The following is a 72,089-nucleotide window of genomic DNA, read 5'->3' on the forward strand; positions in this document are numbered from 1 at the left end:
AAATCTGCATACAAAATGAACCAAAAAGAGAACAATTATATTGCAATGGTTCAAAGGATGAGTGGAATTTGTTCAATAAGTCTCATCCAAAAAGAGGTAAAATTGAGACTTAACAACTCCCCCAAACTTAGAACCTTGCTTGTCCTCAAGCAAAAGGTAATTAATCTAGCAGATAACAAGCAATGCAAGTGAGTCAATTTCTACATCCTAGTTCACTTGTATCTTTTTTTCGCAAGCATGAACCTCAGATGAATTTCCAATCACAATTATTGTAATAGAACATGACAAGGTGCAAACAAAGGTTTCAAAAGAGATCAAAGAGCTGAGAAGAGTAATGACTATCTGTGCATGCATCCTCACTAGGAAAATGTTTCTCTCTATGCACACTAGTGTATCAGGGTGAGTGTTTCTCTCTAGTCTACTACTCACGCCACATAATTCAACTTTGCTCTTCGTTTCCAAATGAAACCAGTGGTAAAACAAATGCAGACACTTATCACAAGGTCTTTATTAGGGCAATCTGGGTCAAGTAGGGTCAAGCGGTAGCAGTTTTATGGTTTTTCAAAGATTGAAGGTGCTATAGCTTAAGAGAGCAAATAAGATTTTACAATGATGTCCCTCTCCATACCGCATTACAACAATTAAGCACATGCCCCTAACCGGATCCAAGCCATTAGCCTTATTGTTTTTGTTTTGCTTTTTGTTTTTTTTTTTGTTTTTTTTTTTTTTTGTTTGTTTGTTTTTTTTTTTTTGTTTTGTTTTTTTGTTTTTTTGTTTTTTTGTTTTGTTTTGTTTTTTTTTTTTTTTTTTTTGTAATGGCTGACCACATACTTTCTTCTTCCCAAATTTCCTCATTCTTCAACTCTCCCAAACTTATTTGATGTCATCATTTTGCTCTCTTAACCAAGGCAAAGGTTATGGTTAATTTTCCATGGTTTGGGACTGTAATACCCATTTTATTATTATGGCATTTTCGTAAATTTTCAAAGGTATAGGGGTATTTTTGTAATCTTATTATTGGATGGCATTTTAGTAATTATCGGTGGCATTTTCGTAATTTTATTAAAAATTTTTTGGGTATTTTCGGATTTTGGAACGGTCTGTTCCAAAAGCGGAACGGGCCGTTCCAAAAGATAAAAATACGTGTTCTGGATTTGTGCAGAACAGGACCGGAACGGGCCGTTCTCCAAAGGAGAACGGGCCGTTCTGCTTGGAGAACGGGGCGTTCCCCTTGCAGAACGGGCCGTTCTGCTTGGAGAACTGGGCGTTCTCCTTGCAGAACGGGCCGTTCCGAAAGGAGAACGGGCCGTTCTGCTGGGTTTCGAAACGGGCCGTTCCGGGGCCGTTCCAGTCGAAAATTTTACGTTGTTCTGAAGGGTTCAGAACGGGCGTTCCGTTTTCGGAACGGGCCGTTCTGGTTAGGTGGCGAAAATTTGCTATAAATAGGGGCCTTGGGGTGTTGGAAATGTATGCCTTGAGAGAGAAGAATTCCTAGAGAGAGAAAGAGAGAAGAGGGGAAAGAAAAGAGGAAAGAGAGGAAGAGGAATCCAGTAGAGGAGATTCTGCCCGAGTTTCGGTTCCTGTTTAAGGAGAGAGGTGGAGGTTCTGCCCGAGTTTCAGTTCAGGTTTATACAAGTAAGGGTGGCATTTATAAAATTAATCTAGTATGCTAAGTAAGGGTAGTGCTTATAAAATTAATCTAGTGCGTATGACCATGATAGGAATAGTATAATTTTAATATGCTATTTTATGTGGAGATTTTCATTTCATATAGTATAATTTGGATCAATTGATGGTTGTTTTGGATATTTATATTATTATTATATTGACAAATTGGCATGGTTATGGTTATGTTTGATTATGGAATATGTTGTGTATGTGGTTTGGAAAAGTAAATAGGACTTAAAGGAGTAAGGTTATGGTATGGATTAGATCTCTTGGTGAGATCAGGATATAATCTTTGGAAAAATATGAAATTGGGAATCCCATGGTGAGGATTCCAATGTGGAACTTTTCCAAAGGTTATATGATAAACCACTTCAGATGTTAGGTGGATTCTGAAGTACTCCTTTAAGTATTCTATTTGCTACCGGTATGGGGGCCAGGCCGAGTCATACCGATGGATGAAGTGGCCATGATCACCAGGGTTACGTGACGACGTAATCCAACTGTATATTTTCCATGAGAGGTCAGGTGTGATTCCTGGGTTGCTGATATGTTTCAGCGTGCGTGTCAACACTTGGTGGATGGTGTTGAGGCCAACATTGTGAGGATATGTTGGTGTGAGATCATGGAATAATTATACAGTGGTGTGACTTTGTTTCTGGATGTGGAATATGTATACAAATGGTGTGGATTGTATGCATTGGATTTTAGATTTGATTTATATTTGGCATGGAAATAACTATTTATAAGGTTTATTTCCTTGGTGCGGATATATATATATATTGGATAAATATCTGTTTAATGATATTTTATCATGTACTATGGTTGGTTTTATATGTGCTAACCCTTGCATGTTTCCATGTGGTTTGGACTGTGATGATCTCACTTTGTGGGGGAGCAGATCAGGTGTGAGGCTTTGGGTTAGCAAGGAGTCTTTTGGATAGCTACTTTGAGAAGTGGCTAGGTTTAGAGCTTGACCAGCACCTAGGGTGTCTTATTTTAATGTTTTCATGACATTGTAATTATATTATCTTTTGGATTACTGTATAACTTTACTAAGGATGATGACTCTGCCATAGCAGATTATATTATATATTTTGGAAACAATTTATATGTTATTGTATAATTACACTCTAGCGTAGCTGGCTTTTGCTCTATTTTCTTTATTTTATATATTTTATTTTGGTTGGTTATTGATGTGACGGCCTAGAGTGGGTCGTTACAATTTTGGTATCAGAGCTGGTCGAGTCTCTTTAGGATTTGTGGGGAATGGTCTTGTTATGTTTCCGTTGTATGGAAACGAATTTTGAAAGGAACTTCATGAGTAACTCATGAGTTTCTTAATCTTGATTAGGAATTTCTTATGAGTTTCGTGTAAACTCATAAAGTTCTTTGACCTTTTTAGGATGGTTGGTAGGGGAAACAATTCTAATCCTTCTTCAGGCGTGGATGCGCAACAGATTGCTCAAGCTATGGAGCAAATTGCTGCTGCTATTGGACAACAGAATACCTTGTTGGCTCAGATGGAGACTAACCGGGCTGCAGCTGAAGCAGCTAGGACTGAGGTACCTGATGAGTATAGGGGCTTGTCAGAATTCAGAAAAGGGAATCCTCCTCAATTTACAGGTGTTGATGGACCTGAAGTTGCTGACCAGTGGATTGAGGAGATGGAGAAAATCTTCATGGTGATGCAGTGTCCAGAGGAGAGGAAGCTAAATTATGCTGTTTATATGTTGGTGGGTGAGGCTAGTTTCTGGTGGAAAGGTGCTCAAGCTATGATGGAAGCTAGAGGGGAGGTGATAAATTGGAAAAATTTCAAAAAGGTATTTCTAGAGAAATATTTTCCAGATAGCGCCAGATATGCTAAGGAAGCTGAATTTTTGAGATTGCAACAAGGAAATATGTCAGTACAAGAGTATGTGGTCAAGTTTGAACATTTGGCTAGGTATTATTCTCAAGCTATCACTGAAGCCTGGAGATGCAGGAAGTTTAGTGAGGGTTTAAGATTTGAGCTGAAAAAGACTATTGTCCCTATGGGAATTATGGAGTTTCCAATTTTAGTTGAAAAGGCAAAAACAGTTGAGAGATTTGAAGGAGGAAATAAAATGGCAAAGGGTTCAGAGGGATCATCTGGATTTGGTAGGGGAAAACATCCTCAAAAGAGACCATCTCAGTTTCAAATTGGAAATGCTAATAAGAAACCGATGGGGACTACTACCACAAGAGATGTTCAGAGTATTAGATGTTATAGATGTGGAGGTCCACATATGATAAGGGATTGTCCTACAAAGAATTATGCTTGTTTTAAATGTGGCAAGGTGGGTCACATGGCTAAAGATTGCAATGTCAAAAATATTCCAGCTAGAGAGAACCAGAAAGTGGATCGGCCTACTGCAGCAGGTCGTGTCTTTGCTTTAACAGGTGCTGAAGCTGAGACGACATCTGAGCTGGTAAAAGGAAAGGGCAAAGCTGATGGTAATGATATTTCTATTTTATTTGATTCTGGTGCTTCACATTCTTTTATTTCTTATGAATGCGTGGCAAGGTTAAATTTAGTTGTGAGTTCCTTGTGTGTGGATCTAGTTGTTTCTACCCCAGCTTCAGGGTCTATTTTGACTTCTGAGGTTTGTTTGAGATGTCCAGTGGAGGTGGAAGGGCGTTGTTATAAAGTGAATTTGTTTTGTTTACCTCTATCCGATTTGGATGTGATTTTAGGGATGGATTGGCTTTCTGCCAATAGGATTTTGATAGATTGTTCAGAGAAGAAATTAATCTTTCCTACTGATGAACAGGAGAGATTTATTTCTAATAGACAGGTGGATGGGTTGTTGAAGAATGGAGCTCTTGGGTTTATGATCTTATCTTTTATTAGTATAGAGAATGAAAAGTTGTTGAATAGTATTGATGTTGTTAGAGAATTTCCAGAGGTTTTTCCGGATGATGTTCCGGGATTACCACCAAAGCGAGAGTTAGAGTTTAGTATTGATCTTATACCAGGGGCGGGACCAGTGTCCATTTCTCCTTATAGAATGGCACCAGCGGAGTTGTTTGAATTGAAAAAGCAGGTTGAGGAGCTTTTGGAGAAGCAGATGATCAGACCAAGTGTCTCTCCGTGGGGAGCACCAGTGTTATTGGTAAAGAAGAAGGATGGTGGTGTGAGGTTATGTGTGGATTACAGGCAGTTAAATAAATTGACAATCAAGAATAAGTATCCTTTGCCAAGGATAGATGATTTGATGGACCAATTGAGGGGAGCTTCTGTTTTCTCCAAGATTGATTTGAGGTCTGGGTATCACCAGATACGGGTTAAGGAGGAGGACATACCGAAGACTGCTTTTAGGACTCGGTATGGTCATTATGAGTATGTTGTCATGCCTTTTGGAGTGACGAATGCTCCAGCTATTTTCATGGATTATATGAACAGGATTTTCAGACCCTTTCTGGATAAGTTTGTGGTGGTGTTCATTGATGATATTCTGGTTTATTCTAAATCTATGGAAGAACATAGAGAACATCTGAGGATAGTTTTGCAGGTATTGAAGGAGAAACAATTATTTGCAAAGTTGTCAAAATGTGAGTTTTGGTTATCTGAAGTTAAGTTCTTGGGTCATGTGATTTCTGCACAAGGAATTGCAGTTGATCCTACTAAGGTGGAAGCGATTTTGAGGTGGGAGCGTCCAAAATCAGTTACTGAAATTAGAGGTTTTGTGGGATTGGCTGGCTATTATAGAAGATTTATAGAAGGATTTTCTAAAATAGTTATGCCTTTGACACAGCTGACTAGGAAAGATCATCCTTTTGTATGGACGGAGGAGTGTGAGAAAAGTTTTCAAGAGTTAAAGGAAAAGTTGACTTCGTCTCCAGTGTTGATTCTGCCAGATCCTAATAAATCTTTTGAGGTTTATTGTGATGCATCTCATCAAGGTTTAGGATGTGTTCTTATGCAAGATAGACAGGTTGTGGCCTATGCATCTAGGCAGTTAAAGACTCATGAACGAAATTATCCTACGCATGATCTAGAGTTGGCTGCGGTGGTTTTTGCTTTGAAGATTTGGAGACATTATCTCTATGGAGCAAAGTTTGATGTGTTCAGTGATCATAAGAGTTTGAAATATTTGTTTGATCAGAAAGAGTTAAATATGAGGCAAAGGAGGTGGATTGAGTTTTTGAAAGATTATGATTTTCAGTTAATGTACCATCCAGGTAAAGCAAATGTGGTGGCAGATGCTTTGAGTAGAAAATCTCTTCATATGTCTTACATGATGGTTAAAGAGATGGAGTTAGTAGAGAAATTCAGGGATATGAATCTTAATGTTGTGATTGCCTCAGATTTTATTAGTTGTGGTATGACTACCATTACTAGTGATTTCTTAGAGATGGTGAAACAAAAACAAGTTCAGGATGCGAGTTTGAACAAGGTTAAGGAGTTGATGAGTTCTGGGAAAGCTGAAGGATTTAAACAAGATATGGATGGAATCTTGAGGTATAAGGGTAGAATTTGTATTCCACAAGATGAGGAGTTGAAGAAGTTGATACTTGAGGAAGGTCATAAAAGTAAGTTGAGTGTACATCCAGGTATGACAAAAATGTATCAAGATTTGAAGAAAATATTCTGGTGGAATGGTATGAAGAGGGAGATAGCTGAGTATGTTGCATCTTGCATGGTGTGTCAAAAAGCTAAAGTAGAACATCAAAAACCAGGAGGTTTGTTGCAAATGATGGAAGTGCCAGAATGGAAATGGGATAGTATAACCATGGATTTTGTTGTTGGATTACCAAGGTCTGCTAAGAATTGTGATTCTATTTGGGTGATCGTGGATAGATTAACTAAGTGTGCTCATTTTCTTCCGGTGAATATAAAGTGGTCCTTAGAAAGGTTAACTCAATTGTATATTAAGGAGATTGTTAGATTACATGGTGTGCCCTCTAGTATCATCTCTGATAGGGATCCTCGTTTTACATCCCGATTTTGGCAAAGTTTGCATCAAGCGTTAGGGACTAAGTTGAGACTCAGTTCTGCTTATCACCCACAAACTGATGGGCAGTCTGAGAGGACTATCCAATCTTTGGAGGACTTGTTGAGGGCTTGTATTTTGGATCATCTAGGGAATTGGGAAGAGATGTTGCCTTTGGTCGAGTTCACTTATAATAACAGTTTTCATGCAAGTATAGGAATGGCACCGTTTGAGGCTCTGTATGGGAGGAAATGTCGAACACCTTTGTGTTGGTTTAAAGAGGGAGAATCAGTGATGGTGGGGCCAGAGATCATCTTACAAACTACTGAAAAGGTGAAACAAATTCAGGAAAGAATGAGAGCTGCTCAGAGTCGGCAAAAGTCTTATGCAGACAAAAGGAGGAAACCTTTGGAGTTTTCAGAAGGAGAACATGTGTTTTTGAAAGTAACTCCTACCACAGGTGTGGGAAGAGCTATCAAAGCTAAGAAATTGAATCCTAAGTTTATTGGACCGTATCAAATTCTCAAGAGGATTGGACCAGTGGCATATCAGATTGCATTACCTCCATTCCTTTCTAATCTGCATGATGTGTTCCATGTTTCACAGTTGAGAAAGTATATTCACGATCCGAGTCATGTCTTGGAATCAGAGGCAGTACAAGTTAAGGAAAATTTAACTTTTGAGAAACAGCCAGTTTCAGTGGCAGATAAGAAAGTTAAACAGTTGCGAGGTAAATCTATCAATTTGGTGAAAGTTATTTGGGATGAGATTACTAATGAAGCTACTTGGGAGTTGGAAGAAAGGATGAAGGATCAATACCCATATCTCTTTTAGAGTAAGTGAATTTTCGAGGACGAAAATTTTTGTTGTTGGAGAGAATTGTAATACCCATTTTATTATTATGGCATTTTCGTAAATTTTCAAAGGTATAGGGGTATTTTTGTAATCTTATTATTGGATGGCATTTTAGTAATTATCGGTGGCATTTTCGTAATTTTATTAAAATTTTTTTGGGTATTTTCGGATTTTGGAACGGGCTGTTCCAAAAGCGGAACGGGCCGTTCCAAAAGATAAAAATACGTGTTCTGGATTTGTGCAGAACAGGACCGGAACGGGCCGTTCTCCAAAGGAGAACGGGCCGTTCTGCTTGGAGAACGGGCCGTTCTGCTTGGAGAACGGGGCGTTCCCCTTGCAGAACGGGCCGTTCTGCTTGGAGAACTGGGCGTTCTCCTTGCAGAACGGGCCGTTCCGAAAGGAGAACGGGCCGTTCTGCTGGGTTTCGAAACGGGCCGTTCCGGGGCCGTTCCAGTCGAAAATTTTACGTTGTTCTGAAGGGTTCAGAACGGGCGTTCCGTTTTCGGAACGGGCCGTTCTGGTTAGGTGGCGAAAATTTGCTATAAATAGGGGCCTTGGGGTGTTGGAAATGTATGCCTTGAGAGAGAATAATTCCTAGAGAGAGAAAGAGAGAAGAGGGGAAAGAAAAGAGGAAAGAGAGGAAGAGGAATCCAGTAGAGGAGATTCTGCCCGAGTTTCGGTTCCTGTTTAAGGAGAGAGGTGGAGGTTCTGCCCGAGTTTCAGTTCAGGTTTATACAAGTAAGGGTGGCATTTATAAAATTAATCTAGTATGCTAAGTAAGGGTAGTGCTTATAAAATTAATCTAGTGCGTATGACCATGATAGGAATAGTATAATTTTAATATGCTATTTTATGTGGAGATTTTCATTTCATATAGTATAATTTGGATCAATTGATGGTTGTTTTGGATATTTATATTATTATTATATTGACAAATTGGCATGGTTATGGTTATGTTTGATTATGGAATATGCTGTGTATGTGGTTTGGAAAAGTAAATAGGACTTAAAGGAGTAAGGTTATGGTATGGATTAGATCTCTTGGTGAGATCAGGATATAATCTTTGGAAAAATATGAAATTGGGAATCCCATGGTGAGGATTCCAATGTGGAACTTTTCCAAAGGTTATATGATAAACCACTTCAGATGTTAGGTGGATTCTGAAGTACTCCTTTAAGTATTCTATTTGCTACCGGTATGGGGGCCAGGCCGAGTCATACCGATGGATGAAGTGGCCATGATCACCAGGGTTACGTGACGACGTAATCCAACTGTATATTTTCCATGAGAGGTCAGGTGTGATTCCTGGGTTGCTGATATGTTTCAGCGTGCGTGTCAACACTTGGTGGATGGTGTTGAGGCCAACATTGTGAGGATATGTTGGTGTGAGATCATGGAATAATTATACAGTGGTGTGACTTTGTTTCTGGATGTGGAATATGTATACAAATGGTGTGGATTGTATGCATTGGATTTTAGATTTGATTTATATTTGGCATGGAAATAACTATTTATAAGGTTTATTTCCTTGGTGCGGATATATATATATATTGGATAAATATCTGTTTAATGATATTTTATCATGTACTATGGTTGGTTTTATATGTGCTAACCCTTGCATGTTTCCATGTGGTTTGGACTGTGATGATCTCACTTTGTGGGGGAGCAGATCAGGTGTGAGGCTTTGGGTTAGCAAGGAGTCTTTTGGATAGCTACTTTGAGAAGTGGCTAGGTTTAGAGCTTGACCAGCACCTAGGGTGTCTTATTTTAATGTTTTCATGACATTGTAATTATATTATCTTTTGGATTACTGTATAACTTTACTAAGGATGATGACTCTGCCATAGCAGATTATATTATATATTTTGGAAACAATTTATATGTTATTGTATAATTACACTCTAGCGTAGCTGGCTTTTGCTCTATTTTCTTTATTTTATATATTTTATTTTGGTTGGTTATTGATGTGACGGCCTAGAGTGGGTCGTTACAGGGACAAGTGGAAGGTGTGGTGTTTAGGCTTAGGAAGGTATGGGTCAAGTGGAAAGTGGATATGGCTTTTTGGCTTAGATGATTAACAAAATATGGAAATGTAAATGCCTTGATCATATAAGTGCACAACATAAGCAAACCACCAGGGAAACTCAAGCAAAGTCTATCATGCAACCTAAGCGTAGTTCACTCATAGGTATTTAGACTCAAACCTCACCCGGCTATGCATCCACAAACTATCAAACTCAGCTCAGTTCTATGATCAACATTGAAACCCGTATGCAACTAGTCATGAACTAAAGATCTAATGTGACTTGAAAATGTCTAAGGTACACACACCATAAACATCAAGCAAACTATAATCCAGAATCGACCACAAGCAAAACAAGTATCAACAAGATTAAAAACCATGCTAAGGCAGACTATTCACAAAAAGAACCAACAGAGTAATCATCAAAAAGACTATATATAAAAACAGTTAAATACTGAAAATAAAAGACAGAAAAGTAAATTGCAATAACAAAGGTAAACTAAGGTAGGCTCCGTCTGCTTCCATCTATGGGGTCTGGTCATCATCATCTCCAAGAGCTGCTCCACCATCATCAACTCCATCAACCTCAGCAGCTCCACTCCCCCAAACTTAGGAGCCTGGTCCCCAGGCCAACCAGTATACGCCTGAAAGTCCTGGTAACCAGAAGTGATTGCAGAGTGTACTCATGAAAGAACATGGTGAGCACAAAAATTATACACAGTGATGACCAAGCAAATATAGCAAAAATGGAGAATATCCTTAGACCAAAATTAAGCACAACATGCATGCACACGGAAATGAACTATAACAATGCAACATAAAGCACACAAACATACAACATACAACAGAACATAAAGAAACATGATTGAAAACAGATAAATATGGGCTGTCAGGAATGTGGTGCGCCGGGCTTAACACAGATGCGCCGGGCTTAATATCAGTAAAAATCAACGAGGTTTCAAAATCTGATATCGCGCCGGGCGTGCGTTAAACGCGCCCGGCGTGGTGGTTCCAGAGACCAAAAATTGAGTATTAGGCCGGGCGCAAAAGAGTCACGCCCGGCGCATAGTCACTTTAAAAGGTCAATTTGCCCAGGTTTTAAATTAGGATCAGGCCTTATTTCCACCTAGACACAGAATTGCCTCATTCCTCACATTCCAAACAAAATGTACCCTATATTTACCCATTCAAACATGATTCTAACAACTAACACATAACACAAACAACATATACCACAAAACATATAACACAAAACACAACACATAATACAAAACAACACTTATAACACAGAACAACATGCAACAAAAATCTAAAACACAGTTCAGATCTCTGGGTTGCCTCCCAGGAAGCGCTTGTTTACTGTCCCGAGCCTGACAATGACCAACTTGAAGTGCTCTACTCTCCTTCTCCTCCTGTTGCTCTTGTTCCCCTTTGCCCTGTGTTCAACCTAATGATTGCTCAACAACGGCTCAGAAGGATTGGTCATTCTAATTTGAACAGTACCTTGCATACAAGAGAAAGCTGAAGACTAGAGTACACAAGTTAGCTTCATCAATTCATTGCTAACAAAAAATAACAAAAACAATGAAGGATTAAATCACAAATAGCTATAAATACTAAATCGCCATTCTAATCCCCGGCAGCGGCGCCAAAAACTTGTTGAGATTTCCGTTGAAGTACTTTTGTTATAATTGAAATTTAGTTTAATTCTATCAACGGTCTCAAACACGGCAAGTATACCGGCCGTTCAAGTAGTAAAAATATCGTATCCACAGGAATTAGAAGGTAAAATAAGCATTTATTGACTATTCGTGACTAAAAAATAATTCCAATTTCATAATTTGTCATGTGAATTCAAGGTTAAGACTATTGGAATGAAAGCTGTAAATAAATATTGGTTTGTGAGTGGAAAGGGTAGAAATGATTTTATGGTTTTGTGAGATTGTGGGGTCAGATTTCACCAAACGTCAAACTAATGAATCCTTAATCTCTTGTTAAATTCATTGCTTAGTCAACCCAATAGTTTACTCAAACCTAATCCCTTAGAGCAAGAGCCTAGATGTGGATATTGAATATCAATCCCTTGAGTACCCAATATCTACATCCGCATTACGGGCTAGGGTTTAAGACTACTAATGGGCTAAGCTCCATTCCTAGATACATTTCCCACTAGGCATTTGTTTCAGAGCTAGTTTCAAGGGTTATTTTCCAATACCCAATGGAACCTATATCATGCAATGAGATTAAATCCAAAGCAAGCATTAAGAATAGAAACATAAACAACAATGAATGAAACAACATGTATATATATCATAAAAACCGTAAGGATTACAATAGAATTCGTTGGTTACATCTAACCCCACAAAAATGGGTGAAACCACTCAACAAAGAGGGTAAATACAAAATAGAGATGAAGGGAGAAATGAAGAACCGAAGGAAAGACCCACACACGAACGGCTCCAAGCTCCGGGAATCCCTTTCGCAGCTCCCAAAATGCGCCCAATGTGTGAATGAGGGAGAAACCCTCGAAAATGGCTTCAAATACGAGCCTGGGAGGTCAGATTAGGGTTCTGCGCCCGGCGCATAAGTTGTCGCGCCCGGCGCATAGTCTTCTGAGCACTTTCTGCCTCGTTATAAGCCCGGCGCAATTACTTTTTACGCCCGGCGCAGTGTCTTCCAGAGACTTTCAAGCATTCTCTGCCTTAGAGCGAGCCCGGCGCAATTCTCTATTAAGCCCGGCGCAATTCGTTCCAGAGAGTATTGAGGTACTCTCTGCCTCGATCACGCCCGGCGTGGTGGAGTCTCGCGCCCGGCGCATGTACAACTTCCAAAAGTCCACTGCTCTGTTCTTCTCAAGCCCGGCGCAGCGTCATCTTACGCCCGGCGCAGACACTCTGCTCTGCTCCTTGGCTCCTTATGTTTCCAATCCAAAAGATCTTCAATCCTCAAATCTCTAGCTCAATACCTGTACAAAAAAATGAGGTGGATTAAGGTATTGTTAGATGAATTTGGGTTAGTTAAATCTGCATACAAAATGAACCAAAAAGAGAACAATTATATTGCAATGGTTCAAAGGATGAGTGGAATTTGTTCAATAAGTCTCATCCAAAAAGAGGTAAAATTGAGACTTAACAAAATACAAGCAATTTCCTGTCATTAATTCAAAAGAAAATATGTGAATTACCGAATTTGCTTTTGTTGTTTTAATATTTTCACAAGTTTCTCATGTCAATGCATGAAATATTTGCTTTGACTCAGGGCCTTTTTCAAATTGGCAGGGACGATACCATCCTACTCATGCTTACAGCTCCTATCGGGAATGTCACTCTGGTATGTTGACACATAATTGAAAAATGATTCCTTGCCTTGAACTATTGCTTGTATAAATTTTTTATTACTACACATTCAAATATTTACCTTTTTTTTGAATATTTGTTGCAGGAAACAAAAAAGTTAATGGTCTTTGGGAGACCGTAGTATGTATACTGTATAGGCAGTGAATTCCATTACACTATACTGTTTGTTCTCATCTTGTTATCATTATTCAAAACAATAATGAACTGGAAGAAAGGGAATCATCAATTCACAAAGCTTTTGATTATTAAGATCAAAGTGGAGGGAATGGTTTCATCTATAGAAACAAAAGTCAAACTTTCACAAGAGGAACTTGATCACCTTTACATTTCAGGCTTCATTTTGGCATAGACAAGAGACAAGGAGATTTGAAGGATTCATCGGGAATGTCAAAACAAATAAGAGATGAATTTATCATGTTTTACTTAGTCAGGGGTCAAGTACCAAATTTCTTGACTACCCTTACTATTTATTAGTATGGAATTAGGTATCTTTATCATTCTCTTCAATTTTGTCATGATCTTATTCATGGAAACAAACCAGAAAGTTGAGTGTAGCTCTCAGTTTCAAGTCTTATGCAAAAAAGTAAGGTTTTTTTCTTTCTCTTCTCACAGAACAACAAAAAGAGATCTTGTCCTAATAATGATGGCTCACAATGGAAACTTATCCCTAATTTCCTTCCTATCTTTCCAGTTTGCAGTTTCCACTATTTTACCTGCTAACCAACACCAATAATAACCCACTGGGAACGGAATGACATATCTAGAACTGTTACAAAATGTAGTATGACATTGTTGACAAATAATTTTTTCCCATAAGTATGTAATTAGATATTTGATTTTCGAATTCGTGTTTATGAAAACATCTTTTGGTAGAGGTTGGTCTGAAATGGATATTAAGTTTGTGCATGTGAAAGATCTACTAAACAAGTGCTAAAGAAAATTGTAGAAAAAGGGTAGGGCTGCCTATTCTACGAGTGATTAAAGATATAATAAATTACAGGCATGAGCACAACAAATTATAAAATGGTTAACTCTCATTCTCAACCATTTGATTTATCAATCAATAATCATTACTGTTCACTCAACCTCTCAACATATATTGGACACTTAAGATGATTCTAAGTCCATGAAAATTCGTCATTTGATGAATGTTGTGCGTATGCCGTTTTTCTTTAAATAGATTTTGGAGTTATAGAATCTCCAAATCTCCTCTCAGAGTTGTATTCGTAGGAAATGGAGAATCTAAGTAAGTGTGCACTTTCTCACCAATACTTAGAACCGTGAATGAAGGTTGGATAAGTTACAATTCATGTATAAACCTCTTGTAAAATAGTGAGAAAATCGAAGAAAACGGTATACCAAAGCTGAGGGAGATTTTCTTGATTTTCTCTTCAACTTTCTCGCTACGCTAGTTGGATCTATTAATGCGAAAGCTATTGGATGGAAACTTTTCTCTTGGGTGTATGAATAACTTGTACAAAAGTGAGAGATCAAAACTCCTTTACTGATCCTCCTGGTGGCTCCTCAATTCGATTGTAAAGGCACCCAACACACTTTTGGTATTAGATAAATTAATTCTGTTAGTCCCTTAGCCTCAATTAACTTAAGAGGGGGGAGGTGGGGGTGAATAAGTTTACTAAATTTCCTCTTATAAAATTTTTTTCACTTACTTCTTTATCAATTTATTTCCTTAGACAAATTTGAAGGAATGAATGATGATGCAAACTACACAATTATAATTAATAATAAGAAATTAAAAGTGTAGGGAAAGAAAAATTGCAAACTTGATTTTATACTGATTCGACCAATCCTGCCTACATCCAGTCCTCAAGTCTCCCACTTGAGATTTTTACTACTCTTGTAAACCTTACAAGAAAACGAATCCTCCAACACCTCCGAACTCCCTTTCCTTGTGTTGAGATTCAAACACCAACAAGGAGAAAAACCCTTTCTCCTTTACAGATCCAATGATCTATTAAGTATTACAGAATGACTCTCTTGAAGAGTGAATATTACACTTTCATGATCTTTGATGAACTCTTTAGAGATTTTGTAAATGATTTTGGCCAAGTGATTTGTAAAGATTATTTTCACAATAGAGTTCGTCACCTTTCTCTGAAAAATTATAGTATTTATAGACAATTGTTTCTTAGGTTATGTCTTTTCATGAAGAGTTGTAACTTTCTATAATTTTTCAGAAAATAGGCTCTGGTAATCAATTACAAGACTTGGTAATCGATTACAACGGTTAAAGTTCAAAATGATTGAAACGTTGTATAATTTAAATTCAAATTTTGAAGTTTTATCTTCTGGTAATCGATTACCAGAACACATTTTATATTCAGAATTTGAACTTTAAAATTTTCTGTTCTGGTAATGGATTACAAGGTCTGGTAATGGATTACCAGAACATATTTTTTATTGTTTAAAAAACTTTTATGTAGAAAACTTCATCTCAATAATTTCTTTCACAAATCTCTTTTAAGAAATGATTTGAACTATTCTTTAAAGCTTTTGTTAAGTCTTTTGAAAACATTTTTACTTACTTTCAAAAGATTTAAAACTTGTTTAAATTTAAAGAGATTAATTTGAGATTCTTGAAAACTTATTCTCAAGGCCAAGCATACTTGCAATTCTAAAAGATTCTTTTACATACTTAGCTAAGTTGACAAGACTTATCTATGTACCACTTGAGATCTTGTTCTTGCATCAGCTTGCTTTAGCTCAACCTTGATTCTTCTTCAATGCTTTATAATCACTTTGGCATCATCAAAACATTTGTGCATATTTTCTTCCACAAACTCCTTTGGAAATTAGGGATCAAAATCCTTTGTCTCCAACTCCTGTTCCCAAATCCTGTCCCTCCAATCACAAAACGCCATCACATCATTATTTTTAATTTTAATTTTGATCTTTAAAAAGTGTAACTGTTACAAGTTTTTCTTCTTCTTTGATTTCTAACTTTTTTGTACTAGATCAAACTCTATCCCATCGCACTGTTCTTCGTCTTATTCCCTCCTCTTTTATGGTCAATAATATTTTATGCAGCTACTAAAAAGTAATCTTGGCGCAGCGAGTTAACATGTAAAATCTAGGATTCCCCTATAGTGGTGGAAACCTTACCAACTGTGTGAAGGAGGTGAGGCGAGTAAAAAAAAATCAACAAGTGTGAAAAATCGTAATAGTTACACTTTTTAAAAATCAAAATTAAAATTAAAAATAATGATGTGATGACGTTTTGTGATTGGAGAGACAGGATTTGGGAATAGGAGTTGGAGACAGAGCATTTTGATCCTGAAATTAGTACCATATCAATCATTCACTGAGCAGAAAAAAGAATTTAATTATTAAGCTCTATCACTGTAAATTTTTTACATTATTAATCGATCAAAAATCATTGTGAATATGATTTTTAATATAATTATGATAAAAGTTAACAAATTTATTATTGATTAAATGGTGATGTAAAATATTACAGTAAGCACACACTATTTGCACTCATAATAAATAAGGTTTCAATTTTCAAAGTTCATAAAAGAAAAAATAACAACTTATAAAACACATTCATACTTCAATGATAGAGAGACCTTTTGATAATGATCAAAAGCAAAATCATGAGAGTTTAGACTCAAAACGGACAATATTTCATCATTGTGGAGTTGTGTGTGTAATAACCTTATAAAAATAACCCTCATAAAATATCCTCTCAAATAAATACCATAAAATAACCCCATCAAGAGTGTGGATGCTTTTGAGTATATCAAGATTGGTGAGAAGGTGTTTGAGGTTTTGAATAATTTTGTTGAGGAAATTGGAGAAAAAAGTGTTATTCAAGTAGTGACAGATAATGGAAGCAATTATGTTATGGCAAGTAAGAATCAATTATCATTGTTCCTCAATGAAGTTTTTAATTTTATACTCATAATATGAGTTATAACAATTCTAATTATTTTGTTATTGATCTTTTTAGGCAAAACTTTACAAACTGTGAGACCATAATTATTTTGGATTCCATGTGTTGCTCATTGCCTTAACTTGATGCTAGAAGATATTGGAAAGATCCCTAAAGTTAAAAGGGTAATACAAAGAGGTATCAAACTCGTGGGTTACATTTACAATCCTTTCTTGACCTTGAACATCATAAGGAAGTATACAAACAAGGTTGAATTGGTGAGGCATGAAGTTACAAGATTTGTTACCACTTTTCTCATTATGCAATGATTACATAAGTAAAAGGTCAATCTTAGAAGAATGTTTACTTCCGATGAATGATTGCAATCAAAGGGAGGCAAAGAAGCTAAGGGAAAGAAAATAACGAATGTTGTTCTTGTAATACCTTGTTTTCTAAAATAATATTATTATTATATACTTATATTTTGGTCAAAATGTTTTGTTATTATAAGAAGAAAAGTATTTTATATTATTTATTGATTTATTTATTTATTTTGGGAAAAGAGAATCGGGTTGAGAAGAGAAGCAAGTTGGGTTGATCCGGCCTAAGGGAATTTTAAGAAAGGGGTCAGACAGAGTTAACCTTATCTGCCTCATTTTGCATTCTGAAGGGTTAGGAGAGAAAAAGAAGAGAAAAAGAGAGTTCTAAGGAGGAGTGCTCAAGATCAAATCCTGAATGACAACGAAACTGTTTCGATTAACGTAATAAGGTACGGGGAGGAAAATGAGTGATTCATATGTGGGATTACAAGAGAGAATGGTAGTGGGAGAAATTCCTAAATTTCTAAGATTTTTCTATTTCTTTTCTGAAGCAAAAATTGACGATTTAATTAGGTTTTATATTGATCTATATATGTTGTTATTATATTGTTTGGTAAAATTGATGATCAAGATGAGAATTGAATTTATTGGGATGTGCTTTGTAAGTTAGGGTTCTTGTAGATTGATGAACACCCTTAACTATATGAATTAATGAGTAATTCAAAGATTTTACTTATGGATGTACCTTAGTATTATTGTAATATCTTTCTTTGTGATTAACCAAATCAATTTTTGTTTGTTGGGTTAGAAAGTAGACACTTAATACTATAATTTAGACCCTAGAATCGTGTAAAAGTGTTAAGAATTTATCGAGTTATGTGAGTTATAAGTTCAGTTTCCATTCTAGTGCATGAAATATTAAGTTTTAGGTTGTCAGCCACTCAAAAAAGATGTGTATAACTCTAGTTATGGTCAAAATAGTGGGTAGAAGTCAAGTTGTTAGGATTTATGATGCCTGTCACGATTATTCTATTTTAGTTTGCATTTTTGATGTTTTGGGACCCCTTTTTGGCATTTTATTGATACTTTATGATTTCTTAGTGATGTTTTATAATACTTATGATATGATTGAACAAGTTTGATGTGGGATTGTGAAATATGATATTATATTGATAGATTTTGATGATGGTTGTGAATATTTTATGATGTTGAGTAATGACTATTGTATGAATAGATATAAATGGTGTGTATTTGGATGAGTATATTTGAGTATGAATGGTTTGTATTTGGATGAGTGATGTATAAATGTGGTTGTATGTGAATTACTTAATAATTGTGCATTAGCATGAATGAAGATGAGGAATGAGTTTCGTGGCATTAGCATGAGCATATGCATTACCCTAGCCTATGTGGTGATTAATAGGGAATGCATTACCTGACCTGTGTTGTGATTAACGAGGAATGCATGATATATATATATATATATATATATATATATATATATATATATATAAATACATTGGCTTGTGAGATGATTAACAGTGTATCTATGCGTGGTGGTGGCATGACATGAGCATTGGTGGATGTGCATATGCATTACCCTAGCCTGTGTGGTGATTAACAAGGAATGCATGATATATATGTATAAGCGCCTTGGCCTATGTGGTGATGAATAGGTCAATGCATTACCTTGGCTTGTGTGGTGATTAACAGTGTAGCTATGCATGGTAGTACTTAAGGAGATTGATAAAGTTCACCCATTGTGCAACGCTCTAAGTCAATGCTTCTTAAGAGTTTGTATTACGTAAGCATTGGTGTGAACTTGAGCATGGTTCATAGTTGTATTGCAATGTGGTGATGAGGATAGCAGTGGATGGATTTGAAAATTGATAATATAAAGTCGTGATTGAATATTATTATTGATTATATGTAGGTTGACTTTGTATTGGGTGGGAATTCTTTCTTGTATCTCACTTATGAACGCTTATTTTTCTCACCGTATGGTTTGTGGTTATTTTAGGTAATGATGATCTTGATGTGGGTGGCACTCATGTCGAGAGTTGAAGTTATGGGTTGTTCTAATAATGTAACATCGGGACAATGGAATTAGATTAGGAGCTTATATATTATTTGAGTATACCTTTTCTTTTCGATTTATAAATTATTGTAAAGTTTATATTTTATAGCTTGATTTCAAATTGGTTGAATATTAGAGACAGTTTTCATGTGAGCCTATTTTACCTGCAGTTCTAATTGAAATTTTTTGCAAATATTTTTATTGTTTGTTAGGGGTAGAATATGTGTCACGGTTCTTATTCCTTCATTTTCGAGTGATGTTGTCTATGCTTTAAAGGTTATAGGACTTATTGTATGTGTGTTGAAGTTGGTGGATAATGAAAAAACACTAACAACGAGTTACATTTATGAAGCTATGGAAAGGGCCAAAGAGGCAATTCTACTCTCTTTCAATCATAGTGAAGAAAAATATAAGGATATATTTGTAATTATTGATAGAAGATGGGATTGTCAATTTCATCATTTTTTGTATGCAACGAGATATTATCTGAATCCAGAGTTCTTTTATAGAAATCCAAGAATTAATGAAGATGAAATGAGGGATGACCTCTACAAATGTATTGATAGGCTCATGTTTGGCATTACTGCAACAGTGAGTGTCAAGATTAGAATGATTCTTGGTAAGTGAGAAAATTTTTAAGTCTAAACTTCACTTACAAATTTTATTAATTGATAATTTATTTCAATAATATTATTAAATTATTAATGCATTGTATATGAAATGCATTACAGCTGAGTCGTGGAAGATGTATGAAAGACCTACACCATATATGAAATTCTTGTCAATAAAGTACTAAATTTAACTTGTAGCTCATTTGGTTGCAAGTTTAATTGGGACACCTTTGAAGAAGTAAGTTAATGAGTTGATGTATTTATGTGAAAAGAATTGAAGAGCAGCCTTTCCTAGTTTGCTTTTCCATATATATACTTCTCTTTTATTAGATTTGATTAGAAGTAACTGCTATATATTCCATCATTGTTTATAAGATTATGCGGGTCTTTTGCTTTATTTTATTTTGGTTCTAATTTACGACACTTGAAAAAAGATGTTTTACAAAAGAAACAAAAAGAAAAAAGGGCATTTTACAACCCAGTTCCTTAAAAGTGAAAGCATTTACAGTTAAAAATAATAACGATTACATATTTATTATTTTTTTCTTCATCATTTTGCTCTTGATTACATAACCTGGAAAAAAGTAGTGCGCAGGAAATGACATGTTTTAATAATTGGAAAATATTTTAAATTCTTTAATTCATTGGTATTTATTCTCTGGGCATGTGAAGAAGCCCTTATAATTAAGTAGATTACATAGAAGATAACTTTATCACTAGTGGTAGAGGATAACCTGAAATATCATAAGTGAATCTATTAAGAAAGATTAAAATAATAGATAGTTTATGTATTTGAAATAGAATATTATGACAATGTTTGATCAATGTAATTGACTGTGCACATGAGGAAAGAATTGTTGTTATTGATGTTAGTATTTATTCTTGCTCGGCATGGAAGCACTCGGACCATAAGATAAATTTTATGTTTAGATATAAGTTTAAAATCACATTTAAAGGAAAAATACTAGTTTATATTTGGATATAAATTTAAAATTACGTTAAAAGAAATCACGTTCAAAAAAACTTGTTAGTGTAAAAGTAATGCTAGTGTTGAGTTACAGATAGATATTACAATAAGATATTACATATATAGTTTTACAATTGATATGTAATAATGTCAATTATACTATATTAATTTACTGTGTAACTGATATAGAATAGTGTTTTAATAACCATACCAGACCTATTTCGTGTTTGTGTTATCCTCTCGTTCTCTTTGTTCACTCGTATAAATTCAAAAATATACTTCAACAATAAATTAATTTAAATATAAAATATTATTATAAATAAATTTATATCTTTCTTTAATAATTTTATTTTAAAAATTAATTATTTTAAATAAACTAAACCAAATAAATTATTTTGTAATTACTTTTTACCTAACATATCTAAATATAAATTTATTTCACATAATCAAATATAATAACAATCAGTTATTAAAATAATCTTTATTCATAATATCTAAGAACTTAAGCAAAATATCAATCTCTAATCGAATGGTGATAACTTTTATACCCAAATCTTCCGCATAAGAAAAGAATTAGGGTACGAGATATAACTTTATACTACTATAAATATGATATTTAACTAAGAATTTTCATGCAAAAAAATATTTGTAGAAAATTATTGCAAAAATTCTTACAAAATATTTATCATTTACTGTTATTGTAAATCTCATTCTCAGAAGAATTCATATTTAGCTTGTGAACTTGGGAAATGACTGCTATATTTGGGTTCAATAGTTGCTATATATATATATTGAAACACATGAATTAAGCAATAGGAATTGAACTGTGGGGCAGTGGTTGTGGTTGTGATCCTATACTTGCTCTTGATGTCTGGCTTGCTTTTTCAGGTGCCTAGTGGAAACTTTCAGACAAGTGGTGCTTCCATTCTTGTTCATTCTCTCCTCTACTTTGGTCTCATTTGTTTGTTCTAGATCTCCATTAAGGTCCACTTTTACATAGGCTAATCACTTCATTTGCCTCCACAGACTCCTGTTCTTATTCAAAAGTAACAATTACGACTTTAGTTCAACCTTTGTATTATCTTTCAATTTCATGCTTCGATACTCACTTTAATATGCATTAATCCATTAATACATGTATCTTTTTGTTGAGAGTCGTACCTCAAAGTTTAAACTTATAGGTACATTTCACTTTAACACGCATCAATCCACGGTGCACTGTAAACGAATAAAATTATTATCCGGCTAGACTCCAATTAATTTGCATTTTTTCACCAAGTAATGTTTAATTTAGCTTTTAGAGTTAATATTTATAGTGTTTTAACATTATCAAATTAGCCACTTTAATAGGTAAAACCAATTATCAATATAATCTTTAAGTTTAATGTAGATTTAAATCAATTTACATTAAAAAAAATTGATTTAAATTGATAAATAAAAAATCATCGCTAAAAACTAAAATTTTGTAAATAAATATCTATTTTTGCTGCATTAGCAATTCGAAAGTTGCACCTCGCTAAAAACAAAATTTATGGACCATCATCAGCAGAGAAGCTGCTACTTGCTATAGGTAGCTTCTATAATGGTTGTGTTTTAGGCCACCTCATATATATAGTGTTTATAATTACTATATAGGAAGCAGCTCGAAATTTTAGACGGAGGATCAAGCGGTCACAACTCGTAATTCTTGCGGAAAATATTTTATTTATATTGCAAAAATTTCCTGCCGAATAAATTTGTAGGAAAGTTTTCTGTAAATTTTTAGTTCCATAACAATTTCTTGCAATTTTGAAAGCTGACAAATAACTTTTTTACAACTTTTCTTGCAGTTTTAAAATTTGCAGGAAACTTTGCTGCAAATTTTAGGTATGTAGAAAAGTACCTACACATTTTCTTGCAATTTTTTTCTTAGGAAAGGTTACCTGCGGATTTTTTTGCAGCAAAATCTGCAAGAAATATTTAAAATATAATTTTTCTTGCCAAAATTTCCTGCAAAAATTTATTATTTTCATGCAAAAATTATTCGCAAGAAATTTCTTAAGAATTTTTAAATCCGTGAAAAATGAGTTATCCATAAAAGTTTTACCTACAAATTTTAATTTGCAGAAAATTTTGCAAGTAACTTGTTTCCTGCGAATTTTTGAGAAAAATTTGCAAGAAAATCCTCAAATAATAAAGAAAATTTTAGTAGTATTACTTCTATAAGAATTAATAATAATAATTTATAATTGTTTATTAGATAAAAAAAATTGTGCACAACCAGTCAACCACGAACTAGTAGACCACTTACTAGTAGTAATAAATACTACTATGTTACAATGAATAGACTTTTCTATTACAATATCAAAGTCTCAACTAAACTGCCATGAATAATTTATTTTTATAATTATGTAATGGATATGAAATATTGATTAGTTTCATTAATCTTCATAAGATAATTTGGCTAATCATTTTCAATAGGATTTTTTTTCTTAACTATATTTTTTTTCATTAGCAAAACTTAAATAATTATTGATATAAAAGTTAAACAAGAAACAAAGTTGACAGACATTAGAGAGTTCTGTTTTTTCAAAAAAAAAAAAAAATAATGTATGGTAAGTGTAAGAAATATAATTTTTTTCTGCAGCCGAGGAATGTTAATGGTGAAACCGAGCCAGCGATAGCATACATACAATAAGCCAAATATTCTTGTGATTAACTTCAAGGCCGGCAATTAATTTAATGAGCTTCATTTACTTGTCAGATTCTAATTGGAATTGTGGTATTAGCCAAAGTATTCCCATGTTCTCGAAGGACCCATTTGTACTGTACGTAACTCCTTCGGATATACTGGTAATCTACATTACAATAGATATAAACTATATATATATATTTCCTAGAGCCTTTGCTTGTTATACAGACAATACATAAATAAATATTATAATCATGTAAACAAATATATTATACAAAAATTAATATTGATTGGCATAAGTGATAATAATTTACTTTTTTTAATTAAACTGATTAGAATTCGAATTCCAACATTAGATATAAAATAAATTAGAGTAAATTATAATCACACTTCCTATATTCTTTTATGATTGTGTCTGATATTTCTTCTAAATTTAAACATACAAGATCTTAAAAGTCGAACAAAATGTTACATTGACCTCTTTTAACTCTAAAGATGTCTATCATGTGACATGTATATGACTTTTAATTAATTTCTCTCCTTAAAAGGCTCCTCATTTTTCTAATTGCTCCACCTAAGAAAATATACACGTACCTGTGAGTAATACTCGAACCCGTCTCGACTTTGATGGGAATACCCGGTTTGACCGGGTACAGGTACGGGTAAAATCCGATATATTAAATCGGGTACAGGTACGGATATATGCTTACCCGTCCCGTACCCGTCCCGTACCCATCCCCATTCTCATTCTCAATTTAATACTCACTTCCAATTTAATTATGTTAAAATTTTTTAATATTTTATTATGTATGATTATTTATTATAATATAAGATAGAGAAACAATCTAATTATAATTATAATATAATAAAAAAAATTAAAAATATTGTATTTTTTTTATAAAAAAATTGACGGGTCCGAGTATGGATATGGGTATACCCGATACTCGACGAGGATGAGGATGAAAATTATATATCTGATGGGTACAGGTACGGGGACGAGGATGAATTTGACTCGTAGGGACAGGGACGGGTATCATGAAACTTGTACTCGACTCGCCCCATTGCTATCCCTAGCTCCACCCACCTCTCCTCTCCTTCGCCTCCTCTCCACCCTTCGCACCCTTCACCTCTTTAACTGCACCATCGCCACCCACACCCTTACCCTCGCCCCTATCCACTTATGCTTCCTCCTTGCCAACCATTCTCTATAGGTCACCTCGTTGGAGAAGGTTGCAGTCATCCATGTTTGGACGTTGCTCATCTAGAAGAGAAAAGAGGTGGTGGCACTATCGATGAACTAACGTATCTACCTGGGTGAGCTACATATTCCGTTGGTGGCATCTCTAAAAAAGGAGAAGTAATTGCAGAGGGCAAGTGCGAAGTGCGATGGCAACGTAAATGGTGTCATCCATGAGGTTGGAGAGGTGGGAGGTGGTACGATGGACCTTGACAAGGTTGACGACGATGGCCACGCACGCCAGTTGCCTAGGGTTTTGCTACATTGCATTGGTGTAGTAAGAGAGGGAGGTGTAACTCACGTCCAGGTACAACATGTTGTTACAGCTCGTGTGGATGAAGTCATTGTTGTCGTCGCCCATGGGGGCACGAGCTTCATCTTTGATAGTAGAGAATGTGTCTATAAAGAGGAAAAAGGAGAGGAGAAAGTGTGTGGGTTGTGGGTGGTGGCGATGACGTTAAGGTGGTGGAGGGTATAGAGGGTGGAGAGGAAGTTGAGAGAGGCTAAGGAGAGAGGGGTAAGTAGAGTTGTTGGAGATGTTAGGGCTCCACTTCGGGTTAGTTTATCTCTTCACTAAATATAAATATGTTTCTAACTACAGATCCAAAACTTGGCAAGTATACTGGTCGTACAAGTAATATATCAAAGATCATATCCATAGCGATGAAATAAGATAAAATAAATATTTAATGACTATTATTGACTAAAGAATAATTCTATATTTAAATGTGTGTTAAGTATGAAAGAAAATAACATAAACTACTATAAAGGTAATTTTGTCGAACAGTTTGTGTGCGGAAAAGACATGAAATGATATTGTGGATTTGTGAAGGTTAGACTTCACCAAATCTCACTCTAATGAAATTAATTTTTCTCTTATTGCATACATTGTTTAGTCAACTGACAAGTTAAGTCTAATCCCTTAGAGAAAGAGCCTAGGAACATATGTTAAACATCAATCCCTTGAGTATCTAACATAGGAACCTGCATTAATGACTAGGGTTTGAGATTACTAATGGGCCAAGCTCCATTCCTAGATTCATTTCTCACTAGGTATTTTGTTTTGGAGCTAGTTTCAAGGGATATTTTCCAATACCCAATGGACCTTATATCAAGTAATGGGGGATCAATTCAAAGCATGCAATAAGAATAGAAACATAATACAATAATGAATGAAACAAGCATTTGTCATTAATAGGATAAAGATTACACAAGAGCTCAATTGGTTACGTCTAACTCCACAAAAAATGGGTTTAGCCACTCAAATCTATGAGAAACAAAATAAGGGATGGAAGAAAAGATGAAAGAATTGAAGGAAATTAAGACCCACACACAGCACGGTCCCAAGCACCAGGAATCTCTTCCACAACTCCTAGATGTCGCCCAATGTGTGAATGAGGAGAAACCCTCAAAGTTTTGCCCTAAAACGAGATGGATAGCCAAGAGGACTCATGCCCAACGCCATTTACACTACAAAAAAATGAGTAAATAATGGCATTTTTTTATTGTTTATAATGGCGGTTTGAATCGCCATTATTCACATAAATGGCAGTTGCCCAAGCCGCCATAATTCTTTCCGCCATAATGTATAAAATGGCGGGTATCAATCAACCACCAAATTAGCCGCCATATTATACATATTAAAAAATGACGGTGTATCTTGATAAAATATGACAGTTAAAAGTGCCATAATTTTTATTTAAAATAATGTTAATATGTAAATAATGGCATTTATAACTGCCATTATTTTTTGTAAATAATGGCATCTTTAAACGTCACAATTTTCTAAAATAGTTGATTTTTATATTTAATATGTGGTAGTTTTAACTGCCACAATTGTATGAACTAACAATTTTTTCTCTCTATATATATTGCAATGTAAGCTAAAATCAACTAGAATCATATTTAAATATAGCCTTCAAAGTCATCATTTTTAAATAATGATATATTTTGATTCATAGTTTCTCAATTAAAATGTTTAAACAAATTCAATTAATAATTATTTTTTTTTTGTAAAAGTAAATGTTACTTTAATTTGCAATTAAAATATATGTTCTACTTTAAAATTTAAAATGGTAAGAAATCAAAATAGTAGAATTACTTCAAACATAGTATCCTCTTACAAAATCTAAGTAGTTTAAGTACTCCAAAGACTTCAAATACAAGAAATCAAAATATAGTAACTCCAAAATCCATAAGTGAAGCTATTCATATGCCTAACTAGGGTTATTTTGACCACTCTCTAAATCTACATTACTTCCTCCTGATGATCTTCTCATGTTACTAGGTGATGCAGTTCCAGTTCCACTTCCAACATCTACTACCTAGAATAAATAAGAAACATTTATTAAATTAATAATAAAGGCCTTGTAAATTACTTAACTTATTAACCATCATTTTCAAGCACTAAAACACAATAAAAGAAGATAATATACTAGAAGCAACTACTTATATGATGATATACGTGATGCATAGAAGCGCGAAATAAGGCAACCATGTCTTCAGGAATGTTGCCTCCTTCCTTCAATGCAATGTATGAAAGAAGTGTTTGCACTTGAGATTTAACAGTAGCAAGTTCAGTTGCCATATTCACAAACTTTTCTTCCATGTTTGACGTGCTTGCACTAGATGAACCAACAGTGATACCACTTAGTCTTGTGGTGGAATTCTTAAAAGCAATTGTAGGACAAGCGCTCAATCCTAATCCTCGAACACGTCCAGGATGTTCTTTACCAAATATAACACCAATTGCATCATTTGGAGAATTTTCAGATATATTTTCTGGATTTTGACTTAGAATTTCATCAATTTTCTCCTACATGAAAGTGAGATATTTATAAAATATAACACAAGTTTTGAACTAGTAATATGTATAAAATACAATGCACAAATTGTGTAAACTAAATGGAGAAAAATGCATACAAATGTAAATTAGTTTCCATAGTAAGAATGATAACCAATCAATAGCCCATAAATAGCTCTATAGAAATTTAGAAGTTGAATTCGCAAACAATCTATAAGATAATAAATAGATCAATTCACAAACAATTCAGAATTTGGAAGCTAAATTTACAAACTCCACCAAACCAAATTCTCAAACAAACTAATAAATAACTCTCTAGAAATTAGGATCTTCCACTTTGTAGAAAATTTCGCACAAAATAGAATTCCCATGCAAACTATTAAATAGCTCTCTAGAAAGTAGGACCTACTACTTCGTAAAAACTCTTGCATAAAATAGAATTCCCAAACAAACTAATAAATAGCTCTCTAAAAATTATGATTTATCTCTTTATAGTTAACCAACTTGCATATTTATTTTATATGCACATATATAGTTGTTCTACACGTAATTAAGTTACAAAATATCCAAAATAGCAACAAACATAAAATTTATGCCAAATTTCATGTTACTATGGAAATAATTTAAAAACAATATCAATTTTATAAATATTAACAATGGTAGGAGGTATAAAGCACAAAAATTATTTTTGATTCATATAATGAGAAATGAAAGTAGAAATTTACCCCTATTTCCATAGCCTCTTCATTAACATAGATACCATTTTTTCTCTTATGAGTTGTAGACCCCTAAAATTGTCCGGGTCGGAAATAAGACTCGAAGACTCTCGAAGACCGAAGGGAAGTCAGCCGGAAGGACTCCTGGAAGACCCTGGAAGACCTTAGGATGCTTATCTGTAGGTTTAGAAGTCTTAGAGTAACTTAGAATAAGGATGTGTGAGGATTGAAGCCCAGTACACCCTGTTAGAAGTTCAGTACGGCCGTACTGAGCTATTTGAACTACAATACGGCCGTAGTGAACTCAGTACGGCCATATTGAAAGTTCTGAACTTTCAATACGGCCGTACCAAATTCAATACGGCCGTATTGTAGTTCAAAACTTCAGTACGGGCCGTATTGACCCCCCAGGCCGTACTACGCCTCCATCCTATATATAGAACGCATTTGGCACGTTCTCCCACATATTTGGATCATTCCTCCCCCCTCTGGCTGAGTATTCTTGGGTTTTTGAGCTATTCTCTGCCCTAGAAATCTCTCCAAGAGTTGATCCGACGAAGTTCTTGAGTCACGAGCAATTAGCTTGAGATTCGAACGAGTCGAAGGGAAATCTCTTTGATTTCCATAGTAAAGATTTGTTCTTAGGGAAAGGAGTGAGGGAGCGTGTAGTGGGAAGGAGCGCCAAAAAGCCTCCTAATTCTTCTTCTGAATATAAAAGCCCGCTTCGGAGGTTTCTTTCTAAATCCCTTTTATTGCTTTCATTTATCGCTTTCTTTGATTGTTGCATCCCACGTTTAAAGTTTCCACCATGTAGACATTTTACTTATAATTGTTCTAAATAAATAGGGGTAATTTAGTAATTTTACGCTTTTATTTATGAAATAATCCGTCATAGGGAACCCGAAAGGGGCGTTGTGGGGTGCTAACACCTTCCCCACACGTAACCGACTCCCTTACCCAACTCTGGTTGTAATGGCCGAAGTTGATTTATGAAAATCAATTGCCTTATATATTTTTCCAATGTTTTGAGTAAAACATTGGTGGCGACTCCAAGAACCCCTTTTTGCGAAAACCATCAATCCATGGAGGGTCCCGCTTGGGATTAACATGGATGGGTAATAATCATTTAATAAAATTGTTAGTTCGATGAGATCTCAGTTTGAGAATGAGTCATTCTAACAATCCATCATCTTTCAAAACTAAAAAGAGTCTAACCATCGTCGCGAATGCCAACGTCCGTTTCGGCGGGTGGCGACAGATGGCGACTCCACTGGGGAAGCCTCGAGAGTCAATCCCATTTAGTGATGGATTATTCCTAAAATAATAGTTTAAAATTACTTCATTACCCCTTTGCTTGTTTTATAATATGTTTTATCTATTTGGCTTTAATAACTGTTGAATGTTTAATTTTCGCAATTGTTTGAAATAAAAACTGCACACGAACCTTTGCACACAACAGTTCCCTCTATACCCGAGGGCATGAGTGGAAAGCCATAGGGAGTGGATGTTAGTACGGCCGGTTGTCGAATGGGTCTATAGGTGCCCATAGACCGTTGTCGGAAAGCATCACTCAAGGTGAAAACCATGAACTCAAGTCCGACAGTGCGTTGGAACTTTCCATCGACTTACGACGAGAGGGATTGGGTCCCTATAATGGGGGCACCTTGGGGGCCTTAGACCGGTGAGAACAGTTAGAACCTCCTTGAATATGCACTTGTCTGCAGGATACCCCTACCTCGTGATTCGCTCGTGACTGTTCGTGGATGAGTGAATTGTTTGTGCATTGTTTATGTGACATTGTTTGAGCATACATTGCATTCTTTAAACATACAACATCCCCTTTTTTAAAATAAGAATAAATAGGAATAAGAATCTTCCATTACATGGTGTTAACATCTACCCTCATCACATTCATGTAGGTAGTTTCCTTTCTCACCCAAAAAAAAAAAAATATATATATATATATATATAAATACAAAAAAAAAACAAAATACTCAAAAAAGAAAAAGGGTTATTTATCCAAACCAAGCAATATCATGCATCATCTTAGGAACATCCCGAAAACATGATAATGCTTAGTTGAATAAACACAATGCATGCATATTCAACGCCATCATCTCATATCATGCATTCTTGTTGTAGATCATGGAGGGATCTAGGGGAGTGCAAGGGCAATTGAAGAAAGTGGACTTCTTATTATACCGTGCCGAGAGGTTGGACCACCTCTGTTCTTTGATGCCACGTGAGGCTCGTGTTGAGTTTGAAAAATCATATGGACGAGTCCTCGATTTAATGAAGATATGTGTGGATCCGGCCTTTTTGAGAGCATTGGTCCATTTTTGGAGTCTCGATCTGCATTGCTTCGAGTTCCCCCAGTTTGACTTAGTTCCTACTCTCGAGGAGTACGAGCTCATGCTGTGATGGCCCAAATCAGCAGGGGTCTACGTTTTTCATGGTAATTATGTGGCCGTGGAGAGGGTCGCTACTCAAGTCAAACTACCATCACGATCATCTGTCTTAGTAGGGAACGGCAGTATCAAAGGTTGGAAGCTTGCTATGATTGAGGATCACCTTTCTTCCTTAGCTGGTGAGGGAGATTGGTTAGCTTTCAACAAGACTCTGGCGTTAGCCGTGTTTGGGACAATCCTATTCCCCTTTCACGCTAACACAGTGGACCATGCCGCTATGGACGCTTTCTTCGCATGGGACGTACACTTGAAGAGTCCCGTGCCTGCCATTCTTGCCGACACCTTGCTTTCTGTCAGCATATCTCAACAGAAGCAAGGAAAGATTATCCGATGCTGCACCTCCTTGTTATATGTGTGGAGCATCACACACTTCTACGTCTCTAGTCACATGGGGACTTTGCTCGATCCGTTGAGGAGCTTTTCGAAGATCCCCGTACGCCACCGTTATGCTTCCGAATGGAAGGAAGAGATGGAACAGTGGAGCATTGAGCACTTCACATGGGTTTGTCCTTGGTTCCGTCCGAGCAACATATTGATGAGATGCGGCAGTTACCCAAGCATACCGTTGATGGGCCTCAGAGGTTGCATAGCTTATTCACCTAGATTGGCTATGAGGCAACTTATGAGGACTCAGATTATTCCTACTAAAGAGGAGCTTGGAGGATTGTGTTTCTCCTTTGATTCCGAGCATCAAAGGGACATGCACGCTGTCATTAGAGCGTGGGAGAAACCAATCTACGAGGGAGATCAAGAGCTTGGAAAGCCTCGGGTATTCGTCTCCACCGACTACGAGATTTGGAGGAGCGAGAGGGGGGTGTCTCAACCATCCACCTCTTGCGCAACCACAGTTACGAGGAGGTTGTTGCAAGAACAAGTCGACGCCTTGACCAAGAAGCTGGAAATCATGGGAGCTCAGATGAGAGTTCTTGAGGAGAAAAACGAAGAATCCAGTTTCACCATTGACGGTCTAAAAAGGCAATGCAAGAAAAAAGATCATGAAATAGAGCGGCTCAAGGACGAGTGTGCTAATCTTAATGAGAAGGCTATTCGGGCATCCAAAATGCCAAAGGTTGAACCGAGTAGTCAACTCCAAGATGTCAACGCAAAGATAGCACGCCTTGAAGCCGAATACGCAAGGCAGGCACAGTTGATCAAGGACATGCAAAAGGATCTACTCTTGACTCGATCCGATGCGCAACAATGGCGGGAAGTTGCTCAACAACAAACCGCAAGCCTTTCCGACTTTCGCAAGAAGGAAAGGGAAGGATTAGCATACATGGCTAAGCTCCGAGAGGAGAAGGATCGAGCCGAGGACGAGCTTAATGAACTGCAAGCCATGATCAACTATCATACTCAAAAGGCGAAGGACGCTCAAAAGATTTGTGATAACATGAGCCAGGCAGTCCATACGCAAGTCGAAGCAATGGCCCGTCATGTAGAGGAAGCCGAAGTTGAATGGAGAAGAAACATGAACCCGCCTGTGGGTTTCTATCGGCTTTTCTCATTTTGTAAAAATTTGCTTCGAAGCATTGTATAATAAGTTGTACACTTTCTTTGATTAATAAATCAAATTTTTGAGATCTATGAAATCTTTCAATTGCCTTTGCATTTCATAGTCATTCATTTCCATACATCTCTCCAAGTAATTTATTAATAACATTAATAAAAAGAAAGAATTAATCGATGCGTATGTTCAGAATGGATCGCACGCCATTTGTTATTAAATGTAAGCCAACAACCGCGCCAAGCGAACGCACATCAACCCCGTTGTTGGTAATCAAGACAAATAAAGGGGAAGGTCCGACACCGTTGAAGATAACGGCTCCAAGACCTTTTCCCTACGAATCGAATAAGGCTGTGCCATGGATATACGACATCCATTCTTCTGCCGACAGCGATATCTCTAACATCGTTGGACTTGGGGGCATGACTAGGAGTGGCAGGATCTACACTCCCGAAGATCTTCATAATAAAGCTCCCAAGAATAAAGGAAAAGAAAAAGAAAAATAGAAAACCGAGGAAAATAAAGAATCGGAGGAGGAGATTGATAAGCTGTCTTTCAGTACGGGCCGTATTGACCCCCCAGGCCGTACTGCGCCTCCATCCTATATATAGAACGCATTTGGCACGTTCTCCCACACATTTGGATCATTCCTCCCCCCTCTGGCTGAGTATTCTTGGGTTTTTGAGCTATTCTCTGCCCTAGAAATCTCTCCAAGAGTTGATCCGACGAAGTTCTTGAGTCACGAGCAATTAGCTTGAGATTCGAACGAGTCGAAGGGAAATCTCTTTGATTTCCATAGTAAAGATTTGTTCTTAGGGAAAGGAGTGAGGGAGCGTGTAGTGGGAAGGAGCGCCAAAAAGCCTCCTAATTCTTCTTCTGAATATAAAAGCCCGCTTCGGAGGTTTCTTTCTAAATCCCTTTTATTGCTTTCATTTATCGCTTTCTTTGATTATTGCATCCCACGTTTAAAGTTTCCACCATGTAGACATTTTACTTATAATTGTTCTAAATAAATAGGGGTAATTTAGTAATTTTACGCTTTTATTTATGAAATAATCCGTCATAGGGAACCCGAAAGGGGCGTTGTGGGGTGCTAACACCTTCCCCACACGTAACCGACTCCCTTACCCAACTCTGGTTGTAATGGCCGAAGTTGATTTATGAAAATCAATTGCCTTATATCTTTTTCCAATGTTTTGAGTAAAACATTGGTGGCGACTCCAAGAACCCCTTTTTGCGAAAACCATCAATCCATGGAGGGTCCCGCTTGGGATTAACATGGATGGGTAAGAATCATTTAATAAAATTGTTAGTTCGATGAGGTCTCAGTTTGAGAATGAGTCATTCTAACAATCCATCATCTTTCAAAACTAAAAAGAGTCTAACCATCGTCGCGAATGCCAACGTCCGTTTCGGCGGGTGGCGACATGAGTGATTTTTCACATTTCCCCTCGACCAACAGTTTTACCCGTCTCAATTTTCTAAGAAATTTATGAAGATAATATAAGTAAAAAAATCAATATAAAATCATACTTCATGTAAACAATGAAACGAGAAAGGTCAATGTCAAACTACCAAATTATCCCTTCTTCTTGACAAAGCCATGGCACCACCAGTGTGAGGAATAGTTTATTATTTTGTAATCTCTCGATTTCTATTACAAAGCTCCTACAAGTGAAAGTAGAGGCAGTTACTAATATTTAATTACAAGCTACATGTAAATATATTGATATGTATAAAATGTTTACCATTGTAGAAGGTTTTAGGCAATAGTCAACAAATGAAGCCCATTGGTCCATGCTAAGACCCTCTGGCACATTTTTGATAAGGTCATTTCTACTTAAAAGTGGGTCATAAAATTCATTCCAAAGCTTAATTCTATGCTCCCTCCATTGTTTAGCAATTTTAAACATAACATCTCTTTTTGCCATTTCTTCATTTACCTTGAAACAAAATCGAGACTTCAAATAACACAATGTTAGTTCACTATAGTATTAAAAATATAAAGCATGTAATTTAGATTACAATACCTTGAGGGCAGTAACCCACACATTGTCCTTGTAAGCATCTGGCATATCTGACCAACTTTCAAAACTTATAGGAAATAAAAGATGATTTGTTGCTAATTGTCCGCAAACTCCAGCAAGTAAACCAGATGCCTCTCTAACAGGCTGAAATCTTTCATCAAAATCCACCACAATATGCAATCCATTAGGCAAGTTATGAACAAATCCACATAAGCCATCTTCAATACCAAACATTTTAAGTCTCTACAACAACTATGCATGTTCAAAAAATTGATTCAGAATAAGCCCTTGTTTATGAATTCGGCTGGCTTACATTCTAGCATTCAAATACCATATTAATTTCTCATAAATAAATTATTCCTTGAACCTCTTCATCCATCCAGGAAAAAAATTATTTAATAAAGTCTCATGAAGCATGAGTTTAAAAATGCATACAAATTATTCTATTTATTTTTACAAAGACTTGTTGGCAAAGGCTTTAACACGCGCCTCTGTTTCTAATGTTAACATATATCCTCTTTGTCCCCTTATGCCTAAAGCCACGCTAATTTCTTTAACCCAAAAGCAAAATCAATCTCAATAGAAAACTTGTGCTTCTATATGTTTCGTTTTTCTAAAATTATTTTTTTTTCCTTCAGATTTTTCTAAAATTAATTAAATGTTTAACAAAACAAACTATTAATATAACTCATTAATTTTTTACGAACACTCTTTGGTCGCACGCCAGTGGGTGGCATCACTGGCTACTCAAGCACTAGCTGCACGACCACAAATTTCCGGCGGGTGTTCATCAGTGGCTACGCAAATAGCCCAAGGCATATATGCTAGTAACGAGCATAAGCACATATCAAAGAACCTTTTTTTTTCGATTCAAAAATTAAAAAGAGAGAGCAAATAATGAATGTTAATTGAAAACTTACATGTACTCAGGTGTGTTACGTGAGAGCAAGGTAATAAAGCTTGAGACCCTATATATGGTGGTGAATGCAAAGGGAGAACGGTGAAATGGTGAAAAAGAAACTTAAGAGGGGAAATTTTCTGAAGTGAAAATGTTTTAGGGTTACAAAGTGAAAGGGGGAACCAAAATAAACAAGTCGGAGGTAAAAAAAATGTATAAATTAATATTACGAAATTATAAATAAAAGGTAATTTAAAAAATGGCAGTTAAAAGTGTCACTTTTTAAAAGAATTATAAGCAGCTTGAAAAATGGCAGTTTTAAATGCCACAATTTACATGCATATTACGACGCTGCTAAAAATGCCATAATATAAGTTATTAAACAGCCACTTTAAAACTGTCATTTTCTACACATTTTTTTGTAGTGTTAGTTTCACATCAGGCGCTAACGTGTTCTAGAGACTAGTGTTCTCTGTCTTGAACCAAGCCCGACACAAGTTTTCCACGCCCGCGTAAATGGCATTTCCAGCTCCTTAACTCTTCAAATTCAACTTTAGCAAGTCTCAATCCCAAGTATCATCAACACCAACCTCTTTTACTCAATACCTACACAAAAATGAGGTGTATCAGGATATTGTTAGATGATTTTCAAGTTAGCTATATATGCACAAAAAATTGGATCAAAAGAGGACAAAGAATGTGCAAAGTTGAATGAAAGAGTTAACATTACTCAAGAATTTATTAAAAATTATGTGTATGTCACATGACACGCATCTTAAGGGTTAGAGCAGATCAGTCTAACATTTATTCAACTTTTAAGAAATATTATTGTAGATCTAAATAATGAGATGATATTAGATGCAATCTTAAAAAATACAAAAGGTGCAAGTGTAATTTACTCAATTGATTCTGTTGGGATAGGAATATGTGTACTTACGGTCTTCAACAGAAATTACTTATTACTTTCAAAGGTAGATATTTCATATCATTGTCATGATTAAAAAAATATATTTGGCATGTATCAAAGATAGATTAGGATATTTTCTTTTAAATTATTCAAAATATACTAAAATTCATTAATTGAGAAAATTATTAAATAATTATTATTCTGAAAATTAAATAACAATTCCATTTGGAAACAAAACCACTAGGGTATTTACAAAGTTTATCAAAATTAATTTGTAATTATTTAAGGTATATTATTCATATAATTTCATGTTATTATTTAATTATCTTAATTTAAATATTTTTTAAAAGTTCACATCTAATTTTTCAAACTTGTTTAACATATTTAATAATCACTAAATAAATAAATAGTCCTTACATTTAAATTACATCCGGATATAATTAGAAAACAGAAAATATTCCAAAAAAACAAAAGTTAACTTAAAAAATCTTAATGTAAATAGTTCCAATTTAAATAAATTAAGTAGTGACTAATCATCAATCACTTTATATAAAAAAATATGAGCAATATATTTAAATATTATATTTATATTTTTTTTTCAAAAATTTCATAAGAGCTAATAAATTTAATAAACTTTATTCATATTATTAGATTTATTAATATTTTATATACTTTTAATATTGCTCTTTAATTTATTTTCTTATTAAATTAATGAATGTGTCTTCATATAAAAGTATTTTTATAAATATAATAATTAGTTCAATATATATATATATATATATATATATATATATAATAAAGGATCTATTTATAGTATGAGTAAATCAACCTAAAGTTATTTCATTCAATAACTCGTATTCTATATTATATTTTAATAATTCAACCATTGAATTTAAAGTTCTTAATGTATAGATCAAATATGTAAATTTAAAAAAAAAAATTAAAAATCATTTGATACTTTGTTTCATTAATTCAAATTAATATATAAAATAATTTTATAATTATCCATTAATTTAAATTAATGAAACAAAGTATCAAATAATTTTTAAACTTTTTAAAAATTTACAAATTTGATCTATACATTAGAACTTTTAATTAAACAGTTAGATTAAAATTTGAATGTAAAACATGTGTTATTAAATAGAATAAATTTAGGTAGACTTATTCCTAGAATAATAAATCCCTCTCTCTCTTTCTCTCTCTCTCTCTCTCTCTCTATATATATATATATATAGATATATATATATATATATATAGATATATATATATATATATATATATATGTGTGTGTGTATATATATTAATTAGGATCAAATACAGAGATTAGAGAATTTACTGTCTAAAAAATATAGAGAATTTATTGTTTCATTAAGGAACTAATCAAAATCAAATAGAGAGAATTTATGGATTAGATCCTATCTCGAGGATAGAGTTACAATTGAAGATGTAATTTTTCTTAAAATAAACTAATTTAGTGGGAGAAACTTTTAATTACATATACAAAAGTTTAAATGTGATTTTATTTTTTGCAAAATAAGGAAATTTTGATTTTGGTCTTTTAATTTTTAAAATTTTTAATTTTTTAAAAACTTGTAAATACTAATTTTGGTTTTTATAAAATGAGAAAATTTTGAATTTGTGTAAAATATTTTTTGTAAAAATCCACTATGGTCCTTACATGTAACGACATAATAACAAGCAGTAGAAAAATAATTAAAAACTTAGACTTGTATAGATATAAATACGTAAATATGTATGCATACAAGGTAAAACGACTTTATAAATATATGCAATATAAATACAATAATTTAATAAAAGTAAACTATACAATATAAATGGTTGATTAAGTAATTTATACTATCAACTAACTATGCCAAAGTAGCACAAAATATTAACATAGCCAATCTCAATGTGACCGCCAAAATAGCTCCCACAAAATGTTATTCATATTATATTCTTATATCAAGTATAATCATCACAATTTATCCACATGAAAATGCACAAGGGTAAACTAGAGTTTAAAAAAATAACATATTTACAACACAAGGTATCCACAACATTAAAATATTATCACATCTTCACTGCATTTTCAACACTATCAACATATAACATCACAACATAACCAACATATATCATCATGAACAACTTAGTTTATTACAACATAGTATTAACTTGAACATCACTACATCAACAACTTAGATTGTTCATCACAACAATGAAATATATACAACATAACAACTACATGTGTTGCCACACATTTCAACTAGGAGATATTTTATAACACAAGGTGAGTAGTTTAAATGGATTGACTCTATCAAACCAACAACATAGAGTGATCTTTTTGGGCTTGCAAGATCAATAATAACTTGGATATCAATCCATAACACAACAACTTGGTTTCTTGCCATACTAACACTTGCCATTGTTTAAGCCGAGAGTTCTAGCTTGGCCATGCTTAGAGCCACTCCACTAGGGCTTGACGTCACCAAGTTAGAGATCTTCTAGTGCTTTTATGCTCAATGCCATTCAAACCACGTATAACACCATTCCAATTCGAGATGAGTCTCTTTCCTCATGCTTGATGCGTACTAATCTTGCATTCAACATGACAAGACAAAAGGCCTTATATTGAAATCACGCTCGACATAATGTGAGTTCTAGACCATTCTAGAACAAGAATCTGCCTCAAAGGACCTGAAACTCAAAAAATTCCAAGCATACAACACTACAATCAACTATATACATCACGACAACATATAAATGTGAAGTTAGCGAATAAATACATAAAAGGGAGGTTGAATATGTGTGTGTATAAAGGAAGGAATTTTAAAATTATTTTCGCAAGAAGACCTTTGTTCGTCCAAAAAATATGTTTTAGAACGTTTGACGAGTCTGCATAATCTGCTTAGCAAATGATAGTTATGTCTGAGAGTTTTATCAATTGCTTTAGGAAGATGTTTCTTAAAATAATAAGTTAAATATTCGAATCTTCCATTTAAAGATAGTTGTACTTTGAAAACAAGCAGTAGGAGAAACTTCTAGTTCAATGAATAAGCTAAACAAAGTTTGCGTCTGCATCTGAAAATTTGTTTCAATGAAAAATAAATGCTGGACAAAATTTTATAAACTGATTTGGCAGTTAAGTAAAATTTATGCCTGAAATGTAAATCAGTAGTGCAAACATTTTTATACTGGTTCACTCAACCTGAACTACGTCCAATCTCCTTCAATAGAAGAGTTTCACTAAGTATGCAATTAAGTACACAAGTATTATCGACCACTTCTGGCCCGTTGACTTCACTCATCAACGCTAGTATTTTCTTATCAACCTTTTTAGAGGCTAGCATTGAGTATTATCATCCACTCCTTGACTAGTATTCTTAAACCACTTCTGGTTCTCTAAGTATTCTCAACCACTCATGACCCATTGGCTTCACTCACCAACGCTAGTATTCTTAAATCACTTATGGTTCTCCAAGTATTCTCGATCACTCCTGGCCCGTTGGCTTCACTCACCAACACTAGTATTCTTAAACCACTTCTGATTCTCAAGTATTCTCGACTACTCCTAGCCCGCCAGCTTCACTCACTAGTGCTAGTATTCTTTCTTCAGCCACTTCTGACTCCTAGTGAGTATTATCGACCACCTCCTGGCCCGTTGGCTTCACTCACCAACGCTAGTATTCTCTTCTCGGCCACTTCTGGCTAGTAGTGAGTATTTTTTGACAAGCCCCTCTGAGCTTTACAAGTATTCTTTCCCTAACCTCTTCAAACTTTATAGATGAATAACATTTTTGGTTTGAGTGCATGGGTTACTCTCACAGAGAGGATATATTTCTATATTACACTCACCAAGGTATTCTACCATAGTTTTTCAGAGATAAACTACAATATTACATTGTACATTTGACTATGAACACTCATCTCTAATCTCTCGATCTCTTAGGCTAGATATTACATTCATGCTTTTGTTGAGAGCCCGGGGCAATGCCTCTAGTCATCCTGTTGCATCTCGCCAACCTTTTTCGGTTTGAGGTTATTGCATATTTATAGGCTTATAAGATTTTCCCGTTGCATATGCATGTTAAAACAGATATAGTCATTCATGACTCGTTTGATCTTCTCATTTAATGCTTAGAATCTTTGCATTAAATGTTGCTTCCAGTTCATAGACATTTCGTGATTTCTAAATCTGTAGTTTCTGACTTTCTCATGAACCTAGGAATTAGCTGCAGAGATGTTATCTTTATCAGAAAAGTAGGTGTCCTTTTTCTGACACATTCATGATTTGATGTTTTTGTGCTTACTTTTCTTCTTTCTTCTTCTTTTCGTCATTTGATAGCGTCGTAAGTCCTTTTATGGGTATAGACAATGTTTGATTCGTTCCTCGAATCTTGTTCCTTCGAAACCTTCCATGAGGTCTTCGTCTACTTCTGATAGTTCATGTGTGACTCAGGTTTCGAACTTCGTCTGCCTGTATGTTCTTAACACATTGATCTTTTTCTTTTATTTTAGGCAACTTATATGTGGACAATTTGCCAGTCTGTGCTATCCTTCGTCTGATTACTATTGTTGACTCATACTTGTTTGATGCTTGAAGCCTTGTTCTTTAACTGGCTTTTCGTCCGATTGGGAATTATGCTTGGTTTTGATACTCGATCAATTTCCTTCTGAAGTTTGAAGCGCTTAGCCTTTATCTTGGTTCTGGTATAGGGAATTCATATTGCCTGTACTTATATTTTTCTGAAATACTAGCACACTTGTTAGAAATAACAACATGTATTATATTTGTCTCATTCAAAACCATATTGAAAATTACTTTCGTCTTCGTCTAACTTAACAAAATGCACTCAAAATCAACATGCAACGACTAGAAATCAAATCACCATTTTCATTTTAACATGCTTCAAAACTCAAAATCCTAAACTTGGGTCATCCCACTTAAACTCATACATCTCAATAGATAATCATATCAAAGCCAACCACATTAATGCAACAACTTCACACAATTTCAAGAATCTCTAGCTTCCCTTGCCTCTTGATCAATTCGAAGACGAGGAAAGGGGAAAGGAGGGAAGCAACTCTGACAAAAACAAAAATGGGATTCAAGTCTCTAGTGACCTAAATCATCAACGTGACAACAAGAATTAAGCTTAGGGGAAGATCACCCTCAAGGAGAAGGGTTAGATACAAAAATTAATGGTTTCAAAGCTTCTCTCTCTAATTCCTCTCTATAGACTTTTGAAGACTTGAACTTATAAAACTAAATTTTAAATAAAAACTTTAAATACTTACCCCTCTAGGTCAACTAGACCTTTGTCTAGAGAAACTCTCAAGTAACACAAAATTCTAGAGGAATCACTTAATTCCAAAGTTTCTCAATACATAACAAATTACTAACACAACAACACATAAATCAAGAACAATAATCAACACTAAAATGTTATAATGTTTCTTTGATTTTCGTCTTGTAAAATCTAAAATCACTATTTTATCTCAAATGATGATTTTATGATAGATAAATAATATTTATTTTAAGAACCTATAAAAAATTTAGAAGTGTCATGTACTAACATAATATAACTAATAACAATTATGGGAAACACATGAAATCACTACTCAACCTCTTAATAAATAAATAAACATTTAATAATGATTCCACAATAACATGAATTAAAATCAATCATTCAAAATTTTGGAGAAATAAAAAAAAATATTTATCGAAACAAAAATCAAAACTAATTAATAAGAACTAAAACCATAATAAATCTAAAAAAAATCGAAAACTATCTTTGACAAAAAAAAAAAATGAAATAGAAACTATTAAGAGAAGCTTTTCAAATTTGAAAAATGAAATTACTATAATAGAATGTAATACAAGACATGGCATCTGTTTTATTGTTTAAAAAAGTTTGATGAGACCGATCTTTGATAACGTAACAGCCCCCTTAAACCTTGGGAAAACGCTTAGCCACACCAAATGGCAAGTCCAGTGTCAATTCCCAAGCTCAGAAAACGAGAGCGGACCCACCAAATCCCCCCTCTCTATGAATCATCCCATTTTCTGCATGCATTCTGCACCTTCCAACAATCACCTCTCTCCTCCTTCTTACCAACACGTTACACTCTCTCTCCTTCAAAAACCAAAACGCAATTTCCACTGAACCACCACCACCGATGACGACGAAGCACAGTATCCCGTGGTCAACGATCGGCGTGGTGATTGCGTGGTACACTTCCAACATCGGCGTCCTCCTTCTCAACAAGTACTTGCTCTCCAACTACGGCTTCAGCTTCCCCGTCTTCCTCACCACGTGTCACATGATGCTCTGCTCCGTTTTCAGCTACGTCATCTCCGTCACCGGCGTCGTTCCTCTCCAGACCCTGCGCTCCAGGAACCAGTTCGCCAAGGTCGTCGCGCTCAGCGTCGTTTTCTGCTTCTCCGTCGTCTGCGGGAACGTCTCGCTTAGGTACATTCCTGTCTCCTTTAACCAGGCCATCGGCGCCACCACCCCCTTCTTCACCGCCCTTTTCGCTTACGCCGTCACCGCCAAGAGGGAGGCCTGGCTCACTTACGCCACGCTTTTGCCTGTTGTTACGGGTGTCATAATTGCCAGTGGGGTAAGTAAATAGCTTCCATCTTCAATCGTTTTAGATGATCAAATTTTGGGGTGTGTTGCATCGCTTTAAATTGGAATGGAATCAAGTGAAGTTTTCTACACTTGTTTTTTTTTTTTTTTTTTTTTTTAATAATCATTTTATTTTATTGGTACCAAATATCACCCATGAATGATATCCTTTGAAAATTTGGCTAGCTACTTTTATTATAATCTCTCTTTCTAATCACAATTTTTCTATCCACTTAACAAGATTGATCGTAGACACTATTTGAATCAATGACTTGTTAATATATATGCCTAAATTATATATTTCTTTTTCTTAGCTTCTGTTTGGTTCTTTAGTGTTGGATTTGGAAGTCAACAAATGTTGTATCAATTTTGTAGTAAAGAATGTTGCCTCGTTGTTAATTAACTGCGTGGACCAACTAGTATGGGATACTGCATGTTAATTAGTGGTTTTGAGTTTGAATTTGAGTATGCAGATGCAATAAATACTTAGATAGAGAATTTTGTTATTTTGAAGAAAAAAATGCTTTTGGAAATTTGATAGTTGTTATAGACAAAGGGCGTGATTGCCTATTAGGAAAGGCTTCAGTCTCTTGAGTTGAACATGCCTATGCTTGGATAAAATTACTAGAAGACAAGGGAATGAGGAGATTTAAGTTGGTCCCATCTCTCAAAATTCTTTTGGAAAAGTGACACATTTTTCACTTTGCTTTACGCATACGAGCAAATGGAAAATGAATTCTTATCCTCTATTTTTTTTTTCTACAATTTGTGCCAAACTTCCAAAAACTATTAAAAATTTGCTGGTAGCATTTGAATTGTCAGTACATGTACGTTATGATGTGAACTTCATTCTTGCCATTTATTTTGTTGATAAGTTTAGATACTTTCAGTAAATTGATGGCTTTGTCAGAACCGAGCTTATTTCAATTTTCTTTTTTTTTTTTGAACGGCAAATGTTAATTGTTAGTGGGAAGATTTGAACCCACACCCTCTTAGTCACTCAACCCTATATCCCTCTCTCCAAACCACTTGGACCACCCTTATCACTCCTTATTTCAATTATTTTGTCTATGAATTTATGTGCATAACCACTGTGATCAAAATGAGAAACTTCTGAACATTCCCTGGGGGTCATATAGAGATAGTCCAAGGCATCAGACACGGATATAGAAAGTGGGAGGGAAAGTTAAGATATCAAACACATTGCTGGTAATGTTGGGTAAAGGAGATTGGCTTAAAATTAAACTGTGTTTGGGATCAGGAAAGATGTTAGGCCCTGTTTGTCTTGCAATCAAAAAATTTCCACCCTGTGCACACATACCAACGTAAAGTTTATGTTTGAAATTAATTTGAACACATTATTTTAACATTTACCAGATTAAAATCAGCACCATTAATCGGAGATTACCTTTTATGTTCTTAATTTATTATGAGTCTATTTACGAGTCATCTACTCATTTTTTTTTATAAAAGTGTATTCATTTAGTGGACAACAAATACTATAAGTCATATTCATTGATTGAAAACATTATTCTTTAACTTTTGAGTAATGTAATTAAATATAATTACCGCCAATACTATTTAATTCTATGAGTGTTTTTGGAATAAAATTTCAAATTATGTATTATTAATTACAACTAACTATTTTAACTAATTTTATTGGTATTGATGAATTATATATTTATATATATAAGAAGGGAGTTAGTATTAAACTATAAAACGAAGGGGCACCTGGCACAGAAGGGTGAAAATTCTAGTTGCAATTTCTTGAAAATTCAAGGGAATGCAAGCTTAATAATACCTTCAACTCATTTTTTGTATAGGAACAACATGGTTTAATTTATGAGTGACAGTCCTTTATCCGTCTTTCCTACGTCAATTTCTTTAAGCCACCTATTTTCTTTTCAGTTTTTAATCTTAACTATTCTAATATTCTAAAAACCATCCTATCATTACTTGTTTTAATCTCTCCAAGAATCAATTTGTTTTGTCCCAACCTCAATGTGGCACTTATCCTGCAGGGTGAGCCAAGTTTTCATCTGTTTGGATTTGTAATCTGTGTTTCATCGACTGCTGCCAGAGCATTTAAATCAGTGCTTCAAGATATTTTGTTGTCTTCAGAGGGGTAATGAATCTGACTGCTTTGTCCTTGTTGTAGCAACATGATTGAAATAAAGAATTATAGTTTCTGAATGGCACTAAGTGCTACCGTACTCTACTTCACTTATAAACCAGCATAAAATAACTTCGATGTTGTTCAGGGAAAAGTTGAATTCTATGAACCTGCTGCTTTATATGGCACCTATAGCTATGATGGTCTTACTTCCTGCAACATTGTTGATGGAGGGAAACGTGATTCGAATCACAACAGATCTTGCAAGAAAGGATATCAGAATTTTTTGGTATCTGCTTCTCAGTTCTTCTCTTGCATATTTTGTGAACCTGACTAATTTTTTGGTGACCAAACATACAAGTGCACTTACCCTTCAGGTATGTCCTAATACCATAGAACCAATTCTTGTTTGATAAGGCATACCATATGGAAATAACTTGACAGAATAAGGACTCATTTTAACAAATTTTCTTCATTTCACATACTAATTTCTAAGCGGAGCAAAATTAAATGAAGCTAACAACACTTGTTGAACATTCTTCTTTAAGATGATCCATTGAATGACATAATGATTCTACCATCCAGGGAATAGTAGATATTCTCTTGGTAGTTGAATGAACCACTAATTTAACTTCCATTTTTCTTGGTATTTGGAAATGAACCACTAGATATATTTGATACAATGTGAATCTGAATGGCTAAATCTTTCCAGGTTTTAGGAAATGCAAAGGGGGCAGTGGCTGTGGTGGTCTCAATTTTGATATTCAAAAACCCCATTTCAATGATAGGAATGCTTGGCTATGCACTCACTGTTGTTGGAGTTATATTGTACAGTGAAACCAAAAAGAGGTATAGCAGAAATTAGAAAAATTATTAACTAGAATACCAATCAAGGTAGAGTGTGATTTACCACGAGCGAGAGGACCAACAAGCTATTCATATAAAATTATGAGCTTGCAGCAACCACTTTGTTACACGTGAATAGTGAACACGAATATTTTTTCCCCACCTATTTCATTCATTGCAATTTGCAAGCGTTGTGGAGGTAGTCACACTTTCATTCTCATTCACTTATTCAGTCATTTTTAATTTGCTTTGCTGTTCCTTCAATCACTGCAACTTCTTTTTCATAGCATTTAAAAAGGAACTCCAATAATTTAGCGAGATGACCTGCCACGTACATGACAATGCAAGTTTTGTATTTATATTTATCCTTTTTAAATTTTAGGAAAATGCGAACTAGTAGTATATTGGATAAAGTTTGTTAATGTACTTCATCGTAATTTTTAATAAAAAAAATATTTATTAATTCTTTAACCGATATTTATTTTTATAAGATCTCACTTGTTTAATACCAATCACGAAATAGGTAAAAAGCTTGCACAGAACCTTGTCATTCGAAATTTGGACACGGCAGTTTTCAGTTTCAACGCCATTAGAACATGTCGCAGAGTTATTTGTCAAAATCCATGTATTCATAGAACATCGTCATTTTCCAAAAGCATAAAAGATTATCTTCTCAAACAATCATATACATCTAGTCAGCAAATACAGGTGAGCAAAAGGTGTTACACTTTTTTTTCTTCTGTTTTTTTTTTTTTTTTTTTTTAAAAGAGTTGTTACAATTTTGTAAAAGTTGATGAAAAAAAAAAACTGGCTGAAAGCTGAAAAGTTAATTGGCAGTTAAATATTGATCGTTGGTAATTGAAAGCTGTTAAGTTAGTTTATTGAACTATAAGATTTTATTTTTCATCTCTCTGAAAATTAAAACAAACTAAGAACGAGGAAATAAAACTCTAGCTATATCAGCGAACAAAGTTTGACGCAGAGGAGGAAGCCAAGAGTCAAAGATGATAACCAAAGTTGATTCCTAACAACAAACTAAGTCAACTAATCAGCACACCCATTATCTTCACGAAGGCTGAAATGTAGGGATGGCAACGGGCAGGTCGGGTACGGGTTTCATAATACCCGTCCCCGTCCCTGCGAGTCAAACCCATCCCCATTCCCATACCCGTACCCGTCGGGTATGGAATTTTTATCCACATCCCCGTCCCCGTCGGGTATCGGGTATACCTGTATCCGTACCCGTCAATTTTTTTATTTTTTATTTTTCGTAAAAAAAATAATATTTTTAAATTATTTTTTTATTATATTATAATTATAATTAGGTTATTTTTCTATCTTATATTATAATAAATAATCACACATAAAAAAATATTAAAATTCTTTAATATAATTAAATTGAAAGTGTATTAAATTAAAAATGGAAACGGGGACGGGTACGGGTACAGGACGAGTAAGTACATACCCGAACTCGTACCCGTACCCGATTTAATATATCGGGTTTTACCCGTACCCGTCCCCGTACCCGGTCAAACCGGGTATTCCCTGTCAAAGTCGGGACGGGTTCGGGTATTACCCGCGGGTACGGGTATATTTGTCATCTCTACTGAAATGTGATATTGAGTTATAAGAGTTTGGTAAAATATATGTTGAAATAGCTTAAAAATACAAAACAATAGAAATGAATATGTATATATAATATTTTATATGAATATTAATTTATTTTATTGATAAAAATATATATTGGGTATTTAAAATTTAAGTTTTTAATTAATTTTAAATTAGTGCAATTTTTATTATAGATTAATTATTTTAATTATATTTTTAGTTTTAATTATTATAACTTTTTTAGATAATATATTTTTTATAATCATATTATTAGTACAAAATATTTATTAATTTCATTAATATTTTTTTTTATATTGTGTATTCTACTAGTCTTATATTGAGTCTTAAAATATTTTCAAACAAGTTTTAAAATGAAATAAAACATCCAATTAAGTAAAAATCATTCTTTCATTATTTTAATTAAAAGAATTGAGACATCTCGTAATTCTAATAGTTACATAAATAGAATATTAAATAGTTGTGGATGATTATTCAAAAGAGGATGATAAATTATCTTTTTTAACATTTAAGAGATATAATAATCTAGTTAAAAGTGAAAACAAGAAATGGTTACATATTATGATATCTACTTTATGATACATATAGATTGGTGTAATAGATAGAATATCTTGAAGCATAATGTTAAAAATAATAAATTAAATAAATATAAATAGTGTAATGGTGAAAATATATAGTTTAATATAAAAATAAAAAAATATAATAAACTTATTATATATCATTATTAGTATCTTGAAGTTTAGTACTGAAATAATAAAATAAATATTGAAAGGGTTTAATGAATATGAGTTGTCAAGAAAAAAAAAAATTTTACATTGTCAGTAAATTAAAAATTATTTTTAATAATTTTTAAGATAGTTATTATTAGAGTCAATAAACTTCATACATGTTAATTTGTGATTAATTTATAATGCAAAAGAAAAAATTTTACATTAACAATGTATATTTTTTTCTTGTAAATAGTTTACTTTACATTAACAATGTATTTTTTTTTCCCTCATATTGTAAATAGTTTAATGGTTGCTTAAAATAAACTTTAAAATATATATTCGTTTTAAAAAAATAACAAAATAAAACAAAATCCTATTATTTATAAGTGGAAGATGAGAAAATAAAATAAAATTATACATTATATAAAAATGATAAAAAGGAAAATAAATAAATATTTAAAGGATAAAAAAGAGTATTCATATTAATTATAAAAGAGTGTATCTCATTTGGTGTCCACATTTTCTTTACCTATTTTAAGCTCATAATTGTTAAAGAAATTGTCATGAATATAAAATCAACTAAAACTATCATAAAAATTTATACTAATTATAAAAAAGATATCTCATTTTCTGTACACATTTTCTTTACCTATTTTAACACTATAACTACTAAAGAAACTGTCAAAAATATAAAAACTACTAGAATTATATAACAAATTATTATTTCCTTTATCTTTCACAGAGCTAAGTAATGATTTTTTTCATTATTGCTATTATATATAAAGTGGACAATAATTTTTTTTTTCGTCCTTGGAGTATCTATCACCGATAACAGTGACTAATCTCCTCGCTACGTTGGAGGCACCTCAAAGGGTAGGATAGCTGGCCCCAAGATTTAACGCGGCTACATACACAAGGCAAGATTTGAATCTCTGACCTTACTTATTTATCAAGTCTTTCTTCTTCTTCTTTTAATTTTTCTTCTTTTTGTCTCTAGATTGTCTATTCTAAAGAGTCCACATAAGAAATGTGAGGAGAAATTTTATTTTTTTTAATAAAGAAATATAACACCTTCTCCTTATGTCAAAATAAAGTAATTAATATCTTCAATTATAATTTTCTGTTTAAGCTAACAATTGAATTCAGTTTCAATTACAATTTTATACTCAAACTAAAATTTGAATTCATATTCAAATTAGTTAAAGAATACAAGTGTGAATCCTTAAAATAAGATTTTAATATATGCTTAGAATTTTGTAAATAATTAATGTATTGAATTGTTATTTTAGTATTTATAATATACATGTTAAACATTTATTTTATATAACAAAAAATTATATAAAATAAATATCCTATTTAAATTTTATAATAAATATATGCATTATATTTTAAATTTATAAAAAAAATAATTTATATTTTTATACTTTTTAATTATTGATAATTTATAAAATATTTAAATTTAATTTATAAATAACATGAATATGAAAAATTAAAATGGATAAAAAGAAAAAATTTATTAAAAAAATATTTTCATTATTTTTTAAAATATTATTGGTAAAGAAAATTTTCTAAACTCTCATATAAAATAATTAATTTCATTTATACATAGAGAGGGAGAGTGAAATGATTAATACATATTTTAAAGTAAAAGTGTACACAATATTTACACTAAATATATATATATATATATATATATATATATATATATATATATATATATATATATATCGGGAATGCTAATATACTTCTACCTATTTTTTTAGTAGGAGTATGTTAGCAACCTACACTAAAATTTTAGGGGACAAAAAAATTATTCATTTATTTTGATTTTGTTAATTTGTATAAAGGATATTATAGTAATTTAATTTAATTTTAAATAAAAATAAAATATTTTTTTTCTCTTATTAACTTCATTCTCTAAGTCATTCATCTCTCCTATTAAATTCATTCTCCAACTCATTTTTCTTTCCTATTAAATTATTTTTCTAACATATTTATATCTCTCTTATTAAATTCTTTCTTTAACTCATTTCTCTCTCATCTCTCATGATGTCTCTCCCATTTCTCTCTAAACAAATAAAAATTAATTAATAGAAAAAAATAAATGAATTGGAGAATGAAATTAATAAGAAAGAGAGAAAATATTTTATTTTTATTTAAAATTGAATTAAATTACTATAATATTCTTTGTACGAATTAACTAAATCAAAATAAATGAATGATTTTTTTGTCCTAAAATTTTGGTGTAGGTTGCTAATATACTCCCACTAAAAAATAGGTGGGAGTATATTAGCATTCTCATATATATATATATATATATATATATTGCCATATATATTTTTTGTAACAAAGGAAAATTAAAAGGTTTATCATATTGTTTAATCACAAATTTAATATGTATAATAAATTAATCAATTTTATAATAAGTACTTTAAAATTATATTTATGTATTTTTAATTAATTATTCCAAACAAATAATACGTAGAAATTAAACTCAAAGGAAAGTTTGCTATAAAAGAAACAAATTGAAATATATAGATTTTATTTATATTATGATGGATGATCTTATCAAAATTCCAACTCATCCCTGACTCAGCCTCCTGAGTTGTATTGCGAAACATAAACACTAAACATTTTGCGACATGCGCGCATTTTATTGTCCCAAGTGGACGGTGCCAGAAATACTGCATTTTGGAACACAATAAATGTTAATTCAGAAACCAAACACCAAAATCCAAAACACACTTCCAAATTCCAGACACAAACTGAGCTTGAGCCTTTCAAAAAGGGATCAAATTTGCACACGCAACCTTTGATTCCTTTCCCACCATGGTGGCAGATTCTAAGTCCAAATCCGACCTCTCCTTCTCCAAAACCTTTGCCAGCAGTGCTTTCTCTGCATGTTTCGCTGAGGTAATCTATCTGGGTCTTCTTCTTTTTCATTTTTCCTTTCTGGGGATTCTCTCTTTTTTCATGATCTTACGAAAGACCCATCTTTTATGTTGATCTGATTTCCCCTCTCACTTTGCTGCCTTTCATTGTTCTCAGTGTCTTTTCCTTTGTTGTGTAACATTAACAAACCGTGGTTGGTGCTAGTGTACTAATTTAAGACACAAAGCCGATCCGGTGCTCCTATGTTTGATTTCTGCAGTGTTAAAATAATGTATACAAAAGTCATGTTCTGGAAATGTTCTGTAAACACAAATTAGTATTTGATCATCAGCTTTTGGATATTGCATGTATTATGTCTATAGACAAAAAAAGAGTACTAACTTGGATGATCAAGTCAATGTTTTTGTGGGAATCAGAGTTCAGTTGAATGTGTCTGAGTATGGTCTAACTTAGTTTAGTGATATATAATTTTCGAATGGGTAATGGTTTTCAATTTTCAATTTGTGTCTACCAGTATTTGGGTGATATAGTTTGCTAGCATTGTTTTGGATTTTGTAAAATTGGTTTTCGGTTAAGAGTGAGTTTGAAGTGATTTGTTTTCGAAATTTTCATCTCAGAATAAGTTTGTGTTATTAACTCAATGCTGAGTTTGTGTTTTGGTGAGAATCTCGTTAGACATCACCAAATGTGGATTTAGATGTCTCCCTCCACTGCTGAGCCGAACACAGGATCAGTCTTTGTTAGATGTATAGGAATCTTTTGCTTATGTGATATGATTTTGTTTTTTTGTCTAAAAAGAGCTTATAAAATAAGTGATCTTCGTAAAATTCAGAGATGGGCTGAACAAACAAAAAAATAACTTCTTTCTTTGCCTGAGTTTATCTCCTTCTGTTAATACTTAATAATAGTCTTTGTTAGTCAATGGTGGTCACAGTGGATTTTGACTGCTTTGACATGATGAAATGTATGCATTGCATGCTGTTTGTTTTTCAAGGATCAACATTTGATGACTTGTATATGCCCTGACAAAATGTTCGAAATAGGTATGTACTATTCCTTTGGACACTGCCAAAGTTAGGCTTCAACTTCAAAAACAAGCTGTAGCTGGTGATGTAGTCTCCTTACCTAAATATAAGGGTATGCTGGGAACAGTGGCAACCATTGCTAGAGAAGAAGGTCTTTCAGCTCTCTGGAAGGGCATTGTGCCAGGGTTACATCGTCAATGTTTGTATGGAGGTTTAAGAATTGGGTTATATGAGCCAGTGAGTTTTGAATCTTGTTGCTGAATATAGTTCATTTGTTTTAGTTTATATATACTGTTTGATTGTTATCTTATGTTGTACATCACGTGTTGTTAACAGGTTAAGACTTTCTATGTGGGAAAGGACCATGTTGGAGATGTTCCATTGTCGAAGAAAATTCTTGCTGCATTTACAACTGGTAAAGCCCAATGCTGGAAATATTGGGAATAATTTGTATATTTGTTATTATATGAATTTATTTTCTAATCTATGAATATTTACTTTTTCTTGGTAGGAACTTGTGTTATTCCTATCTAAATACTCATCGCAATTACTCAATTATGAACTCCTTCAATTTGTATTGTCAACAGGTGCTGTGGCAATTGCAGTGGCAAATCCAACTGATCTGGTCAAAGTTAGACTTCAGGCAGAAGGGAAATTACCACCTGGTGTTCCCAGACGCTACTCTGGATCTTTAAATGCTTATTCAACAATTGTGAGACAGGTATGTGCAACCCAATATAGTTTATTGAAGAGAAAAATGTATTTGGTTCATTTTCGTTGTGATTATTTTTATTCTAACCTACATCTAACACACAGGAAGGAGTTCGGGCTCTTTGGACTGGGCTTGGCCCCAATATAGCAAGAAATGCTATCATCAATGCTGCTGAATTAGCCAGCTATGATCAAGTGAAGCAGGTAATTTAAAAGTGTCTTGAGGCCTAGCAGTGTGGATCAAACTTTTCTCCTTTATATTTTGCAAATAATTATGTTGTTTTATGCAGACTATTTTGAAAATTCCAGGATTCACTGACAATGTTGTTACTCATCTCCTTGCTGGTCTTGGGGCAGGGTTTTTTGCTGTCTGTATTGGCTCCCCAGTTGATGTGGTAATGTTTTAGCATTTACTAAAGAATAACCATTGTTGATTTGACTTTTTTATTTTTTATTGCCTCACTGTTTTATATATAGTGTGTTAATAGTTGTTTCAATTTGAAATGAATTTTGCACTTGATATTCCCTGTTCCACCACGACGAATTTAAGAATCCCAGGATGATTAGAAATTGGTAGAATTAGTATACTTTTAAAGCTTATTAAGAATTTGTTGACATATGATCTTGTTTAGGTCCATTGCGGTGGATGTGTGTAATTTCTTACGCCATTTTTATTTGGTTGCCAGTTGATAAAGTGAGCTTTCCACTAATTTTGTTGTTCTATCTTCATTCTGGTGTATATGCAGGTTAAATCGAGAATGATGGGAGATTCTAGTTACAAGAGCACTCTTGATTGTTTTATCAAAACATTAAAGAATGATGTAAGTTACTTTCCACTGTTACCGTTTTGTTCTCGTAAGATCATATACCATCATTTTGCTTTAGCCACAAGTTACAATCATTAAGTGCGTGGATTCTGTCATTTCATAGCTATCGTGAATAAAATTCTTTGCAGCATTTGATCACATCTAAGTAATTGTAAGCAGTGGGTATAATCCGCAAAAGTGGCCGGCTGAACAAACCTACTTTTGTCACTTCTAGTTATTTGACATATATTTATACATTTTCATTTCTTACCCCACCTTATATGCACCCAAATCAAATTGACTTGCTTCATTATAGGGTGTAACATAATCTTCCTTCTTTTTTTTTTTTTTTTTTTTTTTTTTTTTTTTTTTTTCCTATCTTTTCCTTTTCTTTTGCGTCATTATATTTGTCTGTGTAAGGACGTATATACACCTATACCGAAACTGATTTGTTAATGTTTTATATGTTTTTTTTTTCAGGGACCCTTTGCTTTTTATAAAGGGTTCCTCCCAAACTTTGGACGGCTGGGATCTTGGAATGTGATCATGTTTCTAACCTTAGAACAGGTATAATTTGAACACACTGCAGCATGTATTCTTTTCTTGCCTGCACTCCCAAAAACTCATTTAACTTCTAATTGTTGAATTTGTGGTTACTTGCTCACTTGTATTTTTTTTTATGACAGACTAAAAAGTTCGTCAAAAGTTTAGAGTCGTCCTGAGTTCTGTTTTCTTGAGATTTTTTAAGGGGATTGGTTGCAACTGCAAATGTAGCGGAACTTGTGGGAAATAAAGGTCCCTATCTCTCTTCATTCTACTAACCTGGATGGAGTCAAACACCTTTTTAGGGAGAAGAAAATGAAAGTAAACCGAGAATGTTATTCAAATATACTAGCTTTTAGCAATTGCCAAATCTTCTGTAGGATTGAATGCTGTTTCCATGCAATTCTCTTCAAATTTTATATGAACCGAGCTTGGACATGCGATTCTTTTCAAATTTAGAGGGATTCATGCCTCAAACCAATCATTATAAATTTAAACACACCTTTGCCCTTGATCAAGACCAAATGTGTTATAATGGTGGCTATTGTAGTTGTATCAAAGTTCACACAATTGGTGCATGAACTTTTGTTGATTGTTTGCAAGACAAAAACTTAATTAAAATTTGTTTGGCTAATGGAAATTGGTTAGTGTCTTTGAATAAACTTCTTTATAAATAATTATAAGAGAATACATGAAGGAAAAATGAAACCAAACCAAAATTAGTTTATGCATAAACTAATTTTTAGAGATTTTTTCATACTAATTTTTAAATTTTGCATAAGTTAATTTTAACTAATGAAAAAATAATTTCATTCTTCTTTAATATTTTTTCTTCTATAAACGTTTGAAAAAGTTTATCTAAACATGCTCATTTTGAAAACATGCCATTTGAAAATGAATATAATTTCTACTCTCAACTACAAGTGGTCAATAACAAGTGTACGGGGAACAAGCATGACTAAATGTTTGTGAATACTCTATCACATTTACATATTAGAAAAAACATCATATTCGTAATTGTTATCTGTCATTGTTTCATGAATGTTGGCCAGAATAGTTACTTTTAAATCAATCCTTGGCTCTTCTTTAAAAACGATTCCACATAAACAAGTAATGTCTCAAAAACAGGATTGATATTGATAATATTTTTATTTTTATTATTATAAATTAGGAAAAAAATATTATTTTATAATGAATATTGTATAAATAGTGATTATTGTCATTTAGAAATATTACACGCAGCATTCCAAATCAGGTATAAACCTTTATAAAGCTGTGTTTTCATTCTGTTGCCGTTAGCAATCTTTAAACTGTATTGTGTGCAAGCGGATAAGTAATATATTTTCTTGAATCTTCAAACAAAGACCACAAGTCCAACTTAAAATTACATATTAACAAGGTACAAATACGAAAAAATGAGAAAGAATATTTCTAATTTAATTTTGAAATTTATATCATGATTACCATAAATTGTACCACTCATTAAAATATCAACTTTGAAAATTGAAACCTTATTTATTTTGTGCGTGCTTACCGTAATATTTTTACATCACCATTTAATCAATGATAAATTTGTTAACTTTTATCATAATTATATTAAAAATCATATTAACGATTTTTAATTGATTAATAATATAAAAAATTTATAGTGATGGAGCTTAATAATTAAATTCTTTCTTCTACTCAGTAGAATGATTGATATGGTAATAATTTCCAAAGGAGTTAATGTATCTGTTACCAAAACTCTGTTGGCTGCCTTTACAACTGAATTGCGGAGCCACCAGGAGGATCAGTAAAGAAGTTTTGATCTTTCACACTTTTGTACAAGTTATTCATACACCCAAGAGAAAAGTTTCCATCCAAGAGCTTTCGAATTAATAGATTCAACTGGCATAGTGAGAAAGTTGAATAGAAAATCAACAAAATCTCCCTCAACTTTGCTGTATCGTTTTCTTCGATTTTCTCACTGTTATACACGAGGTTTATACAGGAATTGTAACTTATCCAACCTTGATTCTCTGTTCTAAGTATTGGTGAGAAAGTGCATACTTACTTAGATTCTCCATTTCCTACGAATACATCCCTGAGAGGAGATTTGGAGGTTCCATAACTCCAAAATCTATTTGAAGAAAAAAGGTACAAGCACAACATTCATCAAATACCGAATTTTCATGGACTTAGAATCATCTGAAGTGTCCAATATACGTTGAAAGACTGAGTGAAGAATCAAATGTTTGAGAATGAGATTTTAACCATTTTATAGTTTGTCGTCCTCATGCCTGTAATTTATTATATCTTTAATCACTCATAGAATAGGCAGCCCTCAACTTTTTCTACAATTTTCTTTAGCACTTGTTTAGCAGATCTTTCACATGCACAAACTTACTATCCATTTAAGGGACCAACCTCTTTCAAAAGATGTTTTCATAAACACGAATTCAAAATTCAAATCTCTAATTATATACAAGGGACAAAATTATTTGTCAATTTTGAATATGCCATTCCATTCCTAGTGGGTTATTATTGGTGTTGGTTAGCTTAGAATATTGGAAACTGGAAACTGGAAAGATAGGAAGGAAATTAGGGATAAGTTTCCATTGTGAGTCGTCATTATTAGGACAAGATCTATTTTTGTTGTTTTGCAAGAAGAGAAAGAAAAAACCTTACTTTTTTGCACAAGACTTGAAACTCAGAGCTACACTCAACTTTCTGGTTTGTTTCCATGAATAAGGTCATGACAAAATTGAACAGAATGATAAAGATACCTAATTCCATTCTAATAAATGGTAAGGGTAGTCAAGAAATTTGGTACTTGACCCCTAACTAAATAAGACATGAAAAATTCATCTTATATTTGTTTTGACATTCACGATGAATCCTTCAAACCTCCTTGTCTCTTGTCTAGATCCAACGGACTTGCCAAAATGAAGCCTGAAATGTAAAGGTGATTAAGTTCCTCTTGTGAAAATTTGACTTTTGTTTCTATAGATGAAACTACTCCCTCCACTTTGATCGAAAGAATCAAAAGCTTTGTGAATTGATGATTCCCTTTCTTCAAGTTCATTATTGTGAACAATGATATCAAGATGAGAACAAACAGTATAGTGTAATGGAATTCACTGCCTATACAGTATACATAATATGGTCTCCCACAGACCATTAACTTTTTTGTTCCCTGCAACAAATATTCAAGAAAAGGGAAAATCTCTGAATGTGCAGCAATAAAAAATTTATAACAAGCAATAGTTCGAGGCAAGGAATCATTTTTTTAATTATGTGTCAGCATACCTGAGTGAGATTTCCGATAGGAGCTGTAACCATGAGTAGGATGGTATCATCCCTGCCAATTTGAAAAACGCCCTGGGTCAAAGCAAATATTTCATGCATTGACATGAGAAACTTATGAAAATATTAAAACAACAAAGCAAATTCAGTAATTCACATATTTTCTTTTGAATTAATGACAATCATTTGCTTGTATTTCCACGTCAGGAGTATAGGAAGTGACACTCAATATTTTCCTAGTCAAAGAAACACAACACATAAGTTTATTAAAAGCATAAAGAATAGAAGCTTACCCTCCATTGCTTGAGATACTAGGTTATAATAGTTAACTACGTTCAAGAATCTTTGGTGTTAATAATAGGTGGATCTAGAACAATTTTATATAGATCCTCATAGAACAAGTAGCTGACTTGATAGTTATTACCTATTCCAGTTAGACATAAGGCCTGTATGCTCAGGGAGTTGTTGGTGCTTGCTCCGGGCAGCCATGGATCAATCTTTTCTTTGTTCCTCTTTCTTCTTATTTGGAACATTTTGCCATCATTAATCCTTCCCTCGTTTCCTCTTCCTTTTGCTCAGAAATATCAGCTTTACACACAAACACATCAACTTTCAGTGTTTTGCTCAACAATTTTCCTGATAATATTATTTTCCATAATGTATTAGTTGTATAAATATGCATCTACTATTGCAAATTTTCTTCAAAGCTTATGTTTTGAAGCATCTCAAGCATGTAATTAAACACTGAACTACAATTTTGGTGCAAATAATGGCAAGTTTTTTAAAAATAGATTTTGCCAAAAAGATAGAATGTGTGGACATTTCTTGTTTTATTGCAACATATTCAACTTTGCAAACAATTTTCAGTACATTAATGCATTTCTCAATTGAAGTGGGATGGACACATTCCATATATATGAGATTCGGTTTCCATCCTGCGAACACAAACAAAATATGTAGAAACTTTTATATCTATTTTAGGAATCAGTGGTAAAGTACGGATATTTGTCGAGACATAAATCAGAACATTGCTTAATATATACTTACTTTTTTGCTACCATAAAATTGTATAATGTTTGTCTAGCAGGTTAGAAGTTGTGTCTCCTGAGAAGGGGAAAAAATATAAGCAGAATATGGCATTTGAATAGCATGAAAAGAAAGATTCATGATCATGAATTAATTATACTTGGGCTGCTGTAGTGGAGTTTCACCCCTGGAATGTATTTGATTTCCATAATATTTGTGGTTTAGTAGTCAATTAAAATGGTAAAGATCAAAGACCATACCCATCATGCATCCTTCATACTTCTTGAGTTCTTGTTTCTAATCAAAATAACTTGCTAGGACTAACAAATAATATATTATGTCTGTATTACTTATATTAGTCTGTATAAATATGTTAAAAAGTGTCTTATAATGTGAATATAAAACTCAAATTTACACAATGTAGGAAGTTAATAAGAGCCACCTGGCAGCCAATCAGTTTAATTTTGATAATTCTGTTTTAATTTTGATAATTCTGTTAGGATTTCCAAAATTTACGTTATTGTTTTAGTTAGTTGGTGCAATGCACCTCTATAAATAATTAGCTCTAAATCAAGCTTAGGGGTTTTTTTTTTTTTTTTCTTCTGAAATTCTTCTTGTAATCTTCTCTCAATTCAATATACAATTCTTCGGATTCATCTTTTGAAATCCCTAAAGTTCGTAAGTTCTTTGAATAATCTCTATTCCTAGAACTATCGTCATCAGTGGTATCAGCTTGGACCTTCCATCGGCAGTTATGGCAGAAGCAACTCGTCTGCAAACAACGATGCGTGAACAAGAGGAGAGGTTGGAAAACAAGATCGTATCGAAACTCGAAATGCGCATAATTGAGATTACATCTTCAATTCGGCAAGCAATTGATGCATCAGTGGATCAGCGAATCTTGGAAACTTTACAGAAGAACACAGATTCAGATAGTGATGCTACAAGACGAGGTACTATTCGCAGAGGAGCACGTCATTCGAATTCCAATTATTCTTGTGGAACGCGTTTGGCGTGAATCGATTTTCCGCGCTTTGGCGGTGATGCAATTCAAGAGTGGATTTATCAATGTGAAACGTATTTCGCGATTGACAGCACTCCTGAGGATTTTCGAGTGAAATTGGTTGTAATTCACTTTGAAGGGAAGCCACTACAGTGGCATACTTCCTTTGTTAAAACTCTTCCAGGAGGTAATCTTCCTAATTGGACTGAATTTACAAACATACTAATAGATCGCTTTGGTGAAATAGATGACGATCCAATGTCGGAACTTACGAAATTAAGGCAGAAAGGATTTGTGGTGGAGTACCATGATCAATTTGATGTAATAACTTCTAGATTAAACCTAAGTGATACACACTTGTTAAGCTGTTTTTTAGGAGGCTTAAAAAAAGATATTCAAATGACAGTCAAAATGTTTCAGCCCAAAGATTTAAGAAAGGCATTCCAGTTGGCTAAATTGTATGAATCAGCTTCTAGATCAAACATCCCGACCAAAACCCCTCCTAAATTCCAGAATACACAAACTAATACAAAAGTCATTTTACCTACACCTAAACCTATATACAAGCCTACTGATTCACAGATTACCCTAAACACAAACCAAAGACAACCTACTAAGAAACTCACACCTGCTTTTATGACTGAGAGGTTTGTTATTTTTGTGATGAACCATATAGCTCTACACATGTGTGTCAACTTGAGATTCATGTTCTAGAGGTGAGTGATACTGAGGAGGAAATACAAAAAATTTCATTCTCCAATGTATTAATAATATAATATTCATTATCTAACACATGAAGTTCCCTTTTATTTTTGATTTGTTGAATAACAAACTGAAAATAACTGAAATTACAGGCCAGATTATATAAGCAGTCGAGATACAGAAACTTCTGGCTCACATTTTGCTGATATCTGTTGTGTATGACTCACAGAATCAAATTAATTTTGAAATGAAAAATTGATGTAGTATATACACTACTAAATCTACAGAGAATCAACACATTATCAAAGGCAACATGTGGGATCTTCTAAAATGAATTGAGCAAAGAATGTTGCTTATGGCCTTCTAGCTTGGAAGAAGAAATAACAATATACTTATTAAGTATGAAACATAGATAAGCTCTTCAATATAATGATTCCCTGAAAAAATGTTACTCGTCAATGTCAATGTATTTTATAAGGTTATTTCATACACAATTCCACAATAATGAGATATTGTCTGCTCTCACGGTTTTATTTTTGGTTATCAAACAAAAAGTCTCTCAATCATTGGAATATGTGTGTACTTTATACTGATACCACTGATGGATTTTTTATATGATATTTGCCTAAGGGATATTTTATAAGATTATTTCACATAAAATTCTACAATGATAAGATATTGTCCGCTTTGGGCCTAAGTCATGACGGTTTTGCTTTTCGATATCACCCAAAAGGCCTCTCACAGTTTTGGAGTATGTGTCTACTTTATAAACTGTTATTTTTTCTTTTATTTTATTGATGTGAGACTTGTTTGTATTCCAACAATCACTCATTGGTGGTTGATTCTTTTTATTACACTGTCTACCAGTACTGTAGTGTAATTCTGTGTACTTTGTTCAATGTACTATTATTCAGTTGACTGAGATCAGAGTGAAATTCAAGACTGTGGGAAGCTGATTTTTGTTTTTTATATATGATAGATTAGCTTGGAGAAACTGCACCTTCCCATGGATCTGAAATCAACTTTAAACAAGAGCTAAACGTAATGGAGCTTTTTATGTAACTGACATGACAGTGACATTTTCTCAATGGGTTAGTTTTTAATTGGAAGACTTTTCACTGGGTACAACACGAAGGATGAAATGTCAGTCCAGCTACATAGGATGATTTCAGCTTACCTCTTTTTACCAGTCTTTCAGGTGTGCTTGTCAGGTATATACAGACAGATAATTAAAAAATGCTGCATACCCTTTAGTGGCTAGCCATTTCAAATTCTCTGCCCATCATATCTGAGGTTTTTCCTTTTCCATTAATATTGTGTTGTAGGAAAAATTAATATATTGCTCTGTGGGGGGGAGGTTGTCACTTATATGTTTGACGCAAGGATGAATTTAGGTGGAGGAATGTTTTTGAAAGATATATCACAATATGTGGATGTTGGATTTCTCATTCTTCTTTAATCCCTAAATTTCTACAAGGTTGGTCAATGTTTGAAATGCCTGATGTGGCCAATACATGTTTAGAATGGAATACATTACACATTACTGATTTGCACTTGACGCGAATGTTATGAATGGGAAAAAACAAGAAGAAAGAAAGGATACATTCAAAGGTTTTTTATGCACATGGTCAAAGTGTGGAAGGGTTCCATGATGTTACTTAGAGACAAATAGCAAACTTCCATAAGAAAAAGCTTGACCACATGTGGTACAGGATTTTCATTGTACGGAGTGAGTTTTGGTTAGTCATTTTGAATCCAAACAAGGATTCGAGAAGTTTGAAGTATGCTTGATGAATGATGGGTAAGGGCTTTGATCTTTACTATCTTAATGGAACTAGTACATCACATATATTTTTAGAAGTCAAATAAATTTCAAGGATGAAAGTCCACTACACTAGCTTGAGTCTTATTTATCCGTGATCATTAAATTTCATACTATTCAAATATAATTTTCTTATTTTTCTCTTTTCTCCTCAGGAAACACTAATTCTAACTAGCTGGACATTCCAATGTTTTACAACTTTATGCTAGCAAAACGGTAAGCATTAACCAATGTTCTGATTTATGACTTGGCAAACATATATAGTTTACCATTTATTCTTAAAACAATTATAAATATTTCTATAAAAAAAAATTGTGTATTGCAGGATGAAGACTGAATGTCCCATACATGGAATGTGTCCATAATGCTTCAATTTAGAAACACATTAATGTACTGATTCTTTAACAATATTTTTGTAATTGATTACAATCAGTCTGCTGGAATAAAACCAGACATCTGAGATTTAATTCGTAACCCTTAGGCCTTTAGCCACGACTTGGCCAGCTGGAATAGGTAATGACTATTAAGATCACCAATACGTTAAAGCTTCTTATTCTATGAGCATTCTTCTAAAATTGATAAAGATTTAGATCTTCCTATTAATACCAATGATCCATGAACCAACTTAACAATCAAACATTAGATTATTTGAAATAATAAAAAGTAGGTGTATAATTACTGTTGCTGTCTTGTATCTCAAGGGAAATTGCCAAAATATAGCTTCAACAGAGAGAGAAAAAATAAGACAATGTAGTTTTCTTCTTAATCTTATATTTTATTTTTCCTCCCATCCCTTACGTCAATTATGTAACCTATGTGAATCTTGTATGATTTAAAACACAAAAATAACAATAACAATTGACAGAAAATAGTAAAAAAGGGTTATAGGTAGGAGATTGTAGTCTATCTAAGAAGGAAAGTCCTAATTTCAATGCATCAAGCTTATCGTTCTCTATGCTGATTCAGGCGATTAGCTTTGTTCTTACTCTTATATGTTTCTTATTTTTCTTTAGATTAGGCTCAGAGTTCTGTGTTTTATTAATTTGAAAAGGAGTTGGTCTGTATAAATATATCCTATCTATGAGGTGCATGTTTGTTTTGCTTATGAGCATCAGAATGAAGCTTGATCCTGAAGTTAATGTCCATATCCTAATCTCTTTTAAATTTTGATCCGATCCTGAGAAGAGTGCTTTGTTTGTTTTAAGCTGCAATATAGAATTGGTGCCTAAGCTTCAAGTGTTCATGCATTAAACCAACTTTGTTTCTACTTCTTTCACTTTAAGAAAATATAGGTGTGTATGTCACTTCCTATCTCCTTACGTGGGGAATACAGCCAATAAACTGTCATTGATTCAAAACAAAAGCTGTAAATTACTAAGTTTGCGTTGGTTGTTATCATATTTTCATAAATTGCTCGTGTCAATGCATGCAGTGTTTGCTTTCACCCAGGGCTTTGTTCAAATTGACAGTGTCAGGGATGATCCCAGCCTATTTCTGGTTACACTTAAAGCTCCTATTGACCATATCACCCAGGTATGCTGATACATAGTTGAAAAATGTTGCCATGCCTCTAACTACTGCTTGTTATAACTTCTCTGCTACTAACATTTGAAGTTTTAGTTTTTTGCTGAATACTGTGCAGCAGGAAACAACCAATTTACTGTGTCATGTGCATCCCTAATGTGTAAAGGGTGTGACTTCCATTACACTGCACTGTTTGCTCCGAGTCTTGACACCAGTGATTAAAATGAGAATGAACTGGAAGAAAGGGAATCAACAATTCGCATAGCTCTTGATGCTTAAGATCATAGAGGAGGTGGTGGTTTCATCATTGTATAGAGTTCATTATGGCAAGTCATTTTGGATCTAGATAAGCCAAGGTGGTTGACAGATTCATTGGGATTGGTGAGATTGCTCTATCAGATCTAAATTGCAATCAAGTACATTCTTGGGGTGAAACTCCAACACAAAGACCCAGGCTCACAATTTTGAGAGTTTGGTTTTCTGCAACAGGAAATGTAAAAATCATTGGTCAGGAATGTCAAAACAAAGAAGAGATGATTTTTCATGTTTTACTTGGTGTTGTGCAACAAGGCACTTAGTTAGGGGTCAATTGTCTAAATTTTCTTCACTACCTTTACCATTTAATAGTGTGGAATAAGGTATCTTTATCACTCTCTTCAATTTTGTCATGACCTTGTTCATGGAAACAAATCGGAAAGTTGAGTGTAGCTCAGAGTTTCAATTCTTATGAAAAAAGTAAGGTCTCTTTTTCTCTTCACACATAACAAAAAGTGATAATGTTCTAATAATGATGGCTAACAATGGAAACTTCTTCCAATTTTCCTTCCTCTTCTTTAAGTTTCCATATTCTAACTACTAGCCCAACACCATTAATAATAACCCACTAGGAACTAGATGGCATATCCAAAACTGTTACAAAAATTAGAAAACTGAAAAGCTATGTATTTATTACCAATTTGGTGCAGCAAGAGTCATTTCGTTATTATATATTTTCTCTTCCTCCAGCGAAAGCAACAGAGATATCACTCTTTGTACTAAACCTGCTAATTTGTTCCTTAGTTTTTCTATGATTTTGTCTGTATGGCTTCCAAGCAAGAACACAATCTCTCTTTGAGGCTTTTGGTGAACAAAGAAACTGTGGTTCAATCTGAAGCAAGTGGAGACTTGATAGACATTTTGTTCAATTTTCTCATCCTTCCATTGGACAACTATCATATTTTGTCAAAGAAGCAGGAGCACGATTAAGCAAAAGAAATTGGTTGCATTTACATATGGTGTTTTTGTTAAGGAGCGAACCATGTACTTGATCTTTGATGATATAAGGGTGCTACAAAGCTCTCCTAGTAATTCAGTTCAGAAACTTGTCCTACTTGGCTACAAAAATTTCCACAAGCTGACAGAAAAATCCCTAAATGTTGGTGATGAAAAAGAAATACAGAATGATAGGAAGAGTGGAGAGCAAGACAAGTACTTAGTGGGCATTCAATTTTTCAATCACGTTTTTTTTCATATCAGTAAGCTACAAATACAACATCTTCTGATATTACAAGCTTACGATTCAAAATGAATGCATTGTTGACTTAGTTGTACTACCCACTTTTGCCTACTGCATATTTATCAAAAACATACTCCAAATCACTTATTTTTCACCTAAAACAGATTGTTGTCAAAGAAGTACATACAACAGATTTTGTATTCAAAAAATCAAGAAAATTCTCAAAGTCTAACACTCCTCCTTGAGATTTTTCTTGAGCACTCCAAGTCTTGATCTTAGTATTTCAAATTGACCATTGGAGAGGGCTTTGGTCATGATATCTACAATCTGTTCCTCAGAGCTGCAATGCTCCAACCTGATTTCTTTTGATTTCTCTACTTCTCTAATGGCATGAAACTTCACATTAATGTGCTTTGTTATTCCATGTTGGACAGGATTTTTAGCAATAGAAATAGCATATTTGTTATCCACCCAAATGATAGTAGCTTCATCTTGAATCTGCCCCACATCTAATAAAATCTTTCTCAACCAAATAGCCTGATTGGCAGCAGTTGTAGTTGAAATATACTTAGCTTCAACTAATGATTGGGCCACAACATTCTGTTTCTTTGAATTCCAAGAAAAAATAAAACTGTCAAATGAAAACACATATTCAGAGGTGCTTTTAGAATCATCAATACTTTCTGCCCAATCATTATTTACATATCCTTGAAGTTCTCCACTTTCATTTTTTAAGAAATACAAACCATAATCAGTTGTACTTCTTATATATCTCAAAAATCTTTTTGCTGCACCAAAGTGGACTAGACTTGGAGAATGCATGAATCTGGAAAGCAAATTTGCAGCAAACATTAAATATGGTTTGGTTACTGTAAGATACAACAAACTTCCAATTATACTTCTATAAACAAAAGCATCTGCACTATTTTCACCATCATTCTTTGAAAAATTTTCATTTACAACCAATGGAGTAGTAACAGGCTTGCATTTACCCATGTGAAACTTCTTCAATATCTCCAAAGCATATTTTCTTTGTGAAATGAATATTCCATCATTTTGCTGAGAAATCTCCATTCCAAGAAAGTATTTCATTTCACCCAAGTTAGTCATTTCAAATTCTTTCATCATGTCCTTCTTAAATTGGTTTAAGGAATTTGATTCATTTCCTATAACTAATAAATCATCAACATACAAAGACACAATAAGTTGCACTTCATTGTTTGACTTCTTCACATACAAGGTGGCTTCATTTTCACTTCTTTGAAATTCTTTTTGCAGAAGATAACCATCAATTCTACTATACCAGGCTCTTGGTGCTTGTTTTAATCCATAAAGAGCTTTATGAAGCTTATAAACTTTATCTTCACTTCCTGGAACCTGAAAACCTTCAAGTTGATCAACATATGTCTTCATCAAGCAATCCATTTAGAAAAGCTAATTTTACATCAAAATGATAAATTTTCCAGCCAAGCTTTGCTGCCAAAGAGATCAGTAATCTGATTGTATCATATCTTGCAACAGGTGCAAAAGTATCAGAAAAATCAACTCCATATTGTTGGAAGTAACCTTTTACCACTAATCTAGCCTTAAGTTTGTTTACAGAACTATCAGGATTGAGTTTAGTTCTATAGACCCACTTAACACCAATCACTTTTTTATTACCTGGCCTATCAACAAGTTCCCAAGTTTTATTTTTCTCAATCATCTTTATCTCCTCCTTCATGGCAGCTCTCCAACTTTCAAATTTAGTAGCTTCTTCATACCTTGTAGGCTCCAATGCAGCAACATTACATCTTGCATAAATATCCTTCAAGGTTCTTGTACTTCTCACTGGAAATTCAGTGTCACTATCATAGTTCTCTTCATCATCTTCAGAATCTTGCTCTTGTAGAGTGTCTTCATCAAATAGCCCTTTATTTAAGCCTTCTACTTGATGTTTCTTCCAATTCCATTTTGAAAACTCATCAAATTTTATATCTCTGCTAATAATAATTTTTTTTGTCTCCAAGTTGCATGCTCGATATCCTTTGGAGTTAATACTGTACCCCCAAAAAATACTAAATTCACACTTATGATCAAGTTTATCTCTTTTCAAATCTGGAACATGAGTGTAACACGCACAACCAAATATTTTTAAATGCTCCAATGAAGGCTTCCTTCCACACCATGCTTCATAGGGTGTTTTACCTTTCAATGCTTTGATAGGCAATAAATTCAGTAAGTAAACTGAGGTATTTACCGCCTCAGCCCAAAAGGTCTTAGGAAGATCCTTCTCAAAGAGCAAACACTGAGTCATCTCCATCATTGTTCAGTTCTTTCTTTCACTCACTCCATTTTGTTGAGGAATGTAAGACACAGTGAATTAATGTTGTATTCCAGCTTGATCACAAAACTTTTTAAATTCTCGTATTGTGTATACTTAGTTCCATTGTCAGATCTAAGTTTTTTAATTTGATAACTAGCTTCATTCTCAATCTAAATCTTAAACTTCTAAAATGCAGCAAACACATGATTTTTGTTTTAGAAAAAACACCCAACTCATTCCTGTAAAATTATCTATAAATAGTAAAAAAATATTTTCTACCATTTAAAGATGCTATGCTCATTGGACCACACACACCAGTATGGATAAGTAGTAATTTTTCAATAGCTCTCCAGCTTGCTACTATAGGGAATGACAGTCTACATTGTTTTCCAAATTGACATGCATCACAAACATCAACATCATCTTTTATGGAAGGTAAGTTTTGAATTAAGCCATTTGAGTTGATTTGCTTCAAGGTGGAGTAACTAAAATAACCAAGTCTTTTGTGCCATAAAACATAATCATCTACTGAACTTGGAAATGCATGCATAATAGGTTGCTTCCATTATATAGGAAAACTCTTATCTCTCATTTTGATAGACATTAGCTCACACCTAGAAGGATCAAATATGGTGTTTAAAATGCAAAGTATAATTCTTTTCAAGCATTTGTCCCAAACTTAGAAGATTTTGATTTATCTCAAGTACGTATAAAACATCTTAAATATATTTAGTACATGAAGAAGTTTCTACAACAATAACTCCTTTGCCTTTAACTTCAACACTTTCTCCATTGCCAACTGTGACTTTTGAGAAGTGAGACTGATCCAACTACTTGAAAATACTTGCATCATTAGTCATGTGATTTGTGCATCCACTATTTATAAGCCACACCTCCTTGCTCCTATTTGCTAAATAAAAAGAAGCAACAAATAAATGTTCTTTATTTTGTTCTTCATGCTCAAAAACTTGGGCTTGTTGTCCGTATTGCTTTGCTTTGCTTTTGCACACTTTCTCCACATGACCAAGTTGGTTGCATGCTCTGCATTTGACTCCTGGTCTAAATCAACAAAAATTTTCTTTATGATTCTTCTTCTTATAGTAAGAGCGAGGTGGATACTTGTCTTTCCAATTTCCTCCTCTGTTGCTTTCTTGTTTTTTTTTCTTTTCCTTTCTTCCTACTAAATGGTTTTTTTCCCACAACTACTGCTGCCTTAAAATTTGCCTTTGGTATTAACCACAAAAGCACCTTCAACATTTTCTTTCATCCTCAAGGATCTTCTTTGTTCAGTGGCTTGTAGAGCATTTACAAGTTTTGAAATTGATATATGAGAATAATCCTTATTTTCTTCGAGAGAATAGATTTTTGACTCAAACCTCTCCGGAAGACATACTAATATTTTCTCCACAACTCGTTGATCACTAAGCTCTTCACCCAATAATTTGATTTGTGTAACCACTTTAGAAAGCTTGTCAACAAACTCCTTCATTGTTTCAGCATCCTTCATTTTGATAGATTCAAATTCTCTTCTCAAATTTAGCACCTTCATCCTCCTTTTTCTTTCACTACCTTGGAACTCCTCCTTGAGTTTGTCCCAAGCCTCTTTTGTTGTATCAAGATTCAAAATCTTGATAAAAACATCGTTATGAACAGCCGCTTGTATGATAGCAAGTGCTCTAGCTTCTTTAGCCACTTCATCACTGTGAAATCTTACTTGAGCCATTGTTGGGTTGTCTAGTAAAGGAGCTAGGTTGGTTCCATTTTCCACCCACTACAAGAATGTTTCAATTTAGAGTCGGCCAAAAGGCGACTTTAAATCATAAAAGCCGACGTAATGTTGTCGGTTATTCGTCGGTTTTTGGCCGACGCTAAATAAGTCGACACAATTTTTTTTGTGTCGGCTAAGCCGTCACTAACAAATTTATTTATTTTAATTTTTTATTGTCGGTTAAGCCGACACTATGTTGACACAAATTTTAATTTATTTTTTTCTTTATCTTCTTTTTCTCGCTTATCATTTATTCGTTTGTAGTTTTAACATTCCTGGGACTCGATCCGTGAACCTTGAGGTCTTAAGTGAATTTGATAACCAAGTGTACCAGAACACATTATGCGTATATAACACTATAAAAATTATTTTTATCTCTCTGAAAGCACGTATATTATTTAAATATAGTGTCGGCTTTTCCGACACTAACTTAATTTAAATTTAAATTAAATTAGTGTCGGAAAAGCCGACGCTATATTTAAAGAATAGCGTCGGCTTTTTTGACGTTAAACTTAAAATAAATTTAAATTAAATATTTTAAGTTTAGCGTCGGAAAAGCCAACGCTATTCTTTAAATATAGCTTCGAATTTTTCGACGCTAAACTTAAAATATTTAATTTAAATTTATTTTAAGTTTAGCGTCGAAAAAGCTGACGCTACATCTTAAAATAGCGTCGGCTTTTCCGACACTATTTGCGTCAGCTATTAGCCGACGTTTATTTTCCGCCGCTTATTCACCATTTTCTTGTAGTGACCACTTCCCACAAACTTTGAGCTCTAAGATACGTTCTCATCTTTGTAGCCCACAAATCATAATTTTCTCCAACAAATACTGGAGGTAGAGGTAAGGAATTGCTACTAGAAGCCATTGGTTGAAGGTTTTTTGAGTGAGTTTCTTGTTGGTTTTCTCTCACACACAGAAACTCTATTTTTCATATTTTTTTCTTTCTCCCTCATAGACCCTAAAAGATCAATGAAGCTCTTGATACCATGATGAAAAAGAAATACGGAATGATAGGAAGAGTGGAGAGCAAAACAAAGCAAGAGAAGTTCTTAGTGGGCATTTTGTTTTGCATTCACGTTTTTTTTCATACCAACAAGCTACAAATACAACAACTTTTGATATTACGAGCTTACTATTCAAAAATGCATGTATTGTTGACTTAGTTGTACTACCCACTTTTACCTATTGCATATTTACCAAAAACATACTCTAAATCACCTACTTTTCACCTAAAACAGATTGTTGTCAAAGAAGTATAGTACAACAGATTTTGTACTCAAAAAATCAAAAAAATTCTCAAAGTCTAACAGTTGGCTTAAAGGAGGTGATATTTCTTTTAATTCATTTAACATTATAATTGTAGACTAGCACATAAAAGTTTGTTAATAAATTTGCAATTTTGCATAGGCCAAAAGGTCTCTCAATCATTAAAGTATGTGTATGTTTTATAAGTTGTTATTTCTTCTCTTATTTTATCGATGTGAGACTTGTTTGTATCCCAACAATCTTCTCCTCAAACAAGGGACCTAACCTTTCATGCAGCGGAATCCAGGTTGTCAACGAATCTAACCTATGGTTCTAATACCATTGATGAGGTTATTTTATAGTATTTGTTTGAGGGATATTTTATAAAGGTTATTTCATAAGGTTATTTCACACACAACTCCATAATAATGAGATATTGTCCGCTTTGAGCCTAAGTCCTCACAGTCTTGCTTTAGGTCATCACCCAAAAGGTCTCTCAATCATTGGAGTATGTGTGTACTTTATAAATTGTTATTTTGTTCTCTTATTTTATCGATGTGAGACTTGTTTGTATCCCAACAGATGCTGACATCATTGTATTTTTTTGTGTCTATCAATCTTTACAAATGAGGTGTCTTCTAAACAAGTCTTCACTTCAAGTCTTTTGAACCAAGTCTTCAAGACAAGTCTTCTAAGAAAAATTGTTCCAATTTAAGGTGTCTGATCGGCAGCTTGGGATAGTCATTCAATTGTTTGGGATAGACATTATCAATTGTACTAATGAACAATCCTTGTTACATTCTTAATTTCCTTTAAGATTTTCATAAGGATGTCTTATGAATCTTTTATTTTGTTCAAGGAATCATCATGTCATGTATAGCCTTATGATAAGTCTAATTTTCTTTTGCTGAAACACTTGAATAAATTTACTAACACACACATGGGTACTCTTCTATTTTATATTTGAGACTAAAAATTTGTCATTATGAAAATCAAGCTAAGATAGGATTCAACAGACATTTTTTATTTTATAATGAGAGTGAAAGACTAACATATTAAAAAATGATTTTTAAATTAAAAAAAAACAAAGAAGATTCCAAATAAATTAAAGAGGCTTAAAAAATGAAAGAGAAAAAATTAAGAACTTATAAATTATAAGTTAGATCAATTAATTTGTGAAAATAAACTACATAAATTCCTAAAATAAGTTTATGTATCACATAAATTTATTTTAATCAAATTATTGTATAAGTTGGTCAAAAGAATTTCTAAGTAAAATACACTCTATATTGATTTTAGAGTTTTTAGTTCATCTTTTGAGCTCTTCTCTTAACATCTAAAATCACAAGGATAGGAAGAAACCAAATTCAAGAACATGTAGAACATATAAAATTGAATTAAACAATTTTATCATTAACAAGAGGGTGAAATTTTAAAGGCAATCATTAATCTCGTAGGAATAATACCCTAATCTCTAGAAATAAGAAAGTACTCACTCACAGTGAGCTTACAATCCCTAATCATAAAATTTATCATAAAACTACTCACCCAAAGGTATTAAAAAATGGTAGGATACTCTCTGTATGGCTACAACTTTTGTTGTACCTTTAGGATCTTCTTTTACCTTTCCCTCATCGATCTCCTACTTTTGCTCTTGATTTAGGTAACATCTACTGCTATGACTTAATTAACTATATTTTTTTTTTCTTTTAGAAACTACATATATCCTCCATGTGAGACAACTCTACTTGAGTTGTGTCGAACTATAATTATAAATAACAAATTCTCTTTTTAGCATTTAACATTTAAACATAATTATATATAGAGAGATAGATATATGTCTTGAACTCAAAATCATTCGTTAAGGTAAAACAACCACATCTCATTTGATCAATATGTTTGGTGGTTAATTAACTTGATTTACATTATTTACAAGTAATGAAAACATTATTTTTAAAAAAATGTTTAATTAATAACAATTTATGTAAACTTTTGAGTAGGTTTCAGTTGTTAATTCAATTAAAACTTAGATTATGTTTTTTTAAGAAAAAGCCTAG

The 72,089-nt window shown here is 33.6% G+C and overlaps 5 protein-coding genes and 1 long non-coding RNA gene across 7 annotated transcripts in view; 4 read left to right on the forward strand and 2 right to left on the reverse strand.

The window, feature by feature from the left end:
* LOC114915115 (putative disease resistance RPP13-like protein 1) overlaps positions 1-2,801 on the forward strand; it is a 16,720-nt gene extending 13,919 nt beyond the window's left edge. The window contains exon 4 of the mRNA XM_083070403.1: positions 2,567-2,801. The gene's annotated coding sequence lies outside the window, so the exon portion shown is untranslated. The remainder of the gene's footprint in view (positions 1-2,566) is intronic.
* Positions 2,802-26,845: 24,044 nt separating this feature from the next.
* On the reverse strand, positions 26,846-34,381 carry LOC145956048 (uncharacterized). The gene is made up of 4 exons (XM_083071604.1): positions 34,151-34,381; positions 33,869-34,063; positions 27,094-27,444; positions 26,846-26,953 (listed from the first exon to the last, which is right to left on the reverse strand). The coding sequence occupies exons 1-4, from the start codon at positions 34,379-34,381 to the stop codon at positions 26,846-26,848; spliced, it is 885 nt and encodes a 294-aa protein (XP_082927730.1).
* Positions 34,382-41,942: 7,561 nt separating this feature from the next.
* On the forward strand, positions 41,943-45,764 carry LOC109799662 (putative sugar phosphate/phosphate translocator At3g11320). The gene is made up of 4 exons (XM_020360266.3): positions 41,943-42,573; positions 44,603-44,706; positions 44,843-45,071; positions 45,407-45,764. Exons 1-4 carry the CDS (start codon positions 42,130-42,132, stop codon positions 45,557-45,559), a joined length of 930 nt encoding a protein of 309 aa, XP_020215855.1. The 5' UTR covers positions 41,943-42,129; the 3' UTR covers positions 45,560-45,764.
* A 4,755-nt stretch (positions 45,765-50,519) lies between these two features.
* LOC109799713 (mitochondrial uncoupling protein 1) lies at positions 50,520-54,371 on the forward strand. Its single transcript, XM_020360328.3, has 9 exons — positions 50,520-50,789; positions 51,812-52,030; positions 52,130-52,208; positions 52,381-52,514; positions 52,610-52,708; positions 52,795-52,899; positions 53,251-53,325; positions 53,791-53,877; positions 53,997-54,371. The coding sequence occupies exons 1-9, from the start codon at positions 50,706-50,708 to the stop codon at positions 54,030-54,032; spliced, it is 918 nt and encodes a 305-aa protein (XP_020215917.2). The 5' UTR covers positions 50,520-50,705; the 3' UTR covers positions 54,033-54,371.
* Positions 54,372-58,762: 4,391 nt separating this feature from the next.
* LOC109799370 (uncharacterized) lies at positions 58,763-63,865 on the forward strand. 2 transcript variants are annotated; one of them, XR_002239866.3, is made up of 6 exons: positions 58,763-59,354; positions 60,849-61,080; positions 61,195-61,670; positions 61,847-61,907; positions 63,124-63,224; positions 63,312-63,865. It is a non-coding gene; the product is annotated as an uncharacterized LOC109799370 (long non-coding RNA). The 2 variants fall into 2 exon arrangements; XR_002239865.3 differs by having other exon boundaries at positions 63,124-63,865.
* Positions 63,866-68,228: 4,363 nt separating this feature from the next.
* On the reverse strand, positions 68,229-68,738 carry LOC145956049 (uncharacterized). The gene has a single exon (XM_083071606.1). It carries the CDS (start codon positions 68,736-68,738, stop codon positions 68,229-68,231), a length of 510 nt encoding a protein of 169 aa, XP_082927732.1.
* Between the last annotated feature and the right edge of the window lie 3,351 nt (positions 68,739-72,089).

The sequence above is a fragment of the Cajanus cajan genome, chromosome 3 (genome assembly GCF_000230855.2).
Source record: "Cajanus cajan strain Asha chromosome 3, NIPB_CcT2T_4, whole genome shotgun sequence".
Lineage (NCBI taxonomy): Eukaryota > Viridiplantae > Streptophyta > Magnoliopsida > Fabales > Fabaceae > Cajanus > Cajanus cajan.

Bases quoted from the DNA above. Each gene is read 5' to 3' on its own strand.
- LOC109799713 (XM_020360328.3), top strand. From the start codon at position 50,706: ATGGTGGCAGATTCTAAGTCCAAATCCGACCTCTCCTTCTCCAAAACC. The intron at 52,209-52,380 runs GTAAAGCCCAAT...TATTGTCAACAG, and splicing joins TCTTGCTGCATTTACAACTG to GTGCTGTGGCAATTGCAGTG. The intron at 52,515-52,609 runs GTATGTGCAACC...TCTAACACACAG, and splicing joins ATTCAACAATTGTGAGACAG to GAAGGAGTTCGGGCTCTTTG.
- LOC109799662 (XM_020360266.3), top strand. From the start codon at position 42,130: ATGACGACGAAGCACAGTATCCCGTGGTCAACGATCGGCGTGGTGATT. The intron at 44,707-44,842 runs GTAATGAATCTG...GATGTTGTTCAG, and splicing joins ATTTTGTTGTCTTCAGAGGG to GGAAAAGTTGAATTCTATGA. The intron at 45,072-45,406 runs GTATGTCCTAAT...AAATCTTTCCAG, and splicing joins CAAGTGCACTTACCCTTCAG to GTTTTAGGAAATGCAAAGGG.
- LOC145956049 (XM_083071606.1), bottom strand. From the start codon at position 68,738: ATGGCTCAAGTAAGATTTCACAGTGATGAAGTGGCTAAAGAAGCTAGA.
- LOC145956048 (XM_083071604.1), bottom strand. From the start codon at position 34,381: ATGTTTGGTATTGAAGATGGCTTATGTGGATTTGTTCATAACTTGCCT. The intron at 34,064-34,150 runs GTATTGTAATCT...TTTTGTTTCAAG, and splicing joins TGTGGGTTACTGCCCTCAAG to GTAAATGAAGAAATGGCAAA. The intron at 27,445-33,868 runs GTAAACATTTTA...ACTTTCATGTAG, and splicing joins GCCTAAAACCTTCTACAATG to GAGAAAATTGATGAAATTCT.